The 72,089-nt window shown below is 46.7% G+C and overlaps 1 protein-coding gene across 1 annotated transcript; it reads left to right on the forward strand.

The window, feature by feature from the left end:
- The first annotated feature begins 35,412 nt into the window (after positions 1 to 35,412).
- Positions 35,413 to 52,102, forward strand: LOC147685045 (uncharacterized). Its single transcript, XM_086939751.1, has 2 exons — positions 35,413 to 36,315; positions 52,091 to 52,102. The coding sequence occupies exons 1-2, from the start codon at positions 35,413 to 35,415 to the stop codon at positions 52,100 to 52,102; spliced, it is 915 nt and encodes a 304-aa protein (XP_086795877.1).
- Positions 52,103 to 72,089: the final 19,987 nt, after the last annotated feature.

A 72,089-nucleotide genomic window follows, 5' to 3' on the forward strand; every position in this document is an offset into this window, starting at 1 on the left:
ATACCAGTGTGTATGAAAGTCATCCTTTTTGCCCTGATCACCAACATTTTTTACTTGATACTGGTGGTAACTGACTATAACTGTTCACTGGGCTCTACTTACCAGACCCTGGGCCAGTACTCTGATTATAAGGTATATGGTAATTAGGTTTCATTACAATTGCTACCGACATCCTAGCTGTAAGTCTCTAGTATATAATAGGGCATGTAGGTTTAGAGTCCCAGTAGACTTAATGCACTTACGTGTGCACTACCGTGTTGCCTGCTGTCATTTTAAAGGCAGTACTACTTTTCAAGCTGCCTTGACAATAAATGTATATACAAATTCGACTTTGGATTTAAAGGTACTTCCAAAGTCTCAAACTACCTTATGTAGAAATGTCATTCAAAGATTTGAATTAATTGGTAGAATAAATCCAAAAACTTGCCATTGTTAGATTTGTTATAACTATTAAAGAAAATAAGTTATAGAACTTTATTTTCCATAAGCCAAAATCCTGCCTTCCAGTTTTCCTCGCCTGATTGGCCAGCCTCTGCCAGGCTGAGCCACACTGTCTTAATGAGGTGTGAAGTGGCCTGCTAGAGAGCCAAAGTATTTCCTGTGAGTGAAGAACTGCAGCTGCAGAAGCAAAAGGTAGGATGGGGGTGAAGTAGTCGGACTGGTCTTCAAAGGGAGAATTCCACGTTAGGATAGTCCAGACTCACCCCCACATCCTTCAACCCCAGCCATTTAGGGGCCCCTGTACTTTAGTGAAGAGGCTGGAAGGGGAGTGTTATAGAATCCTAGCCAAGCCAGTGGGTTGGCTTAGCCAGATCTAATCCTCCAGTAGAGAGTTTCTCCATTTTGGATTTTGGACGAATAGTCCTTTCTGGGGCAAAATTATGCCACACTTTGAAGGAAGTGGTCATACCTGAGGGTGGCATCCTGCATCCCATTGGTCAGGTGTGCCCAATGCTTGATGCCCAGTAACACTGAATAAATATGGGAGTTGCAAAGCAACCCAGATCTACTGCCTGGAAAAACGAAGAGAAGAAGGACTACCCTGCTGGAACCCTGTTCTGCACCCAAAGGATTGCACTCTGAAGGACTGTACCTGCTGCACAATCTGGTACTACAGCCCTAAGGACTTTGCTTAGATTCAGGAGTGGACTACCTGCAAGCTACAGGTTAACAGAATCCACGAGCATCATCTCCACCAAGAAGACTCCATCCTGGAGTGCGTCCAATAAACTAATAAGAATTTGGCCAGGTGTACTGTGGGAATTGTAGTCCTAACATTCCAAGGACCACCTCAGAGCTTCTAGACCCTTGAAGTGGTGTTTTGGGCACTTTGGACCCACAAGACAAACTTCAGGAAATAGTTCCAGAAGTTTGAAAATGTTTGGAGCAACTTTTGGAAAAAGTCCTAAGAGGTGACCAACTCGACATCGAGAGTCAAGTTGGCGACCTCGAACCACCACCCAGCCTGCAATTCAGGTTTGTCCCACTGAAATCTCTGGAGCTCAAAACGAGCTAAAAATCCTCCAGAACATCTTCCACGTGCGAAGGTCAAATTTTGACCAGGGCCTCCTGCTTAGTGCATCTGGGCAGGGCTCCATCGCGGTCAGCCTCAAACTTTGACTTTGTCCGATATCCAAAGTTGGTGTTTTTAAGCACTAGAAAGTGTTTGCCCTTTAAAAATTAATTACTCCAGTTCCGTACATTGGATTTATGTTGGTTTGGTGTTTATTTCTTCATAAACATATAACCTTTTTTTATAAACTGGTGTTGGATTGGTACTATGTGTTGTATCCTTGTTATTTAAAGTATTGGTGTTTTTAAATGCATTACACACCTGTCTCCTAAGTTAAGCATTCTTGCTTGTTGCCAGCATCCAAAACAGTTGAGCAAGGGATTCATTTATTGAAACCCTAACTGAACCTTTTATTGTGTTTATGGCCTTATTAGTAGTGGTACATCACTACTCATCACTACTAATAAACCACTTTCCAACACAGTGCATGTGGTGTCTGGACTTAAAGTGCATTTTCAACGCTTAATAATATCTCACATTTCCAGGGGAAGACCGGGTGTTAAGAATCTGTTTGGGCTTGTGGACAACTGACTTTTTGACTTCCTTCTCTAGAGATCGGTTGTAAGTGCCCGCAACTCAGATATCTTTGGACAGGGTCTTACCTTTGATAGATGGCCCCTTGAACAGAGTTATCACTACCCAGCCCTTACCCAGCACATGGGCAAATATGGCGAACCACCTAATGGCCTTTGGAACCTGATGCACTTCACCCAGTAGTGCAACAAATGGTGTCATCATCCTTATTTTCTTAAACACTCACTTAACCCAATATAGCTTCAGAGTTCGCCATTCACAAGTCAGATGTATGAATGTAGTGTGTGGTCTATTGCTCAGCTGACACCTGCTGCCAACTGAATTGTCTATCCTATGTAGCTTATCCTTGTAACAAATTCTGTGTATAAACAATCAATCATCCTATGTTTGTAGTTCAGGAACACTTTAGCCATTATTAGCCTACAACTACGCAACGTAATTCCTCCATATCACTGCTTATATCTCGCCCTCATGCCTGTTTATCCCCCACACTGTGTTTGATATAGTTTGTTCCCTCATTATTGATTAAAGCCTACCAACCTGCCTCCTGTGATTGTTTGACTGATTATTTGAGTAATAGAAAATGTTAAAAGAATGAAGCATTCAAAAATGTTTTCCCATCTGACTTTGTTCACTATCTTCCTCATCTCTCACACAAATAACTTTTTCCCAATACACTCTATAGTGAAATTATGAATTCACCCTTGAACGAACTCTAACAGCATAATAGCATGTTGGTGCTGGTTGAGACTCAGTGGCGTTGCGCAACGGATTTGTTAGAACAAAAAATTATACTTACCTTTTTTGAAGGTCAGCAGTTTCATGCTGACTTGGAATGCATAACTCACACGGTTCACTTCCAGTTTCCATTTTGATTCAAAGCGTAGGCAACCACAAAATCTGAGAAGAGAACTTAAAAATGCGCACGCTGTCTTTCAAAGTGCATTATTCCCTTCTTGTTGGTATTTAACTGAGAATACATTATTTTATGTTAAGACTACTGATTCCACAATGCGATCTCTCTTTTAACTCAATAAAATATTTATTTAGACAAATGTGGACCATGGTTGGCAAAAGCACAGCGGGAGGTAGGAACCCCGTACATCTTTGTGTGGATGCCCCGTATATCATGGAGGTACTAGGGTTCACCATAGTGGCACAAAGCCATATTAATGCCAATAAGTCAAATCTCTTTACAAATCTCAGTTAACATAAATTCAATGGAAGAGACTCATTTGAATACAAAATAAACGGACTTCCCCATCCCCTATGATGAGGTGAAACAAGAGCATCAGTTAGTGGGACGGGGGCTTGGGACCAGAAGACCTTGGCGGTCTGGCCTGCAAGCTGTTTGTAGGGGGGGGGAGGGGAAGGGCGGATGCTAGACCACAAATTGCTCAGTGATGATTGGGTGGGCAGGGTTGCAGAGTTTAAAGGTTAAGGGTAGAGGAAAGTTAGGCGCCATTATGGGAAATCCACTTGGTGGCTGGGGATCATTTACTTAGTTTGTCTAGTTAGTTGTGTTAGTTAGTGGTCTTGGTAGCCAGATGTGGATAGAGTGGATAGTTTGTCTTGGGAGAGAAGTTTATCTAGGTAATAGTTAGAGGGAAGACTAGTAATTAGTGTACACTGGTAGCCACTTACCAGGATGGAGAGTGGGGGTCTTGGTGGTGGCATCTAGAGGATGTCCATCCCCAGGGAGCTTCGGACGGGTGGTGCGTTCCAGGCCACCATGGCTCCCTATAGGTTAGTTTAGATCGGGCGGGGTTCAAGTGACAGTTAGGGGCTCTGTCACATTAGGAGCTTCCCCAGTTAGTCCATGTGGTCTTGGTAGTAGGCTACTAGATTTTTTGTCCCTTTTATCGGGCCATAATTAGGTTAGGTTTGGAAGTGAGAGTAGTGTTATTTTGTTATGGGGGATATGATAAAAATAGTGAAGGCCGCATTAAAGTAAAGGTGCTTTATGATGCAGGGCGGGAAGATCTTATTCAACCTGGTGCTTTGTCGCAGGCTTGGGTGGGTCTGATAAGGCCAAAATGTTCAGCAGCAAGTGATGTTTTCGCTGCAGTGCTTGACAGTTTACCGCCGAAAATAAAGGTGCATGGTGAGGTATGTCTTGCGGGAAAAAATGCAAGACTAAGCGGTTGCAGGTCAGTTTATGCCAGGCGGATCTACCGGGGAAAGTGAAGTGGTAGCCATTCAAAGTGGAAGCCAGCGCCCTGCGGGGAAAAAATGCCAGGTCTGCGAGGGAAGGCACGCGCAGCATAGGTGCCTGCAGGCCATGGTGCGGTGATGGCAAGGGCGTGGCAGGAGGCAGTAGTGTGCTTGGGTGACGTCTGCAACGTGAGCACTTGTAGGGGAAGGATCAATGAGAACGTGGAAGAGCTTCTATGAGCGGTGAACAATAGGGGCCATTAGATGAAACAGGGCAAAAGTTAGCAGTTCTTGTAGAAGGTGGAAATAATACAGGTGAGCAGTTCAAAGATTTCACAGCTGGAGGAGAAAGTGACATTGCGGCAGAACTGGGAGAAATAAAAGTAGCAGAGATGACTCATGAGGCAAGGGAGCAGGCTCACAGGAGCATAGTTTATCAGAGCATCAGGTAGTAGGTTTAAACGAGATAAAAATGTGGATGGTGTTTCAGACACGGCGAAGAAAGGCGGGTGTAGTTGGAGACTAAGGGTGGGCGTAAAATCCGTTTTGCGGGCGAATTTGCGGATTTTCCGCGATTTCGCGATCTGCGAATCTCACCAAATCGCGGTAAAATCCGCGAATCAGCGGGGACGAATTTTCAGCCAAGCAAGAGTTACAGCAGCAGGTGCAAAAGTTGATCCTAATTTCTTTGTAACCTTTTACAAAAGGGTTACAAATAAATTAAATTCAACTTGGGCACCTGCTGCTAATTGCTTCCTAGGTCCTCGTTGCCTACTTGCAACTATTCTCTGACCTTGCTCTGACCCTTGAAGCAGGGTCAGAGAATAGTTACAAGTAGGCAACGTGGCACCTGTCCAAGGAATTAAACCTCATCAGGAAGCACTTACAGATATAAAAAACAGGAAGAAGGGAGAGGATGGCAAATACACCCATTTTGAGTTGTCAGGAGGGGTTAAACTAAAAGAGACCTTTACAGCACAATTTTTATATGCATTTTGCTAAAAATAAAAAGCTGTATGTTCTGTAGGGGCAACTCAGGAATCTGGCCCTTCAGAGATCCAGCCTCTCTTTCTTTCTCTCGTTCTCTCTCTCCCTCTCTCTCTCCCTCTCTTTCTCTCTCTTTCTATCTATCTATCTCTCCCTCTCCTTTCCTGCTCTATTTATCTCTTTCTCTCTCTCTTTCAAGTTCTTCCTCTTTCTCTGCTTATCTCTTTCTTTCTCCGTTGTTCTCTCTCTCTTTCTCTCTATCTCCCTCTCTTTCTTTCTCTCTCTCACATCCTATCTTTCTCGCTCTCTCTTTCTCTCTCTTTCTTTCTCTCTCACTCTCCCTCTTTCTCTCTCTCTTTCTCTTTCTCTCTCTCATCCTCTCTCTCTCCCTCTCTGTGTGTCTTTCTCTCTTTCCATGTCTCTCTCTCTCTTTCTCTCTCTCTTTTACTTTCTTGCTCTTTCTCTGTCTCTTTCTTTCTCTCTCGTTCTCTCTTTCTCTCCCCCTCTCTTTCTCTGCTGAACCAGAGGGTGGCAGGGGTGAACCAGAGGGTGGCAGGGGTGAACTAGAGGGTGGCAGTGGTGAACCAGAGGGTGGCATTGATGAACCAGAGGGTGCTGTGCCCATAAACGACTGCATGGGTAACTTCGCCATGCAAGCGGCTCGCGAAGACGCAAAAAGCCCCGCGAACACGCAAAAAACCAAGCGAACACGCAAAAAACCCCGCGAACACGCAAAAAAACAAAAATCCGCAAATTCGCGAATTTTGCGGATCGCGAATTTGCAAATCCGCAAATTCGCGGATCGCAAATTCGCAAAATTCGCCCATGCTTATTGGAGACTACAGAAGATTATGGCCACTCAGTTTACGGGGTAATTAGTTCAGGGCCAAGGACTACACATCTGTAGGTTGAGGTGACTTGCAGGGCAACGTTGGGAGCACGCCACAGAGAGAAGGCAGTTGTGGTAAAGGGGAACCGACCAGGTCATGGACGACCTGGGCTACGAGCCAGAAGTCAGGGAAAGGTGCTGGGCAACTATCCCAACAGCGTGGGATGAGACAGAAACATGCAAAGATGCTAGTTTGCATGAAATTGACTGGAAGTATTTTGATAGAGGGTGAGAGATGGTGAGAGGTCAGGTGTGAGTGAAGGAGAGATGTAGTGTGAATTGGATTATGATGAAGAAGAGGAAGAGTTGAAAGAAGAGGTAATAGCTTGTTGGGAAGAAGAACAAGCATTTGCAATGCAATAGGTCTCCCAATAGGAAAGTTTGAGCTATTGGTCTTGTACATGACACTTGGAGGGTGGAGTTGGGGTTGGAGGGTGAAGTTGGAGGGTGGAGTTGGAGCTGGAGGGTGGAGTTGGAGGGTGGAGTTGGAGGGTGGAGTTGGAGGGTGGAGTTGGAGGGTGGAGGGTGGAGTTGGAGGGTGGAGGGTGGAGTTGGAGGGTGGAGTTGGAGGGTGGAGTTGGAGTTGGAGGGTGGAGTTGGAGGGTGGAGTTGGAGGGTGGAGTTGGAGTTGGAGGGTGGAGTTGGAGTTGGAGGGTGGAGTTGGAGGGTGGAGTTGAAGGGTAGAGTTGGAGGGTGGAGTTGGAGTTGGAGGGTGGAGTTGGAGTTGGAGGGTGGAGGGTGGAGTTGGAGTTGGAGTTGGAGGGTGGAGTTGGAGTTGAAGGGTGGAGTTGGAGGGTGGAGTTGGAGTTGGAGGGTGGAGGGTGGATTTGGAGGGTGGAGCTGGTGGGTGGGCAGCGTGTGAAATCAGACTGGGGTTGAAAGTGTGAAAGAAAGGTTAATTGATAGAAACATCCGAAAGGAAAAATTTTCACAGATAACATTAAAAAAATATTAGAACGCCTGACTGAATTGAACTTGTGCAGCTGAAAGAAGATGTGTTTCAATTGCAAGCGCATCAACAGATAAACCTTACACTTATGGTATGTGTAAAGTGCATTCACAGTTGGAGGTGCACGTTCGCCTACAACCATGGTGCCGGCGGCTTATTTCCGGACAACGATACACGGCTTCTTAGGCCAACATCCCAAAGGGCAGGCAGCGAAGTTCAATCAGCATGTTACTCAATATAGGAAGCAGTCCACAATGCAAAAGGATATATTTCCACAGCAAAATCTCAAGAAATAGCCATTTAACCCCCCCCAATTGCCATCCCGTTAACAGAACAAATAAGCTTCATGAATCACATGTTCTCAGTCTCCTGTGGCACATCCATTACGACAATCCCGCACACACTCCACGCCCCCATCCCGTTCAGAACAGTGCACTATGTCACTCCTGTGCCCTGCCTCATGCATAGCGCCCGAGAGGCCCGCTATATAAAAGCCGCAGCCTTCACCGAAATAGTTATCCCTCTGGAGGTCAGCCCCTTTCGATCGCACCCAGGCAGCAAACGGTTCCCAAATATTGGGCGGTCTGGACCTACTCAGCATCAGTTCCCAAAAAATAGACAATTGGTCCTTGCAATATGTGACTGCCCTGATCCACTCAAAGCGGTACAACAGGGGGTGGTGATGGACGGAGCATCTGAACCAACGAAACACTCACACCCAGTCAACAGATCTGGGTTTAATCCATCACCGTTCTTTAGCCCACTCTGCCACCCCAGTTCAGACATGGCCATATGCAAATCAGTCTGACCCTGTGCCTCATGGGAACAGTCCAGCCCGAACTGCCAAGCCATGCCTTCCCTGGACCGGATTCAAGCTTCCTAGGACCAATTTCTGGCATTACAGCCCTCTTCAGCCAGGCTTGCTTGAATCCAGTGGCAAAGTGAGCAAGGGACTCACGTCTGAGCATACCCTGCCAACTTATGGCGAACAAAGCGGTACAAAAGGGGGTGGTAATAGACAGAGCATCTGAACCAATCAAACACTCACACCCAGTCAACAGATCTGGGTTTAATCCATCACCGTTCTTTAACCCACTCTGCCACCCCAGTTCAGACACGGCCATACGCAAATCAGTCTGACCCTGTGCCTCATGGGAACAGTCCAGCCCGAACTGCCAAGCCATGCCTTCTCTGGACCGGATTCAAGCTTCCTAGGACCAGTTTCTGGCATTACAGCCGTCTTCAGCCAGGCTTGCTGAGCATACCCTGCCAATTTATGGCGAACAAAGCGGTACAAAAGGGGGTGGTGATGGACGGAGCATCTGAACCAATCAAACACTCACACCCAGTCAACTAATCCACTCAGCCACCGTGGGTGGGCATTGTTTTTTCCAATGTATGGCCACTTGTTTTTTTGCTAATAGCAGCAGCATGGCCACAAGTTTGCAGTGCGCTATAGGAATTTCCTGTACATAGCCTAACAATGCTGCCATAGGCGTGTCCTGCAGCGGACCCCCTATTATGCGCTCTATGTGTCTGAAGATATCCGCCCAGTATTGCGCTACAGGTCTACAATCCCAAGCCAAGTGGGTAACTGTGGCGTTAGGATCGCCACGTCTCCAACATCTCGCATCCGGGAGTAAGCCCATGCGGAGCAGTTGCGACGGCGTGCGATACAGTCTATGCAAGAAGTTAAAATGAATCAATCTAAGCCTGTAATTTGGTGAGAGATGTTGTAGCTGCGTACAGCAAAACTGCCACTGTTTGTCTGTGATACTAAGCCCAGCCTCCTCTTCCCATTCTAATTTGGATTTAGTGTGCGTGATTGGGGAGTCAAACTGTGTAATGCTGTAATGCAGGTAATGAGCTTCCGCGGCGATGGGTTTGATAATGCATTCTCCAACGCGGGCAGAGTAGGTGGTTCATTTGGAAACCCTTTGTATCTGCACCTACATGCCGCCCTGATCTGGTAATTAAATAGCGTGTCAGATGCTGTAGGTGTCTGCGAACTGCACATGTGTGGCAACGTTAAAAACTCTCCTCCTGGGAAGAGGTCACTCGGTTATGTGACTTCGCCCGCTGTCCAATTGCTTTATCCAGTAGAGGGCTGATTAGGGGGTTACCGTCTAGGGGCATAGATGGCACGTAAAGCCCCTCCTGTCTCGCTCTTTTCGCTTTTCGCTTTACCTTTCCACGCCCATCTCACGGCTTCCACTGTGTTGACCACCCGCTGTGGGCATTTATAGGGTTGGTACACAGCCGTGTTAAGCGGGAGCTGAGCGATCCTGTCTATTTCTATCACCACATGCGGTTGAAATGGTGTGGGGTGATGCCAGAAGTGGAGGAACTGCGCCTGTGCACTGTAGGCATACAGCTCAAAGTCTGGGGCTCCCAAGCCACCCTGTGTAAAGGGCAGCGTGAGTACATTCCAGGAAATTCGAGGTAGCCTGCCCGCCCACACCAACTCCAGTATATTAGAGCATAGCCGCTTGAAGAAGTGTGCGTTTAGTGGCATTGGAATATTTACGAAGAGGTAGAGGAATTTTGGCAGGATCACCCTTTTAGCAATTGCATTGCGCCCCGTCAAGGAGAGTGGCAAACTCTTTCATCTTGGTAGCTTACTTTCCAGCCAGTCCATTGTCCTACCATAATTGGCCATCGATATTTCCTGCAAAGTTCTACTCACGTGTATTCCCAAATATTTCATCCCTCCCTCCGTCCACTGAATCGGGAATTCCGACACGAAGGGAGCAGTAGTATCAATTAACGGCAACATCACATATTTCTTCCAGTTTATCTGAACTCCCGGCAGTCCTCCATATCGTATGAACTCCCTCATCAGTGTATCAAAAGTGTCTCTAGTATTCATCATGTATATGGTCATGTCGTCTGCATACATAGATATTAAAATACCTCTAGTCGTGAAACCGATACTCCTGCATATGAAATTGTCGGAGTTTGGCGTACATTTTAGCGCCTAAGTTTATAAGAGACAGTGGACGATACGAGTCAGGCAAGGTCGGGTCCTTGTCTAGTTTTAATATTGTTATTATGGTAGCTTCGCGAAGTGTCGGGGGAGTGCTCCGGTCTCCATGACCTCCAGATAAACTCGTAGCAACCTGGGAGCCAGGATATCCGCATATTCTTTATAGAATGCTGCCGTTAGGCCATCCGCCCCTGGGGCTTTGTCACTGGGCATGCTACTAATAACTTGTTTAACATCATCTAGAGTAATGGGGAGTTCCATGTTTTTCCTAGCTCCGTCATTGAACCAGGCCAGCCCTATATCGTCCAAGTAGTCTGTTATGTCAGTTTGCGACGGGTTCGTCTGGGACCTATACAGGTTTGAGCATTATAGGGACAAGCATTATTCTTCATTGCTTGTCCTTCGGCTGTGCCCCCGTTTCGCTTTCTGTTTATCAGCCATTTTGTTGTTGTGTCCACTCCTGGCCCGTCTCTCCTCCCCGCTCCCGCCTCCCAGCTGACCCTCCCTCCCACAGATAGAGAAGGCTCGCCCCTTCCATAGTAACGCTCTGACCACCTGGGCTTGCCCCGAAGCGGTCGCTCCCCACGCTCCCTGACACAGCGCTTCGCCTCCTTGCTGCCTGATACCTTGCTGCCTGGATTTGTGATCGCTTGAATTAACATAGCGCCTGGTATCGTAGCCTGCTCATATCAAATAGTGCTCATTTGCGCAGCATTGCCGAGTTATAATAATCGTAGCCTGCTCATTTTAAAATTTAAATTGTGCCTGCTCATTTGTAATTGTGCTCATTTGCGCTGCATTGGCGTGATATATTTATCTTAGCCTGCTAATTATTCTTCATTGCTTGTCCTTCGGCTGTGCCCCCGTTTCGCTTTCTGTTTATCAGCCATTTTGTTGTTGTGTCCACTACTGGCCCGTCTCTCCTCCCCGCTCCCGCCTCCCAGCTGACCCTCCCTCCCACAGATAGAGAAGGCTCGCCCCTTCCATAGTAACGCTGTGACCACCTGGGCTTGCCCCGAAGCGGTCGCTCCCCACGCTCCCTGACACAGCGCTTCGCCTCCTTGCTGCCTGATACCTTGCTGCCTGGATTTGTGATCGCTTGAATTAACATAGCGCCTGGTATCGTAGCCTGCTCATATCAAATAGTGCTCATTTGCGCAGCATTGCCGAGTTATAATAATCGTAGCCTGCTCATTTTAAAATTTAAATTGTGCCTGCTCATTTGTAATTGTGCTCATTTGCGCTGCATTGTCGTGATATATTTATCGTAGCCTGCTAATTATTCTTCATTGCTTGTCCTTCGGCTGTGCCCCCGTTTCGCTTTCTGTTTATCAGCCATTTTGTTGTTGTGTCCACTCCTGGCCCATCTCTCCTCCCCGCTCCCGCCTCCCAGGTGACCCTCCCTCCCACAGATAGAGAAGGCTCGCCCCTTCCATAGTAACGCTGTGACCACCTGGGCTTGCCCCGAAGCGGTCGCTCCCCATGCTCCCTGACACAGCGCTTCGCCTCCTTGCTGCCTGGATTTGTGATCGCTTGAATTAACATAGCGCCTGGTATCGTAGCCTGCTCATATCAAATAGTGCTCATTTGCGCAGCATTGCCGAGTTATAATAATCGTAGCCTGCTCATTTTAAAATTTAAATTGTGCCTGCTCATTTGTAATTGTGCTCATTTGCGCTGCATTGTCGTGATATATTTATCGTAGCCTGCTAATGATTCTTCATTGCTTGTCCTTCGACTGTGCCCCCGTTTCGCTTTCTGTTTATCAGCCATTTTGTTGTTGTGTCCACTCCTGGCCCGTCTCTCCTCCCCGCTCCCGCCTCCCAGCTGACCCTCCCTCGCCCCCGCCCCCTCCACTATCCATATATGACAGATGCCTTTGCGTGCAGCGTTCACGCGCAGCGGTCGCGCCCCATGCGCGCCGATGGTGCGCCAAAGGTAAGCCCGTCTACGCCCGTCCGCGCCTGGACCGCGCCCAGCGCCAGACCCCCTGCTCCTCGCAAAACACCCTCCACCCGCATAACGTACGACACCGCCTCCATCCTTGCCCTCAACCCCGGCCGCACACCACAATGCTGCACAGCTACCCAGGGATACACCCATGGACCATTCGCCTGCCTCTCCTGCAAATTCGCCTGCATCAGAACCCACACCAAATCCAATTCCCCCAAACACTGCTCCGATTCTAACCACCTGAAGTGCATCCTGCTGAACACCCGCTCGGTGCACAGATACGCCACTGAACTCTGGGATCTACTCGACACTACATCGCCGGACGTCGCCTTCCTTACTGAAACATGGATGAACGCCTCATCAGCACCCGACATCGCCATAGCCATCCCGGACAATTACAAGATCATCCGAAAAGACCGCACCGTCCAAACAGGAGGAGGCATCGCCATCATCCACAAGAACACCATCCGAATCACGACCAGCTCCGACGATAACCTCAAGACCGCCGAACACCTCCACTTCCAGATCCACACCGACCCCAGGACCACACTGAGAGGTACCCTCATCTACAGACCACCAGGAACCCGCACACAATTCAACGAAGACATCACGGACTTCATTAGCCCACATGCCCTCACATCCGAGAACTACATCCTACTGGGAGACCTCAATTTCCACCTGGAAAAGAAAAATTACAGCAACACCACCACCCTTCTGGACAACCTAGCCAATCTCGGACTCAAACAACTTGTTGACTCCCCCACCCAATCAGCCGGACACACGCTTGACCCTATCTTCACCTCCAGCAAACACATTTCCTTCGATCACACCTCAGATCTGCATTGGACGGACCACAGCTGCGTCCACTTCAGCTACAAAAATACCACGACCTACAACCCCCCACAACCTATTCCTCGAAGAAACTGGAATAAAATCACCACCGACCAACTCACTGCATCGCTTAACCAAAACCCTCCTGCCATTTCATCGGACCCAAACCAAGCCGCCACAAAACTCACACAATGGATCACCCACATCGCTGACGAATTAGCAGCCTTGAAAAACCACCAGATCAAACAAGGTAGCAAAAAGGCCCCATGGTTCAACGATGACCTCAAAAAATCCAAGAAGTTATGTCGCACCCTCGAGAAAACCTGGAGAAAAAACCCTACCACTGACAACCTGACCACCTTCAAGGACGCCACCCGCAAACACCATCAATTGATCTGTTCCACCAAGAAATCAGCTTTCAAGGATCGTCTCGACAACAACGCCCACAACAGCAAGGAACTATTCAACATCCTCAAAGAATTCACCAACCCCACCACCGGCACCAACGACATTACTCCCTCCCAAGACCTTTGTGACTCTCTATCCTCTTTCTTCCACAACAAAATCGTCGACATACATAACAGCTTTGAAAACCAGTCCGAAGAACTGTCCACTCTACCCAAAACATCACTCTCACCACCTTTGCGCCTGGAACCCTATCACTACCGAAGACACCATCCGCCTGATGAACTCCATCCACTCAGGTTCTCCAACCGACCCATGTCCCCACCACATCTTCAACAAAGCAAATTCCATCATCGCACCCCATCTCCGCGATGTCATCAACTGTTCCTTCAATTCCGCGACCTTCCCAGAAAGCTGGAAACATGCCGAACTCAGCGCCCTTCTGAAGAAACCCACAGCAGACCCCTCTGAACTTAAGAACTACCGCCCCATCTCACTCCTCCCTTTCCCCGCCAAAGTCATTGAGAAAGCCGTCAATAACCAGCTCCCCGCCTTCCTCGAATCCAACAATTCCCTCGACCCCTCACAGTCTGGCTTCCGAGCCAAACACAGCACCGAAACCGCCCTCATCGCAGCTACAGACGACATCCGAACGCTACTGGACCACGGAGAAACAGTTGCCCTCATCGTACTTGACCTCTCCGCCGCCTTCGACACAGTCTGTCACAACACCCTCATACAACGTCTCAGCAACATCGGAATACAAGGAAAAGCTTTGGACTGGATCATCTCGTTCCTCGCCGGAAGAACCCAGAGCTTCCGCCTCCCCCCATTCAAATCAGAGGCCACCGAAGTCATCTGCGGCGTACCACAAGGATCATCTCTCAGCCCCACCCTCTTCCAGGTTTACATGAGCCCCCTTGCATCCATCGCGCGACAACACAACCTCAACATCATCTCCTACGCAGACGACACCCAGCTGATCCTCTCCCTCACCAAAGACCCAACCACCGCCGAAACCAATCTACACGAAGGAATGAAAGAAGTAGCCGAATGGATGAAGAACAGCCGTTTAAAACTAAACTCCGACAAAACGGAAGTCCTCATCCTAGGATCTTCCCCCTCTGCCTGGGATGACTCATGGTGGCCACCGGCCCTGGGTACAGCGCCCATACCTACAGATCACGCACGTAACCTGGGCTTCATCCTAGACTCCTCCCTCTCAATGACCAGACAAGTCAACGCAGTCTCATCTTCATGCTTCAACATTCTTCGCATGCTCAAAAAAATCTTCCGCTGGATCCCCACCAAATCAAGAAAGACAGTCACCCATGCACTGGTCACCAGCCGACTGGATTATAGAAATACCCTCTACGCCGGAACCACAGCCAAACTTCAGAAAAAACTCCAACGCATCCAAAACGCCTCAGCCAGATTCATACTGGACATCCCCCGTCAAGCTCACATTTCCGGTCACCTGAAGAAACTCCACTGGCTCCCCGTCAACAAGAGAATAACATTCAGTCTCCTCACCCACGCACACAAGGCCCTCTACGACCTAGGACCCGAATGCCTCAACACACGACTGTCCTTCTACAAACCCACCCGACAATTACGATCTTCCAGCCAAGCCCTCGCTGCTATTCCGCACATCCACAGATCCCCCATGGGAGGAAGATCCTTCTCCTACTTAGCAGCCAAAACCTGGAATTCTCTCCCCACTCACCTTCGCCTTACTCAGAACCACCCCTCCTTCAGAAAGCAGCTAAAAACCTGGTTATTCGATAAATAATTCGCCCACCATCCCTCAAGCGCCTTGAGACCCTCTGGGTGAGTAGTGCGCTATACAAATTCTTGAACTTGAACTTGAACTTAAACTTATATCAGGCGGTGATCTGGCTAACTCACCACTATCTGTGTGCAACTCTGTGATGTAGGCAGCTCCACTAGGAGTTCTCAATAAGCCAGCTAGTGTTTTACCTGGCCTGTCGCTTTTACCATACCTGCTGGCCTGGGCATGTTTAGATAGGTACGCCGTCTCCCTCTCTGCCTCATCCTGAAACTCTGTTAGTTTGGTCCTGATTTTCGCTAAAGTGTCAGGCGATGGGTCCTGCATTTGTAAACGTTCTAGCTCCCCTATCTCCCATTCTAGCCTGCACAGTGTGTTACGGATATCACCCAGTACACCAGATTTCAGCGCTATGCAGTCTCCTCTGGTGACCACCTTGAAGGCTTCCCAGAGTACTCCCGGTGAATCCACCATGCCCTCATTAAATGTGAAATATTCTGTGATTTTAGTATGCAACTCCTCCCGAAAGACCAAGTCTAGCAGTGCTGTGGATGGGAATTTCCAGGCAAATGGTTGGGCGTATGCAGGGGGGAGGCACAGCCTAATCTGGGCAGGAGCGTGATCGGAGAATGTGCGGGGTTGATGTGCGGCATCTGTGAGCCAAATGTGTGACTCCCTGGATAACAACCAGTAGTCTAGGCGCGACCATGCATTACGATGGTGTGTGATACATGTACCCTCCTTGGCCGTTGGGTGTAGGGCCCTCCAAGAATCTCTCAAGTGAAGGTCGTCAATGATATTATGCAGTGCTTCCCCTCGTGTGATGTGCCCGGGGTGAGCCTTGCCTATCCATCATCATTGATAGGACCACGTTAAAGTCCCCACCCCACAGGATTGCAGTGTGCCCTAGGGTCTGTAACTTGTGCCATAATTCCTGAAAAAATTCCGGGCTATCAATGTTTGGGCCATAGATGTTAACCAGTGCTATCGGTGTATGACATCATTCTCCCTGCAATATAATGTATCGTCCTTCACGATCCGCGACCGTGCTATGGGTGCACCAGTGTAGACCCCTACGCATAAGGATTGCGACTCCCCTGGAGTAATTGGAATAGCCAGCCTCCACTACCATCTCCCAATGTCTGTTCTTCAATATCCTTGCTGATGCACTCGTCAGGTGTGTCTCCTGCAGGAAGCATATATCTACCCCATGTCTCTTAAGATACGAGTGACTCAGTCTCACCTTCCTCCGGTCATTTAGGCCTCCGACATTCCATGTGAGGCACGTCAATGTGTTACCAGTGCATGGGTGCACCATATCTAAGCTCTAATTTCAAGCATATAATACACCAGCAGTCGGGAGTGCTACGTATAGCGTCCGTGCATGCAAACTGTTCCAAACAATAAACACTCCCACATAGCTCTAAGTGGGATAGCAGACACAGAAGACCTTTTACATGTGTGCAAATTTGAACTTTCCAAGGCAATACAAGAAAACCACAACTCACAACAGTCCCCCCCACCCACACCAACCCCCCCAAACAGGTCGTGATATCCCCCCACCCTTCACCCATGATAGCAACCAGGTCAAACATAATGTCCAACCAAAGGGAATCATCCCCTGGGGTACGTAGGGTCTCCGGCAACTACCCCTGTACTTGTGACAGGGTGGCCGAGCTGCAGATACCACGTACACACAGCCAGAGCTCACCTTTAAGCCACAGATCACGACAGTTACTTGGAAAACCTGCAGGTTTTAGACTAATGCGACCCTGTCGAAGGAAAGCAGAGAATTTGTCTTACCGCAGTTTTTCAGGTCTCATCTTAACCACACTCATTATGAACAAGTAGTGTTTGTGACTAGCAGCGCAGATCACATAACTTTAGTCGTTTTCGCTGAGTCTGTCCTCTTTCTGGCCCTCCTCCAAGGTCTTCTGCTGCTTGTGTTCCTTTGCCATTTGCTTCGCATACGCCAGCGCCGCCTTAGCGTCCGTAAAAAAAGTGGGTCTGCCAGGTCCCTAAACACGCAACTTGGCCGGGTATATTAGTGCATATTTGGTCCCTATTCGTTGGAATATTTTCTTCGCAGGGATAAATTCCTTGCGGGCAGCTTGCACCTGTAGAGTGAAATCTGGATACATAGCCAATTAGTTTCCACGGTACTGGATGGCGCCCTTCTCTCTGGCGAGACGTAATATCAGGTCCCGATCTCTATAGTTGAGCACTCACGCCAGAATCGGCCTTGCCGGCGCGCCCGGCCTTGGCCTAGGCCCTAAGGATCTGTGAGCTCTTTCTATAAGGAACATTGGAGACAGGTGCGATCCAAACAGGTCTTTCATCATAGTTTCAACATACTGCTCCATGTTTTGAACATCTGTCGACTCGGAAATTCCTGTGATCCGTATGTTGTTCCTCCTCGACCTCACTTCCAAATCCTCATTCTTCTGCTGAATTAGCGCCAGCACTTTGTCCATTCCTCTTAGTTTCTTCTCCATGTCAGTCTGGCCTTCCTCCGTTTCCGTCACTCTCGTCTCAAGAACGCACACTCGTCCCTCTTGCTTGTCCATTCTTTGAGTGATTCTGTCCATGTGTTCAGCCAGAGTGTCCATCTTAGAATCAATGGCCTGAAGACTGGTTTTCTGTTCTTGAAACATTGTTTGGACGTCCTCCGCCGGCATTCGGGCAGACACTCCATCTTCTACTGACTCAGGATCAACTGCGCCACTCTCAGGTGGTTTGTTAGATTTTTTATCGAAATTATTTTGTGGTTGCCTCGTATCTGGCTTCCCCATGGTTATGCAGAGTCCGCTAATGTCGTGGGATCCGTGCTTATATTAGATGTGGCCCGTATCATCAGCCACATGGGCGCGTCACAGGTGGACTCTCTCAGATAGTGTGTGAGCAATGTAGCAATGTGCCTCGAGCCGCACACGTCAATCAAGCCGGATCCTCCAGCAATCTCTAGTCGTCACTGACCACGTGAGCGACACAGTCCTCGCTGCCCTGTCTCACCGGCTTCAGGGTCCTTCAGGGCATATTTCAACTGTGCCACCGCATTCTCCCCCACAGCTCAGCGAACCGCTTATAGGGAGGATCCTCAGTGTTATTTCACCTGCTGACCCCCATGCCACCAGTCTTCCAGGACAGCGAGTGACCCCAACAGTGCGTCTGTGCCAGCTATCAGCTAGAAAAAGGGGGGGACTCAGGGTCTCCCTTAATGCCTCACGCGTCTGAGCGCTCCGGTGATAGTCCTTACTTAATCAGGGAGCAATTGTCTTGGCTATTCTCTGCTCACCCAAAGGGTTCTTCTCCCCTGCCTCGCGCTAAACACACAGCTCTCGGTCATGCCATGTGGGCAGCGTGTGTGCTCTACCTTACATGCCTCCAGGCACCGCTTGTCCCCTCTAACGTTGGGCCCTATGGTGTGCCTTGCTGTAACCTGCCCAGATATAAGGCCGCTCGCTTCAAAGACCTCCGGGCGTGCGGATTCGCCCGCGATCTATGCGCTCCTCCAGGCCGTCTACTTCCTCTAAAATGGCGGCCGGCAACGTCAGGTCTCTCGTGCGGTCGCAGTGATGGCAGGATATTTCCTCAAAGCCCCCACGTAGGACGGGCCCCATACACTTGTATCCTGTGGCTCACAGACCTCCTCCGACAGCTCCTACCGCCGCCCGCCAGCTTACCGGGTTGCGCACTCGGCACGGTCCTTCGGCCGTCCTGGCTGCTGGACTGGAGATCTTCTCACTGTGGGCACCAGGCTGTTCAGTCCGTTCCTCCGCCGGCACTAGGGTCCCCGCATTAGCCCCCAAGTGCCGCGCCGTTCTGACAGCTATTTCCTCGGGGGGGGCCTCCCGCCAAGTGCGGATGCATATGCCACTCTCGCCCAGGGCCTGGGGATACTCGCCTCGGGGCAGCCGGCCATGCCAGCTCCCGGCCTCAGCTACCTACGTATGCCTCTCCTCGGACCCGGGTCTTTCCAAGCAATCTCCCCGGTTTTCTCCCAGGCACCGTCTTCGGGTCCACACCGATGCGTGCAGGACCGTAACCCGCACCTGGTCCTGTAGGGTTCTGCTCGGCGTCCGACGTGCATGAAGCGGATATTGTCAGATTAATGTGCTCGGCCGGCGGAGCTGCGTTAGCAAGCAACCATTCCGCCGCACGGCCAAGCCACGCCCCCAAGCGTTTACTGGAGTTACTTCAGAGGTTTATGTTTGGTTGTCCGATGCATAACATTACTTTTAGAGCCCGCCATGTGCGAACAATAACATTGCAGATGGTTTGTCTAGTTCATATTGGCAGAGATTCTGTGGTTTGGCGCCAGGAGCAGCTTTGCAGAAGACACAGGTTTGGGAGTTAGCAAGCTGAGGACAGGGCCGGACTGGCTGTAGCGGGCAGCAGGCATTAATCCTGTGGGCCAGAGGGGTTGGGCCAGTTTCTGAGCGGTGGGGGCGGTTCTGTTACTGGGGGCCGGTTTCCTGCAGTGCTGCATATTGGCCGCAATAACAAAAGCAGTAGCAGTGCTAAAGTGTCTGCAGTGCTGCATCTCACTAGCACAAACCCCCTTCCCACCATCCCCCCCTTCCCTCCACCCCTGGTAGCGGTCAAGCAGAATTGCCAGGGCTGGCAGATGTTCCCAGTCCGGCCCTGGCTGAGGATTATGGACTTGATAAAAAATAACCTTGCAGTCAGCACAAGAAAGGCCTACAGGTGTGCTTGGTCTGAATTTCTAAGAGGTGGTGGGATTTGCAGAAATAATAACACAACAGGTCTTATAGATAGACATGAAGATGTAGTGAAGTTCATTATGAAGAACATAGATAAAAGGTGGCAGCAACTACTATTTCAGGTAAACTAGCAGGTATTCATTTTAGCTGTCTGGGCAAACGAAATGAAGAGGTGGCAGTACACAAGAGAGCCAGTTACTATGAAAATATTTACATTGTTAGCTAAAGGGTTTGGGTACATAGTGTTATTCTGAATTCAAGATGAATTTATTTATTATATGTATATCTTGATTGTTTTTTGGAGCCTTCAGAATTTAGGAACGTTTAGGATAAAACAAAGAGGGAGATCTAACAGTTCAACACATAACATGGTCTGGTCAGTCAGTGAGGATTTTCATAACACATTCAAAAACAGACCAGGTTGGGAAAGGGAGTGCCATTCTTTTACTCAGGGTTGGGGTGTAGTATGTCTGGTGCAAGCTTGGCAGGATTTCAGGTGGGTAGGGGGGTCACAAGAAACGTTTGTTTCAGGCACTTAGACAAATCATCGTTAACAACAGGTCAAGTTTTAGCAGTAATGAGAAAGACTACAGAATTCTGGGGAAGATCCGATCCAGTTTAGGACCCATTCAGTCAGGATTGGAGCTGCATCGGAAGCAGCTAGGCTGGGTTTCTCAGTGCAAGAAGTTCGGAAACTCGGCAGTGGTCATTGGACTTTTGTTTAAGAAACATTAGAAAGCTGGATACACTTTGACATTCTGTGGCTAATTTCATTTTTTTGTTACAGGTTGTGTTGCAGGATAAGCAGTGGTGGCTTTGCCCATTTGGATAGTTAGGCACTCATATATCAACCTTATTTCGGCTCCTTTGAACCATAAAATTGCACAATGCAGAAGAATATGTATGATTAAAAACATAAATACTCGTCCCAATTCAATTCTATAAATAGTCGGGACTCTTTCATTAAGTGGGATGCAAAGATTCCGGAGTAGAGACCTTGGGGAAGGAACTTGGTTTTCGCTTTGAGGATATCCATAGTGATTTGTGTGGTTAGGGTGGTATGAAATGGGGCCAGCCGCTGCCTAGTTTGTCAAATTTGGTCTCAATTTGGCATTGTCCACATGTTATTCTTATTCATTTGGGAGAAAATGATGTAGAGCATCAATCGGGTCTGGCTATACTGAAGGAAATGAAAAAAGATCTTGATTAATTAAAAAGGTATTGAGCATGCACTCAGGTCATTTGGACATCTTTCATTCCTAGAGGAGTTGGGCATGGAGGAGTGAAATATTTAGCTGTGGAAAAGGCTTGAAGGAAAGTGAACAAACTAATGCAGCTTTTTGGTAAAGCCAGGGGACTGGGTTGCATTCATCACACAGATATCAAGAAGAAGATTTTGAATACTTTAGGCAAGATGGGGTGCATCTCTCCTTTATTGGTAATGAGCTTTACTTGCTAGAGGTGAAGTATACATTAACTATAATACTTGCAAAATCAGGGTGGTGCTAAGGCTGTTATGGTGACAGCCAAGTGATATTTAAAGTTTACGAATAGCTTTTGTGGCTGTTATGGGGAAAGCCTTGTTCATTAGAGCAGTCTGTACCTACAAATCAAAGAGAGAACAAGACAGGGAACAGGAAAAACGCCATGTCAGACAGGACAGCGAATGGAAAAAAAGCAGATGGCGAGGAATGAATGTTTGTATGACGGATAGAGGAATGTTTATTATTGCAACGAGGTTTAAGGGTGGAGGGTCAGGAAACATTATTGTATTAGTGGGTTTTGAGTAATGTTTGTAATATTATTTCACATAGTCTGTTTGACTGTCCTAATAAAGCTGCCTTTTGCTCTTTAAAATGGTCTGGTTATTTCATACTGTCCTGCCTGATGGGGTCCCGGTGGTGGCATTCAGAGGATGTTCGGCAGGGGTGCTTCAAGCAGGTGATGTGTTTTAGGCCACCAGGGATCCATATATGTTTGTTTAGGTGAAGGGCGGAGTTTAAGTGACAGTTAGTGTCTCTATCACATTAGGGATGTCCCCAGTTAGTCCATCTGGTCCTGGAGGTAGGCTGCTATTTTTTTGGCCCTGCCCACCCATCCCAGTGATTGGGTTTTTGTTTTCACAAGTTCTTGGTGGCTACGTTGTTGTGGTAGGTGGGCAGATTATGGTATTTAATTGGCGCTATAGGACAGGTGGCAGGAAGGGAGGAGTTCAAGACAGGCCGGAAGGGTTGGTGGGCCTTGTAGGATAGGCATGACAGAGGAAATACAAGGGAGGGATGGATGGGTTGAGTGTGAATGACAGCAAATGGAAATATCAGGGATGGTGAGGAATGAATGTTTGGATTATGGATTGCGGAATGTTTATTTTTGGGGGCGAGGTTTAAGGGTGTGGGGGTCGGGAAACTTTATTGTATTAGTGTGGTTTTAAATAATGTTTGTAATATATTTCACATAGTCTGCTTGCCTGTCCGAATAAAGCGGCCTTTTGCTCTCTAAACTGGTCAGGTTGTTTTATACTGTCATGCCCGATGCAGTGGCTGTGGTCATGGTACTACAGATCCTGAAGACTGCAAGCCGCGAAGGCTTGTTTGTGCCTGGGACCATAGAAGAGATGGGCCTGGTAGGGTGCATTTGCTCAGGGAGTGGCCAAATAGAGGGGGTTGTGAGGTGGTGTTTTCCTGTTTGCGGCAAAAGTCTCCAAGGTCAAGAGGAGTGAGCCAAGTGAGTGGGGCAGGCAGGGGGCATCATGGGTGGGTGCAAATAGCAGGATCTGGAACTTGACAGAGGAAATACAAGGAAGCAATGGTTGGGTTGAGTGTGAAGGACAATGAATGGAAAGAAAGGGGATGGTGAGGAATGAATGTTTGTTTCATGGATGGAGGAATGTTTATTGTTGGGACAAGGTTTAAGGGTGGTGGGCCAAGAAACTTTATTGTATCAGTGGGGTTTTGAGTAATGTTTGTTATATAATTCAAATAGTCTGTCATAATAAAACTGCTTTTGCTCTTTATATATATCTATATATCTATATATGTCTATATATATCTATATCTATATCTATATATATACACATTACCTACTGGCGGTCGCCAGTAGGTAGTTATATTTAGGACCAAGTTTCAATAGGAAGAGCATTTTTTGTTTTGCTTAGAACTTTGGCGTCGTTTGATGAATCTTCATGAAATTTTCAAAACTAATTCTTTGTTCATATCAGCTCCTATGTTAAACGTTTGGGGGTGATTTTTCAAGGGGGGGCTGTGATGAAAGGGGGGGTCCCAAAACGTGTTTTCTCCATGTTATTTTCCATTGGAAACTTTAGACAAGGCTACAGGCTTGAACAGGTGAACGGAATTCCTCCAAATTTGGCAAGGAGAAAAGTCTTGGTCTAGAAAGCACGCTTTTGTTTATTTGGTGTAAATCCATTCAGTAGTTTTCGAGAAATATCAAATTTTACAGATATCGATATTTGGGAATCCTGCCATATGATTGGCTGAGGCGTTACAAGCACAGGCTTGCTGCTGATTTGCTGCAAGCGGTACGAGCGGTTGCAACTAGGAAGCGTTGGCCGCCATTTTGTGATTCTGTTGAAGTAAGTATGGGGAAAAAAGGGCAAAAAAAGTGGGAAAGAGGAGGGTAGGAGCACTGTAACCTCTGTGGGGTGTTTAGGGTGTGCTATAGAGGGGGTGTATTTACCCCTACCAGTGTGAAAGTAGTGGGCTATGAAAATTAAGTGAGGTATTGCCTAGAGTGTGATGCTGCGAAGGTGGGCTGGTGTGGGACTCGGGGATTAAAGCATGAGCCCAAACTGTGTGTCTTATGCTGTGAAGTCATGTGCCCTGGCCACTGCACTACAGCTGTGGAAGTAGGGTCAGCATGTGTTTCTACCTACTAGGATGAACTGCTGACCCGTACTGGTCTGAAAGTCCTGGGGTACTTAAATATGTGAGGTATTGTCTAGAGTCTCTTGCAACTAGGAAGTGTTGGCCGCCATTTTGTGATTCCGTTGACGTGAGTAAGGGAAAAAAAGGGTGAAAAAGGTAGGAAAGAGGAGGGTAGGAGTACTGTAACCTCTGTGCGGTGTTTAGGGTGTGCTATACAGGGAGTGCGAAGTGAACTACTCATACCTACCGGTCTGAAAGTGCTGGGGTACGGAAATTCAGTGAGGTATTGCCTAGAGTCTGATGCTGCTAAGGTGAGCTGGTGCTGGACTCGGGGATTAAAGCGTGAGCCCAAATTGTGTTTGTATGCTGTGAAGTCATGTGCCCTGGCCGCTGCACTACTCCTGTGGAAGTAGTGTCAGCATGTGTTTATACCTACTAGGATGAATTACTGACTCCTACTGGCCTGAAAGTCCTGGGGTACGGAAAACATGTGAGGTACTGTCTAGAGTCTCATGCTGCTAAGCTGAGCTGGTGCCGGACTCAGGGATGAAAGCGTGAGCCCAAACTGTGTGTCATATACTGTGAAGTCATGTGCTTTGGCCGCTGTGCCACATCTGTCCAAGTAGTGTGAGCATGTAGTTATACCTACTCGGAGGAATTTTTGTTTCGAAAATTGTAACTTGTGTATGGTGCTTAGGGGGTGTTACACAGGGAGTGCGAAGGTAAATTTGTGCGTATCAAAACAATTCAGTATTTGTGAAGTATTTTTGAAGTGCAAACTACTCACTCCTACGGGTCTGATTGCCTGGGGGTGTAAACTGAGCTGCTGATGGACTCGGGCCAAAGCGTTGAACTACTGACCTCTATCGGTCGGAAAGTGCGGGGTAGGGAAATTAAGTGAGGTATTGCCTAGAGTGTCATGCTGTTAAATTGAGCTGCTGCTGGACTCAGGAATGAACGGTGAGCCTAAACTGTGTGTGCTATACTGGGAAGTGATGTGCTCTGGGTGCTGTGCCACACCTGTCCAACTTGTATATGGTGCTTAGGTGGTGTTGTATAGGGAGTGCGAAGGTAAACCAATACCGTATTTGTAAAGCGCAAACTACTCACCCCTATGGGTGAGTAGAGCCAGTGATCATAGCGAGAGCTCTGTGCTGCAAAGTCGGATGGTTTGGCCGCTGCGCCACAGCTGTGTGGAGAATACATTTTGGAGAGGGTCCGGGAGTTGCCGTTACCTGGCCTTAAAATAGCAGGCCTAAGTTGTAATTTATAGGGTGGCTCTAAAAAGAGCCCTTGTGTTCATTAGTTGGAGCTACATATAAGTGCGGATGCACAGCTTCAAGGGATTCAGGAAAACTCAATTTCCCTGATCTGGAAAATTAAAAAGAAACTAATAGAGAGAGGTTTTGAAACATAAAAGAATCAAGGAAGTATTATAATTTGTTCTTTACATGTATTTATCTGTGGAGGAGCCAAATTATAGAAACAACAGCACCAGGAAGAGGAAGAAGCAGGGAGAAGGGAGTGAGGGGATGGGGGGAGAGGGGCACAATGGCACACATGTACAATCAAGCACAAGTATAGACAAACAATGGGAAAATGAAACACACCAACAAGGAGCATAAGTCACACAACCCTGCAACATCACACCACTGAACGAGCATAGAAGTGAAAACCACGCTGCATTCATACAGGATGTGTACAAAGGCCGGTCGTGGGTGTTGTGGGATGTCTGCAACCATGGTCATCATGGATGAGATGCCCAGCACTAGCACATGGGCAGGTTCACTGTGTGTTATGTTGCCAAACAGCTGCTCCTCTGTCCCACCAGCCCCCACACTTTTGTACGGTGCACTGTTGTATCCCGTGCACTCGTACGGCACAGCATTGTAATGCCTATTCCGACATGTCCTGCGGCATTCGAACTACACCAGCACCAAGGACGCCTTCAAAACCGCCACCCGCACTCACCACCAACTGATCCGAAAAGCCAAGAAAACAGCATTCAAGGATCGACTTGACAACAACGCCCACAACAGCAAGGAACTTTTCAACATCGTCAAGGAATTTTCCAATCCCTCTGCCAACTCCAACGACATCACCCCCTCTCAAACCCTCTGCGACTCCCTAGCCTCTTTTTTCCACAACAAGATTGCAGACATCCACAACAGCTTTGACAACCAATCCGGAAACCAACCCACCCTACCATCTGCTATCCATCTTCCCCCCGTGAACACCCTTAACGCCTGGAACCCTATCTCCACTGAGGACACCATCCGCCTGATGAATTCCATCCACTCAGGATCCCCCACAGACCCATGCCCTCACCACATCTTCAACAAAGCAGACTCCGTCATAGCACCGCACCTCCGAGACGTCATCAACTGCTCCTTTAACTCCGCTACCTTCCCAGAAGACTGGAAACACGCTGAACTCACCGCCCTTCTGAAAAAACCAACAGCGGACCCCACCGAACTCAAAAATTACCGCCCCATCTCGCTTCTTCCATTCCCGGCCAAAGTCATCGAGAAAGCCGTCAACAACCAGCTCGCCGCCTTCCTCGAAGCCAACAAATCCCTCGACCCCTCACAATCTGGCTTCCGATCAAAACACAGCACTGAGACCGCCCTCATCGCAGCAACAGACGACATTCGAACTCTACTGGACAATGGAGACACAGTCGCCCTCATCCTCCTCGACCTCTCTGCAGCATTCGATACAGTCTGCCACAGCACCCTTCTACAACGCCTCAATAACATCGGAATTCAAGGAAAAGCACTTGAATGGATCACCTCGTTCCTCACCGGAAGAACCCAGAGAGTCCGCCTTCCTCCATTCAAGTCCGAGGCCTCTGAAGTCATCTGCGGCGTACCTCAAGGATCCTCACTCAGTCCCACCCTATTCAACGTATACATGAGCCCCCTCGCGGCCATCGCACGCCAACACAACCTCAACATCATCTCTTACGCGGACGACACTCAACTGATCCTTTCTCTCACCAAAGACCCCAGCACCGCCAAAACTAACCTACACGAAGGAATGAAAGTAGTTGCCGAATGGATGAAACAAAGCCGTCTGAAACTGAACTCAGACAAAACAGAAGTCCTCATCTTAGGTACATCCCCCTCTGCTTGGGACGACTCCTGGTGGCCGGAAGCCCTCGGAAAAGCACCCATCTCGACAGACCACGCACGGAACCTTGGCGTCATCCTGGATTCTTCACTCTCAATGAACAGACAAGTCAGCGCCGTATCCTCTTCCTGCTTCAACATTCTTCGCATGCTCAGAAAAACTTTTCGCTGGATCCCCTCCGAAACAAGGAAAACAGTCACCCACGCTCTGGTCACGAGCCGACTGGACTACGGAAACACCCTCTACGCAGGCACCACCGCTAAACTCCAAAAGAAACTCCAACGAATCCAAAACGCCTCAGCCAGGCTCATATTAGACATCCCACGCAACGAACACATCTCTGGTCACCTTAAAGACCTCCACTGGCTACCCGTCAATAAGAGAATCACTTTCCGACTGCTTACCCACGCACACAAATCACTCTACGACATCGGACCAGATTGCCTCAACTCTCGACTGTCCTTCTACACCCCCTCCCGCCAACTACGCTCTTCCAGCCAAGCCCTCGCCACTGTACCTCGCATCCACAAGACCACCATGGGAGGCAGATCCTTTTCATACCTGGCTGCTCAAACATGGAACTCACTCCCCGCTTACCTTCACCTCACCCAGAACCACCTAGCGTTCAGAAAGCAGCTTAAAACGTGGATATTTGACAAATAATCCCCCTCCCCTTCCTTAGCGCCTTGAAACCCTCTGGGTATGTAGTGCGCTATACAAATTTTTTGACTTGACTTGACTTGAATTGGTGGTGGTGTATGCCACTTTAGAACATCGTCTGCTGCGGCCCTTGTGGCATGCCACACCAGAACACAGAGACACACTTACCGCACTTCCTGCACACGGACATGTCCGAGACACCCCGTTTCACTTGCCAGATAGGCACACTCCTGCGCTGACCTGTGTACGCCGGACCAGCACAAGTGTGTTGTGCTTGCAGGAGGATGCTTGCGTAGCTACATAGCCAGGGTCACTGCCAACGCTGAGGTTACATGGTAGCGTCTGCTGAAGAAAGCACACTGTGATGTTGCAGGGCCCGTGCCTATCATGCTAACACAATGACCACACGGACACACTTGCTCAGATGCGGGTTTGGGGGGCGTTGGTGGCCTCTCCAGCAGCCGGAAGCCTGGCAGATGATGGACTCGCACTCTGGTTAAGAGGAAGAGAAAACGGGTCTGTGTTTCTTTAACTGGGACGAGTTTTCTCCAAGCCCCACCCACTCAGATGACGCAGGCGAAGCAGGGAGCACAAATCCCGGAGACAGAGGGATTCCGCCGTGTTCCATCAATGGAGAAGAGACAGCAAGAGGAGAGAGAACCGGAAAGCAGAGAGAAGAGGAGACAACCCAGGGAAGCCCAAAGAGAGCTCCACACCACGACTTGAAGAAGCCAGGAGGCCAACGACACGGCGATTCGCCCAGCCACGCTTCAGGAAAAGGGAGGCTCTCACAGGTATGAAGTCGTATCTTGGGTTGGGCGGGCAGGAAGGGAATTGTAAAACCGTAATTGCCTTGCTCCGACAAACTCCCAAGACCCTGTCCTGAGTATCCACATCACTTAAAACCTAGGAAACGTCACTGTGTGTCTCCTCACTCCCTTCCCTCATTCATTACACGTTTTTGGGCACCAGGCTGAATCAAGTCTTCATTTTTGTTTTCTCCACTCGCGTCAGACCACTGTGAGTCCCCTCTTCCCCTACAACGACGTCACCCTGGAGTGGACCAGACGAGGAAGGGACTTCCCCCGAGGTCGTTTGTCACCGGAGAAAGAATCCGAGAACACTTTACCCTACTATAGACTGAGTATATGAAAGAAAAGAACCCTAAGACCAATAAAATCCTTGTTAACACCATCAAAAGTAGTCCCTGTGTTTTCATCCCATCCTCCACAAGAGGGTTAGTGGGACTACATGTCGCCGGCCTTGCATATCGAAATATGCCTGACTGATCGAACGGAGTGTGGTGCTGTGGTCGCTGCCACGGACTTGGGTCAGTGCCATCCAGGACTCAGGACACAGTTACACATGTGGGATCGGTTTGTGTTAAAGAGAGTTTATTGTGTTTTTTATCTAGGAACCAGACTCAATATTACCATTTAATGCCCTTACACGGCTATAATCAATAATATCCATATAACGGCATAAGAATCAGATCCATATTTCGGTAAATCGCCCTTGCAGTCCAAGGCATGGCAAAAGCTACTTCCTTAGATTCCTAGAAAGCTAAACGAGTTCTTTCAACACACCAAACCTTCAGCAACCTGGGAAATCCCCATGTGCTTTATTTTGATTTGTAATAGAACTCCTGCAAGCACTGTAAGAACGGCCAGTTCTTAGTGACATCTTTATTGACGTCTTATGTCCAAACCTTACGTCAAACTCGGCACCTTTCAGGTATAAATATACCAACGTTGCCTTAAGCAAACACACGGTGGTGAATTCTGGAGCAGAGCAGCTATCTACTTGCCGAGAGCCCAGCAGATGCGAGAAGCCCACGGATGCTGCCCCTCCTCTTTGACGCGCTGAGAAAGACGCTGTCTTTTCTCCTGCCGAGAAAATCCAGCTCCGGCGTTTCCAGCCCACCCTTGCGGGGGACTGGGATATCGAGTCCTGAGAGAGAGATAACAGACCTCCTACATTCTATTCCCAAGGTACACTGCTGACTAAACCCTTAGAGAGAATTCTTGAATCAGATTCTTGGCAAAAGCAACTTAACTTAAACTTCTACTTACTTACTCCTTCCCACGTATTAGGCTTAGGTCAGGTACACCGGGGTAGGCGTATTTTAGAAGCACCAGTTGAGCACGTTAGCCTATGTATATATGTATGTATATATTTTATCAATTTTAAAGTATCTTATGGCTAAGAAACCATATCAATTCTTTTACTGTATTATTTCATAATACTCCTTTTACTGTACGTACTTTACTTCATATTAAGTATTGCAATTGTGGCAATTCATTTCTCTTGCATGAGAAGGAAGACTGCTCAATAAATAATACCTTTTATTGAAAACGCCCGTCTCTCTCTTCTCTGCACTCTGGTGAAACTAAGAACGCACATCTGACTGAGTGAAATAACTGTCTATTGTTTTCACACGACTCTAGAGATTTACTCTTATTCTGAGGGAGCAAAGTTGTCATGTTTATGCGGTTGTCGGAAGCTGAATCCCTTCTTGTCTGAGCCAGGGAAGCTGATCCCTTCCTATTCATTCAAGAAAGTTTCCAGTGACCTCTGAGCTAGCTGGCGCAAACCTAAATTAAGTCTAACATAGTCAGTAGAGACCTAGATGACCTCAGTCCTACGTCTACACTGCTGTTTATGTTATTCCAATGCGCAGGGTCTATAGAGAAAATAGGAACTACACTACATGGCGCCCAACGTTTGGTAAGGCGATAAAACTAACGCAAGACGTTAGAGTAACTCAGTCGTGCTATTTCACACAGACCCTTTTTCCCGTAAATACTCCAAAAGACGTCTGGAGTGGGTAAGAGATTAAAATCCGCCGGTACTTAGTAGGAAGAGATTCCTATGTAGAGTTTTGGGTTTAGTCAACGTTGAAGGATACAGTGTTCCAAAAATATTGTGCATCTAATCTTTGGTTTCCTTGACACTTGTTCTGCAACAAAAAACCTTTCTGACAGTAAAATACCAGGCAGTGATGACGATAGGGAGGCATTGAGAACAGCAAATCAACTAATAGAGGATGACACAAGTCTCCTACAGAATGACCGGGATGCTATCCTCATTCCGGTCAACATAAGAAAAACTATAACTCTTAAACTTATAGAAAATGGACTGACAGCACGAGGTGGTACAGTCATTTTCATGATAGAGGCACATGAATATCGGCAGACAGAGGTATTCTATTCATGGACAAACTTTCCAGCGGCAAACGCTACAACACATGAGTTCCACTATTACAAAATAGAGGAACCTCCGAATGAATACACTCCTTTTGAGGAGATTGACATCCCATTAAATTACCAAGAGCACCTGCTCTGGTTTAAAGGCGCCCTAAAACATAATGATCACATCACCAGGCTCGGTCCACTAGGTAGACCAGGAGCAACGTGGCCGGTTCTAGCCAGCTACACACCACATCCAGACATCAAAAAAATGTCAGACAAAGAACTTTTAGCTCAGCTAAAATTACTAATTAAAATTCACAGACAGTTATTCCAATATGTAATGCGTACTGCAACAGTCCAACCAGCTATTAACATCCCACAGCTGGCCCCTCATCGGGGGAACACAAATAAAATTATACCACAGAACATACAATCATGTCTTGGTAAAACACCCGCAAAACGGGAACAAATTCCATTTTGGCTAGCACAAAAGATAACTCAAATAGAGGCAGTATTCCCGAATACTACCCCTAGTGAGGAACACAGAATTCTGACTATCTGCCTTCCAATGGGGGTCGCACCACATGTGGAGGACTGTGACACTTGGGCCACAGTCTTTGCTTCCATCTACACAAAAACACATGGTTTTCCATCTCTGGCAGTAATACCAGATGTACTAAGGCAGATTCAAAATGAATACGGTCCAGAGCCTGCTTTAACTCTTGGTATGAAATTACTAAAAGACTTCAAGCAGGTCTCGGCTATATTATTAGCCAACATAAAGGGAGAAGCAGCATCTGTGGCGATCCGCCAGAAATTGAAAGAAACAGATAAAGCAGACCAACCAATTGAACTTGACAGAATCATAGAAAAATCCTATGAAGAACTAGGTAGAGATAGTTTGGGAGGTAAACCGGTAAAACCCCAACTACTTGAAAATCCTGAAAAGATATTTATTAAAAATAATCTAAACACTCCAAAAAAGAGCTGGGATGGAAATAAACAATCCACTACCAAAGATAAAAGATTCCAGTCCAGAGGAAGGTCTCCTCAGCGGAGGGAAAGAACTCCGAACAGAGAACACCGGTCTCCCCAAAGGGAGCCCTCTGAGAAAAGATACAACCTTAGAAATAGGGATAATTTGAAAAAACCTGATAGATATCAAAATAATGATACACGTCCCTCTCGATCTTTTTCGCAGAAATCGGAAAGAAGAGGACGGTCAGAACACAGGGAAGAGCACGCCAAGTCCAAAGACAAGGAACCTGCTCAAAGTAAAAAATTACAATTTCCAAGAAAGAAGGTAGCCAGTATTAAAGTAATCGAACATGCTGAGAATACTGAGGACACCGCTGAAAAACGGAGAGTGGGCCCAGACAATGCTAGACAGCGCAGCAGAAGTGACCATAGCTCGCAGGATCCTGATGAATCATCTGGAGACAGTGGACACGAATGAATACATTCAAGTGGAAACTGCAGATACCAGAGTTAGCGAACCTCATAAAATATACGAAATAACACTGCGTATAGAGGGAGGTAAGACTAGGAGGTTAAGGGGTCTATTTTGGGATAACCTCTCAAAAGGCTATGACATCCTATTAGGTGAAAAAGACTGGCCACCAGAGTTTGTCAAGGAGTGCCCTCATGGCAAAGAAATGATTATGCCTGCCTTCTCAAATCATATTCCAATTCATAGAAAATATATATATGCTAGAAAATGGGCAGTAGCTCAAGCACCTGCATTATATAAAAATCACGTAGGATGGGATGAGGACTCTCCTCCTCACAAAATCCAGTTAAAATGTCAACTGACTGCACAAAGGCAGTTCCCAATTAAGCAAGAAGCTAAAAAACAGGTCAGGGAGATTTTAGATCAACTTGACTCCCAAGGGGTGATTGAAACATGCACCTCTCAAATGAACAATCCTTTGTTTCCTGTCTCCAAACCAGACAATTCATATCGTCTAGTCTTGAACTACAGACACCTTAACTCGTGTTGCAAAACATTTGCAGTACAAAATTCGCACAGTGCGGCACTAATGAATAACATAGTTCGCAAAAAATACAAAATAACATTAGACATCTCTAATGGATTCTTTTGTCAAAACATTGCACCCGAAAGCAGATATTTAACCGCTTTCTCAATAATGGGGTCACAGTAAAATTTCTGTCGACTCCCACAGGGATTCAAGAATAGCCCAGGATTATTCTCAGCCAGAGTAACAGAGTTACTACAAATGTATGATGATGAGGCATTATCTTATGTCGATGACATCTATCTCACAGACGACGACTTGGATACTCACTTGAAAAGAGTGAACACCATAATACTTGGGTTCGCAGCCGAGGGTTACAAATTCAACTTTAAAAAGTCACGAATTGCCCATCTAACGGTCCTATTTTTAGGATACGAATTATCAAGTGAAGGGAAAAGCCTAGCAGACAACTTCTTAGAGAAATGCGCTGTACTCCAAGCACCAAAAATGCTGAAGAACTTACAATCGATACTAGGCTTCCTGAATTTCGGAAGAACTTACATTCTAAATTATGCTGAGAGGGTTAAACCTCTCTACGAATTAATAAAACCTGATTTCAAACCAATAAATTGGACTCAGAAACACACAGAAATTTTGAGATCATTGCATACAGACATGTTAGCTAAAATAAAATTAGAAACACGTGACAATACAGGCAACCATGTAATCCGAGTCATCCCAGGAAGATGCAGCTTCACATACCTGACCTCTAATGAGGGAGAAACGGTACCAATAGCATACAAATCACATTTGTACACACAAACAGAAAAAACATTCAGTCTTAAAAAAAAATACTGTGAAGGCAGTACAGACAGCTATAGCAAAAGAAAGAGCCCTAGCCCAAGGCAAAAGGATAACTGTTTTTACAGCAGAATCAGCCTTTGAGGCGTTATTCAGCCCAGTTAATCTAAAAACGGTGGCACTAGGTCCTAAATGGATACAGTGGGAAAATTCTCTTGCGGCAGAAGACGTGACATACTATTTTGTCCCGGACATGAAAAAACTGAATGATTTGAAATATGAAGAAGAATATCCTCTGCCAATCGAAATTCTGCCTCTCCAACAGTACTCTTGTATAATCTATACGGACAGATTTGTACAACATTACAATGTAGATGAAAAATCCTACAATCCAGCCTGCGCGATTGTTAAAGGTCGCTGGCTCTGCGGTAAATTCAGACCAAAAATAACAAAAACTGAATCATTGAGAAACTGTTCGGCTCAGCGAGCTGAAATCAGATCTTTAAAGATGGCGTTTGAAAATGCGGATCGTGAATTCCCGACACTAATAGTGTGCGATTCGCATTTCTGCGTAAAATCTAACAATAATGACTTGCAGAACTGGGTTCAAAATAATTACAAAGATGACACAGGTGCTACAATCAAGCATCAAATGCTTTGGGAACAGGTAGTTCTTTTACAGAAAGAACTATAGAAGACTCACGTGATACATACACTGAGTCATCAACGTGATGGCGTTCACGTTGTAGGGAATTCATTGGCTAATACAGCCACAGCGGAAGCAACTAAACAGGCTTCCGTAGCCACAAAAAAGCGTTCAGAAAAATACATAGACGGGGAAACGATGCTGGCGGTAAAAACGTCTTCAAAAGGCAACTGTGCAGCACTCCCCGTGAACTATCCACTCAATTATACATATGTAATTGACGCAAACTCCGTTCCTTTTGCTCGAATCCCTGGAGTGGGGGATAGAGTGATTCCAAACATGAACAGGAGAGTCTTATTAGTAGCAGACGCACACATGGGTGAAGGTCCGAGGCACAAACAGGTCAAAGAATCTCTGACTGAATTACAATCAGAATACTGGTGGCCGGGGATGAGCCTGCAACATCACAAATTTGCAAAGAGCTGTCCAAACTGCAACAGAGATCGCAGTAACGAGCCAACCGGAGTAGTGCCATGGCCATTCTAGTAGATAGCATAAGGCTATCCATACGTAAAATCCAGCGTACAATTAATTCCTTCTAAGACAAAACACGCTTAAAAATGTGGCCCCAGCGCTCGGCTGACGCCAGAACTGTTATAAAAGATTTGCGAGTCTTTATCGGCACATACGCAATTGCCATGCTACATTCTGACCAGGGTCCTGCTTTTAGCTCTCAAGCTTATAAGGAGGCCATGACCAGCATGGGCATTGAATTGCGGTACTCTTGTCCCTTCCATCCTGAGGGAAACGGGATTGTGGAAAGAAAAAAATGAGACATAAAGCAATCTATAACGGCAAAAGTATTAGGTTTGGGTAATGGGTGGGTCCAACATTTAATAAGTGTCCAACGTAGTCTTAACAATCTGCCAAGAAATTCTCTAAAAGGTTTCAGCCCGTACGAACTATTGTTCGGAACTAGAATGTATATTCAGGATTTAGATAGTCAAACTTCAGTGGTAGAATATAAGAAAAAATGCTTTGACATCAAAGATCGTTTGGCTGTTTTACAGGACTTAAATGAAACAAGAAAAGCCCTGAGCAACGTAAAATTAAAACAACAGCCAAAAAACACTGAAGATACACCACCTGTCCCAGCAAGACCTGTCTGGATTCCAAAGATTGGGGATCTGGTCAGAGAGAAGATCGCGGTGAAGAAGGAATTTGGGCCTTCTTACAGAAAAGCAGTACCTGTCTTAGCTGTCAACGGAACAAGATCAGTTGTACTACCGCCCCTTGCTGGAAAAAAGGAGAACCGAGTTGTATCAATCGACCTGGTAAAACCACAATCATGTGGCCAATAATAAGTAGTAGGCCCAGTGGACTCCCAAGAAATAGCAGAATACCCAAATTTGCTACAATCCAAGAGGTTCAAACTGAAAGACTAATCACATTTGATAAACCTGCAGTGAATGAAAAAGGACTATGCAACAATGCCATGGAACTTGTGCCTCTTGAAACCCAAATTGAAACAGTTCGTCAAGAAACACCAGTCTACAATGATGTAGCCTCAGACTGTCCTGATGAAAGACAAATTGGAAAAACAATCCCAACAATTGACAGAACTGCATCTGGCTACTTCATCAATTTGGATAACTTTTCTGAAGATCAAAGCGACTCTGAAGTAACGCCAGCAACAAAAAAATTTAAAGACAAAGCTAAAGAACTCTGTCGTCAACTTAAAGAAACGTATCGGATTTCCCCATGGATTGAATTCTGGATTGCGTTAGGTGGACTGTTTCTCCTGCTTTGGCTCATCATGGTACTTTGTTTGGGAAAATTCATTGAGGGGAAATACAGTACAATGGACACAGCAAGTCAGAACATCAACTTGGTCCTAAAGCCACACAAGTCATCTCACATCGAGAAAAGAGAACTATCATCAGTGAATGTGACAGCCATTCCAATACCCGGCGGGGTAGTTTGGGACAAAACAGATTACGAAATCTATGGCCCGGTCGAACTCTTGAAATATCCACATCAATTTAAGGTTTCATTAAGTGACTTTGTAAAACCAAGTACATTTTCTGATGATTGGGACTTTGAGAGTATAAATAATATGATGTCAGATTTAGTATTGTCAGCAACATTTACAGAACATGATTATTTGCAGGGTTCATCGAACTATGAACAGATGTATTGCTATAACCACTATGCACACCATTATTTGCATAAATCTGCTCAGCCTAGAAATGTTTTTAAATATAATCAATGGGAACATTGTGCAACTCCACCTAAAAGCAGTTCAAAAACATTTTATGAGAAATTCCCATACTTCTCAGGGTTTAACACGAGTGATGCTATGGCTGAGATACCCGCCACCCCCTCTCAACACAATCCCCAAGGATGAGAAACCGGAAACAGTTCTGAAGTTTTTGGAAGACGGGAGGGAGTAACCCTCCCGGCCGTATTTATTAAAATATGAAACAAAATTAAAACATTAAATAAACAGTTTCATATTATGTACAATTTCATTACCACATTGCGATGTTTGGCTAACCTTAACAGATTCTCTAATACAAAGGTTCTCCTAGCCGAACTAACATCCTACAAAACATTTACTTGAAATTTTGAAATTGTACATCCTAACGTTTAAGGGCCAACGGCAAGGTCGTAACCGGTGTCAAGATCCCTAACCCAGAAATATCGCCCTCACTTGTGAGGGGCGGCCCAGAGGCGTACCTCAAGTGCAATTACCAATTTCCCTTGACTTGACGGGGCCCCAATAAAACTCGACGCCACTTAGAGGTCGTACGAGGACTCGTGTGAGGTATCTAGAAGGTAGCGTAGACCCCCCCCCCAAACCCCACACAACTTACCACATCTGCCGTCGCAGACGTCCTGGCCCCGGGAAATTCCCCAGGAGGGGGCTGTAACCCCTCCTACCCAGGAAGGGGCCTTGACCGCCTTTCCTTTTCTTTCGGCGACCCATCCTTAGAAGGGACCGCCTCCCCGTTGAGGGGCCAATGGCCACCTCCCCCGAGCGCTCCCATCCGTGCTGGGTGACGCCCACTCATAGGGATCTTCCAATTAGTGCTCACCGATCATGACCTTACCGCCCGACCAAAATAAATACGACAATGCTAACTAAATGACTAAACTAAAAGACAGTAGCAACTACAATTTTATTAAAAGTATGCTTACCAATGAACACTAAAGCAGAATTTCTTTATTTGCGAAACGTAACACAAATCGACCATTCTTTATTACATACTCAAAATCATCACGATAATACCACAACCTGTAAACGAAAATCAGAGTTATCCATCAACTTTATTCAAAAACCACTTGCTGTCCTCAGGGGCTGGTGGGTGGGTCAAAATTGGCTCTTCGTTCCGTCTCGAGCTCACGTGCAGCGAGGAGGTGCAGCTTCAGAGCACAGGAACAAGAGGATGCCTTCTGATCTTGCTTCTCCTTTTATCCGTCTTCAGGGCGGGCGTAAACCCGCCCCTGCCTGCCCCAAGGGTGTGGCCAGCCGCGTCAGTGTCTAGGCCAACCCACTCTAGGGCGGGAAAAGGCGCGCCCCGGCTACGCCGCTTCGGGCATACCAGCCGAGACTTGCCTCCCGCCCAAGATGGCTTCCCGGGGGGATCGTGGTACTCCGCCATACGTTCGGGGGGACCGAGTGGTCGCCCCTTTCTATATGGCTGAGATACCCGCCACCCCCTCTCAACACAATCCCCAAGGATGGGAAACCGGAAACAGTTCTGAAGTTTTTGGAAGACGGGAGGGAGTAACCCTCCCGGCCGTATTTATTAAAATATGAAACAAAATTAAAACATTAAATAAACAGTTTCATATTATGTACAATTTCATTACCACATTGCGATGTTTGGCTAACCTTAACAGATTCTCTAATACAAAGGTTCTCCTAGCCGAACTAACATCCTACAAAACATTTACTTGAAATTTTGAAATTGTACATCCTAACGTTTAAGGGCCAACGGCAAGGTCGTAACCGGTGTCAAGATCCCTAACCCAGAAATATCGCCCTCACTTGTGAGGGGCGGCCCAGAGGCGTACCTCAAGTGCAATTACCAATTTCCCTTGACTTGACGGGGGCCCCAATAAAACTCGACGCCACTTAGAGGTCGTACGAGGACTCGTGTGAGGTATCTAGAAGGTAGCGTAGACCCCCCCCCAAACCCCACACAACTTACCACATCTGCCGTCGCAGACGTCCTGGCCCCGGGAAATTCCCCAGGAGGGGGCTGTAACCCCTCCTACCCAGGAAGGGGCCTTGACCGCCTTTCCTTTTCTTTCGGCGACCCATCCTTAGAAGGGACCGCCTCCCCGTTGAGGGGCCAATGGCCACCTCCCCCGAGCGCTCCCATCCGTGCTGGGTGACGCCCACTCATAGGGATCTTCCAATTAGTGCTCACCGATCATGACCTTACCGCCACAGGCCGGATAGTTGACCGGCTATCCGGACCCCCCACAACACTCCTACCTAAAGGTCATGGTATAACGTTTTTAGCCATGCTAAGAAGTCTCCTATGAGTAATTCATTCCCTACCCGAGACAAATGCACTCCATCCCCCAAATACATACTGTCATCATTAATACACCCATGCGAAATAGAATGCAGTGTCTTGGAACGGAACAACCTACTCACTTTGTTATTAAGCTTTCTAACAGAATGATTTAAAGCAGGAACCGAAATAGCCCCCCGCCACACTTTCCGTGGGATCATATGGGACCACGCAATTGTGCACCCTGGAACTCTCCTCGCTAACCAACTTACAGTGGAAAGCATCGCCTCAAGAAGAAGTCGTCTACCAGTGGTCACCAAATCATTACCCCCAAGATGTACTATGACTACAGACGGCGATGACCTCGTCCGCCCTAGCAAACCCTCAAAAAATGATTGAAACTGGTCAATACAGAGACCGCCTCTTCCGTAGAAGGACACACTGTACCCGTATTCCCCAGCTACGTGAATCATGTCACCTGCCTTGAATACGTCTGCGGCACGTCTCACGTATGAGTGGCCCACGACCCACACCTCCTTTTTCACAGCCGGTGATGTCTGACCGCTGGCCCGGTGTTGGGTCGACTGCAAAGTCCGCCCCGCCTCGTAGGCTTGCGCAACTGAAAACCAAACAAAAACAAGAAGCGTGAGTACATTGTTACAGCTTCACAACATGTGCAACCGCACATACCTTTTATAACAATTGGACGACCAATGCCCCACCCGTTTAACTTGTTCCACATTCAGACCCCTGGCTGTAGCCTCTGTAGCAGCCCCTATCCGAAAGGAATGGGTCCCAAACTCGCCCGGGTTCAAGCCCGCGGCGGCAATCGACATCGCAAGCACCCGCTGAAACTGAAACTTTGTCAGTGGGGTGGCGTCAGCGTGTCTCAACAAGGTCCCCCCCCATGATGCCACCCTTCGTGCTAAATAATCTTCTAAACACTTTACCGGGCACATGGAGGACCCGGGAATCCTGCGTATGATTACGCAGTCACCCATCCCACTTTGATCGGTCTTGGACCTGACAAATGAGACCGTCATCGTCTCCCCTCTGATCTGGACGTGCTCCTGGCACAATCCCCCTGTCACATCCTGCTTGTTCCTCGCCACTAGTTCGCTTACCCGCATAGCCCCATGGAATGCCAGCGTAAAAGCGGCTCGGAATAACACTGTCTCAAACTGAGATGAACACGTAGCAGGGAGTCTGGATAATAACTGGGCCAGCCTATCCAAAACTATCGGGCGCCTCTCGTCTACTCTGCGACCCTCAAGGCGTTGCCACCCCCGTAGCGCTTTCTGTACAACGAAAGACGCTGTCGGGTCCTGGATCCCATGAGCCCTAGCAACAAAGGAAATGGCAGCCCGATGCCTCTGAGCCGTGGCCACCGATTTCCCGACCAGATGTAAGGACATCAGAAAATTCACCACCCACTCCTCCTGGCCCCAAAGCTCCTCTCTATCAGTCCCCAAAAAGGCTAAATAGGACCGGAACGCCCCTTCATATGCCTTCCTCGTCCTGGGTGCTAAACTCTCTCCCACGAGGTTACGAAGTTCGGGGCACCGAGAGACCAGAGAGCTTCGGGAAAGGGTGCCGGCTCCGGGTCCGCTGTGGGAAGAAAACCCCAGAAAGCCTGCATACGAAAACGAGACAGTGCATCAGCCGCCTGGTTCATTACCCCCGGGACATGTCTTGCTCTGAATAGCACATTCAATTGCATACACAGTAAAACAATTTCCTTGAGCAGTCTCAAAATCCATTTGCATCGTGCTGCCTGACTATTGATACACTCGACCACGGTCATATTGTCAGACCAAAATACCACAGAGTGATCTTTGAACCCTTCGGGCCAAGTTCTCAGGGCCACTAGAATGGGGAAAAGTTCCAGGAAAGCAATGTTACTTGTCAGTCCACTGTCATGCCACCATGTCGGCCACTTTTGTGCAGACCATCTTGTGCCGAAGATGGCACCGAAACCTATGCTCCCTGCTGAATCTGTCCACAGCCCCAGCTCCTCAGAGGACACGGCCGGTTTGTTCCAGACGACTCGACCATTGAAATCCGCCAGAAATGCCAACCAAATGCGCATGTCCTGGCGGACCTCAGCCGAGAGCCTCGTGCGATGATGGCCCTCCTTCAGGCCGACCATGGCTTGAGCAATCGAACGGGAAAAGGGGCGGGCCATTGGTATAACCCTCAGGGCAAAATTCAACTGGCCAACTAACTGCTGTAATTGATGCAGTTTAACCTTAGATCCACTTATACACATTTGCAGGGATGTCCTGAACTTTGACACTTTGTCAGCTGGTAAACGAAAACAACCTTCTCCGGAGTCTAACTCGATCCCCAGAAACTCGAGGCAAGTGGAAGGCCCCACAGTCTTACCTGGTGCCAATGGCACGCCAAACTGATTCATCAAGACACAAAATTGCGCCAAAGCCTGCCCACATTCCGGATCCCCGGCTGCCCCCAGGAACAAAAAATCATCAAGGTAATGCATCACACTTTGGAAACCCGTCTTCCTTGTGAAGACCCATTGTAGAAAACTACTGAATTTTTCGAAATAGGCACAAGATATAGAGCACCCCATCGGCATACACCTATCCATGTAATAATGACCCTGAAACATGAAACCTAGGAGACGCTGATTGTCTGGATGTACCGGGAGCAACCGGAACGCTGACTCGATATCAGATTTTGCCATCAGCGCCCCGGGCCCCAGGCGATTCAAAATGGCTACGGCCTCATCAAAGGATGCGTACCGCACCGAACACACTTCCGGGTCTATCGCTTCGTTTACGGAAAGACCACGTGGGGCTGATAAATTATGTATCAGCCGAAACTCACCCGGGTCCTTCTTTGGGACCACACCCAACGGGGAACAAACAAAGTTAGGAACCGGTGGTACACTAAACGGACCGGCGACTCGACCTCGAGTAACCTCCTTCCTGATCTTTTCCTGTACCACGGTCGTATGCTGGAAGACCGATAGCTGATTCTTACATTTCGCTACACCTTGAAAGTCCCCCACTGGGATGCGGAAACCATAAGAAAACCCGTTCCGCAACACCCCAGCAGAAGTACGATCCGGGTATTCACTGAGCCAAGGAATCATTGCCAAGGTATCAATCGGGGTAGGTAAAGGCGCCCCTCGGACTATGTTAGACCTGTTTGGCGCCTCCTCTACCCCCGTTATCACCCGTTTTGGCTCTGCACGTGGACTCAGGATGGGATGATTGCCCACACCCACTACATTCGTGTCTAAATTTGCACGATCCCTGGGGCCTAGTACATTTACCCCTGTTGAAGTTCCAACAAACCCCCCTTTTTCCTGTATTGCCGGCGGGCCTCGAGTAATTGTCGGTACTCGCACCTGACCGAAAGGGCGTCCCCGCATACTGGCGGGAGGATTCGCCAACGTTACTCCCTACTAATGGCAATTTTAACATACCAGTATCCTTCATTTTGGACCATGACACAGAATCATAACAATCCCACGTTAAGTTTTTATCATGTTCTTTAGCCTTTCTAAACAGGTTATCATAGCAGAACCAATGATTACCCTCGTGTGATACCGAGTACCCCATGATTCGTGACTGATAAATTGGCAATTCGGGTAACAGATCGGGCCTTCGTTCCCCCAAGATCGATGTAAAAACCCCCCACGCTTGGCCCCAATTGCCAATGTTTTCATTTACCTTAAAGGCGGCCATTTTTGCGCGCCAAACACTCGGATGCATGAGATCCTTCTGGCCCTTAACATGCTCCATCTCATAGTGATCAGTAAGCAACGAGAAGATGTTTACGTACTCCCCTGCCCATATCTTTTCTTTAATAGCCAAAGGAACATGCTGACCCAACTTTTCCCTACGAGAGGGTGCTGACTCATCCCTCGCAATCGGCAATGGCCGCTTACCTGAACCGGACGTTGCCTCGGCTACTGAACCCGTCCCCTGTGGCTTCTCTACTGCGGCAGCCGGCGTGGACACCTTCGCTGCTTCCCGTGACTCACGCAGTTGCTTCATCAGCTCCTGTGCGTCGACAGCCGTGGCGCCCTCGCTACCTTTTCCCAACCACGCTGCTAATTGTGCTGCCAGCTCGGGCGGCATATCTTCCCCGGACACGGGGGTGACCACAACGGGAATCGGATTCCCTTCCTCCGGCACGGGAGTGGGTGCCTCGAGCGGGGTACTGGGACCCGGGTTGTCTCCCCCAGCTACTCCCCTCCTGGGTCTCTTGTTCTTCCCTCCCGGGGCTGCTCCCGCCAAAGGACGTTTCGGCCCCCCTTCCTCGTCTTTATCCATTCGCCTCTTTAGGTCGGTCACCTCCTTCATGAGAACGCGCAGCATCTGGTCAGTAGTCATGCGCTTTCCCGCCTTCTTCGGCATTCTCCAACAGAGTATCTGAAAAACAAACAAGAACGATTACAACGCTCAAAATTGGCTCTTCGTTCCGTCTCGAGCTCACGTGCAGCGAGGAGGTGCAGCTTCAGAGCACAGGAACAAGAGGATGCCTTCTGATCTTGCTTCTCCTTTTATCCGTCTTCAGGGCGGGCGTAAACCCGCCCCTGCCTGCCCCAAGGGCGTGGCCAGCCGCGTCAGTGTCTAGGCCAACCCACTCTAGGGCGGGAAAAGGCGCGCCCCGGCTACGCCGCTTCGGGCATACCAGCCGAGACTCGCCTCCCGCCCAAGATGGCTTCCCGGGGGGATCGTGGTACTCCGCCATACGTTCGGGGGGACCGAGTGGTCGCCCCTTTCCATGAAACATTTTATTACAAACTGTTAGATAAGACAGGGACAAAAAACATGCTGACAAATACTAAACTGATTTATTCGGAAACATTTTATGAAAAAATGATTACATTTGGTTTTGATTTCTGGAAAAAGAACATTGAAACAAAAACCACCTGGGGTACAAAAGACTGGCAGGTACAAGAATTAGAAGCTTTATTTTGTGCCTGCATGATCCCAGAACAAATAATATTCTTGAATGACACAATTCAACAGACTACATGTCTGGGCATAGCCAAGATTAAAGACCTTAACAAACCGTCTATTCCAAAGCCAATACCTGATAATACAACCACAGATATTGAGATAGACGTATCCCAAATTTTACACCAAAACAGAACACATCCTGATTGGAAAAAGTGGTTAATCTGGTCAACAGACACAAATAACTGTCAAGATAGATTCCTGAATAAAATACAGGGGTTAAAAATGACCAGACCTGACCCTAGATACTCCCCGAGACAACATCCAGGGATAGTAACAACATACAGTGTAGGAAAATTATGCCTTGAATGGCTACAGACATCCACACTGGCAGAAATTAAACAACACTTGACTTTACTTAAAGATGGTGCTGACTTGCGTGATTTCATAATGGGACCACGCAAGCAGCGTCAAAAACGTTTCATAGCGGCCAGTATATACGCTGCATACAACGAAGCTTGGAAAGTAACTCAAATTGAGACAGCAGAAAAAATACGAGAAATTGATCGTAATAATTTGGAAAAATCACTTTCTGTTGTGGACAATGGGTTAATGACTCTGTCCTCCAGAATATATTCACTGGACAGTATTGTATCCTCTGCTATTGACATAATAGATCAGGACTTGCTAATGTTACAACATGGTCAGTCCCAATTACGTTCTATTGTACAACTAGGCTGGACGTTGCAAAACCTGCGTTCAGGATATGTGCCATGGCGTTTAATCAACACAACGTCATTGTTTTCTGTCTTTAACCTTACTGATAAACAAATCAGTTTGGCACAAAAAGGAGCAGACTAACAATTCTGAGCATTGAAAAACTTGAGAGATTACGATTGATAATGTCAGAAAGACCTGTCATTGAATGGATAATACACGGAATAATCACAATTCCGATAACAACTTTCCAATTTAAAAATTGCCTAGAGTATATACCAGCAGGCCAGTATGAAAGGTTGGGTAAAGGGTACATTAAGTCATCATGGAAACTACCGTATACACACACATGTTATAGTGACAAGAACAAAAATGTATTTCTTAGTGGTAATGAGTGCAAACAATCACTAAGCGGTATACTTTTGTGCCAAGGTATTAATTTGCTTGGGGCCTATGAGGGGACTTCTAATAACCTTTCATGCTACCAGCACGGCACACCTGCAACACAGATAGAACCATTCTTTAGACAACTTTCTAACGGGAGTTACGTTCTAATAATGGACCACAGCTGTTGTGGCATGGTGCCAGGGAAAGCATATCTCGTAAGCGTTAGTTCCATGGTCACTTGCTGTATGCAAGCATTGTATCCAAACAGCCCTCAAGATACAGAGGCGACGCTTTAGCCTCCCTTGAATATCTCTTCTATACGAATTGATACTTTAAGCAGAATGAAGTCTGTGCTTTTACAGACAACAGTGCCTATAACGTCATCAAAAGAAACGTATGATCTCCAAGTTGCAAGGACAACAGCAGAGATACATGCACTTTTATCAACAAATTGCCCCGTGCATTTGGTAGAAATGCTAAGCCAAATCCTAAATATGTCAGATGCCAGTGGTATCGCACATGTATTTAAGACAATTTCTTCGGGACTGTTAACACCCTTCGAAGCAGTCCTGGGCATCTTTCCCAATTTTGTCCATTCGGTCTTTGGCGGCCTACCACTACTTTTGGGACTCGTAGCAGGAATTTTATTTTTGACCCTTCTGCTCCGATATGGCAAGCCACAACGCAGACGAGACTCCAGCAACAATGGAAGAAACGATCCTAGCTGTACGCTATCGGGACCGCATAACTAAAGTCCTTGGATTAGCCTGGCTAAGAGATCTGAATATGACCTGGTTTCTTTCATTCAGACCTATATGGCAGAACTGCATCTTACCTGAGCTTCGATGTATGCTATGCGGAGAGGAATGCGTGTTGGACACCTGTCTGACACTACAATCAGTAATACCAATGGATATCGATACCTTGCTAAGTCCTGTAACGGCTCATGCATCGTGTTGTCCCCAGCGGTGACCAATCCTGATGACGGCATTCATTGAAACTTCACCACTACGATTAGGTGGGAGTGAAGCAAGAAATGAAAGCAACATCACCCAGGTACGACCTTCTGTGAGCATTGCTGATCCTGACATCGATGATAGCAATCATTATCACGACTGCACTGTTGCGGCATTTTCAAACTTGGTCGAACTCTCACCTGAATATGTAGACCAATTTTTTGCGAGTCTGTCTGAAATGATGTTCTCCCCTGAACGGAAAGAATAACTTTTTAAACAACCCGGCACACAGCGTTCCCCAGAACTCTGAATTCGGCCTTCAGATTTGATAAACAAGTGCTACTGAATAACATTTGGAACTATTTTTTTCCCTTGAAAATGAAATCATTTTTTCCAAAATTCCAAAATATTTACCTTTTTCTGGCACATGTACTCTGCTTGAAGTAAAACTATTCATAAAGAACAGAGCTTCTATTTTTAGTAGATCTAGAGACAAAATATTATCTCAGCCTCTAGCATATTTACAGCGACTGTATTTGTATGTGATGAAATGGTCTCGTCCTTCTTTTCTGTATTAAGAGCCATTTCATGTGTAATTTTCGCAAATCGTTCAGTTGATATATATAAGCAATTTTTCTGAATGATCATACTGCTTGAAAGCGTACAGTACCTATTATCATTTTTCGTGTATTTCATATGCACCCTTTCGATTGCATGAAATGTATTTTGAGGTGGGTTGGGATACACATGCACCTTTATATGTTTACTATTGCTTAGTTTTTAGTAATTGTTGGACATTAGATCGTGGAGTGGGTATTGTGTTTTTTATCTAGGAACCAGACTCAATATTACCATTTTATGCCCTTACACGGCTATAATCAATAATATCCATATAACGGCATAAGAATCAGATCCATATTTCGGTAAATCGCCCTTGCAGTCCAAGGCAAGGCAAAAGCTACTTCCTTAGATTCCTAGAAAGCACAACGCGTTCTTTCAACACACCAAACCTCCAGCAACCTGGGAAATCCCCATGTGCTTTGTTTTGATTTGTAATAGAACTCCTGCAAGCACTGTAAGAACGGCCAGTTCTTAGTGACATCTTTATTGGCGTCTTATGTCCAAACCTTACGTCAAACTCGGCACCTTTCAGGTATAAATATACCAACCTTGCCTTAAGCAAACACACAGTGGTGAATTCTGGAGCAGAGCAGCTATCTACTTGCCGAGAGCCCAGCAGATGCGAGAAGTCCACGGACGCTGCCCCTCCTCTTTGACGCGCTGAGAAAGACGCTGTCTTTTCTCCTGCCGAGAAAATCCAGCTCCGGCATTTCCAGCCTACCCTTGCGGGGGACTGGGATATCGAGTCCTGAGAGAGAGATACCAGACCTCCTACATTCTATACCCAAGGTACAGTGCTGACTAAACCCTTGGAGAGAATTCTTGAATCAGATTCTTGGCAAAACCAACTTAACTTAAACTTCTACTTACTTACTCCTTCCCACGTATTAGGCTTAGGTCAGGTACACCGGGGTAGGCGTATTTTAGAAGCACCAGTTGAGCACGTTAGCCTATGTATATATGTATGTATATATTTTATCCATTTTAAAGTATCCCATGGCTAAGAAACCATATCAATGCTTTTACAGTATTATTTCATAATACTCCTTTTACTGTACGTACTTTACTTCATATTAAGTATTGCAATTGTGGCAATTCATTTCTCTTGCATGAGAAGGAAGACTGCTCAATAAATAATACCTTTTATTGAAAACGCCCGTCTCTCTCTTCTCTGCACTCTGGTGAAACTAAGAACCCACATCTGACTGAGTGAAATAACTGTCTATTGTTTTCACACTACTCTAGAGATTTACTCTTATTCTGAGGGAGCAAAGTTGTCATGTTTATGCGGTTGTCGGAAGCTGAATCCCTTCTTGTCTGAGCCAGGAAAGCTGATCCCTTCCTGTTCATTCAAGAAAGTTTCCAGTGACCTCTGAGCTAGCTGGCGCAAACCTAAATTAAGTCTAACATAGTCAGTAGAGACCTAGATGACCTCAGTCCTACGTCTACACTGCTGTTTATGTTATTCCAATGCGCAGGGCCTATAGGGAAAATAGGAACTACACTAAAAGTTAGTGGCACCATGTGTCGGCTCCGTTGCATATACAAATATCCCTCACTGATCAAAGGGAGTGTGGTGCTGTGGTCGCTGCCACAAGTTGGGATCACTGCCATTCAGGACTCAGAACACAGTTGCACATGTGAGATTGGCTTGTGTTGAACAGAGTTAGTGGCAGCATGTGTCGCCAGCCTTCCATATGGCAATATGTCTCACTGATCGAAGGAAGTCTGGTGCTGTGGTTGACTCAGGCCGTTGGTGGCCCCATCGGCCTGCGTAGTACAGGCTAAGTGCCTCCACGTGTCGCTGGCCTTCCATATGCAAATATACTTCACTGATTGAAGGGAGTCTGGTGTTGTGGTCGCTACCACGAAGTTGGGGTCGCAGCCATTCAGGACTCAGAAACCAGTCACACATGTGGGATCGGCTTGTGTTGAACAGGGTTAGTTGGCACCACGTATCGCCGGTCTTCCACAGTGTAGGCCAGAGGCTGCAGTCAGCAAAGGCCCACAGGCAGGTGACGCTGACTTGAGCTGCACAGATTGGGAGTATTTGGTCTTCTTAACCCATTATAGTCTCTTACACAATTTGTGTCACTACTAATCTTGAATTGTGAACCATGTAACCCCAGTGTAGGGTGCAGTCAGTGGTCAGGATGGGTGCACAGCCACATGGCATAGAGTTGAGCTGCACAGTTAGTGGCACCTGGAGTACTCGGCGTGTGCGCACCCTGCGATGATACGTGGTCCTGGTGGGCCCTACTGGGAGCAATGTCTTGCCTTGATAAGGCCATGTAGAGGTGACTTATGGTGCAGTGAGTTAGTAGCACCTGAAGCACATAGCGTGTGCACATCCTGCGATGATGCGTGGTCCCAACGTGTCTTGTGAACTGGACTGCGTCATCTGCAATCACCACTGCATCTGAATTGGGAGCCCTGTTGTCTGCAGTGTAGATCGAAGGCAGTAGTTAGAAAAGACATCAAGGAATGCTTTTTGTCACTTCTTCTTGACAAAATCAGAGGACATAGAGTACAATTCTCTGTGCAATTAATAAATCAAGGCTGAATTCAATTTGTGAACCCTGCTGCCCCCAGTGTAGATCGAAGGCAGTAGTCGGTACAGACATAAGTCTGCGATGCTGTGCTGCTGGGTTCGCAGGGGACCTGTGTGGAGGAGGCCCGCGGTTATGTAGGCAGCCACGTGCCATGGTGAGGGCCGCCGCTCTGCAGACTCGTTGGTCTTCCCATAAGTGAACCACGCCCAGGGCCTGGCCTATTTATTCATACTCCTATGCTGGAGTGGCGTTTGTTGGACCAGCCCACTCCGCTTCTGCTTCCGGGGGGGACAACACAGCTACATGACCGAGATCCTCCCCACTGTCTGAGGTAACATGGTTGCATCCACTGTGCACTAAACTACAAGTATCAATAGTATATATCCACATGGAGAGGTTTGTGCTTTGCATAGTGAGGTCTGTGCAGCACATCAGCGTTACACTTGGCATTGTGTGCATTATTATTGATGGGTGACTTGCCTCCTTCACACATACTTGGTTGCTACATCTCCCAACATTCAGCTTTTGCGCGGCTGAGGGGACATGGTATTTTGGAAAGGTCCGTTGTCCTGTTTTGCGCTGCCTCTGTAGTAGTAGCGGGGGGTGGTCTGGGGGGGACGTTCTGGTGTTGTTGGCGCTGGGTCTTGTGGCCTTGTTGGGTGTCGGAGCTGCATGATCAGTACCTCTATCACGTCTTGGGCTTTAGATGTGGCTGTGAGTTGGGTCTAATTCACGCAGTAGATAGTCGACCTCCTTACACCAGTTAAAGGTTGATGTTCATTTATTACTGGTAAGTCGTCCTATCACCTGTTTTGGATCGCATTGCAGATTTAGCTGGTTGTTGAAAATATGGGGAAGTGGTGTTTTCATGTTTTTTTGCACGGGAACGCCTACTTTGCACATCATTAGCATTAGTTGTGGCTCTCGTTTGTGGCAATTTTGTTGGCGGAAGGTATCGATGGAAGAGTGGTGAGATTTGCAGTTTTCACCAGGTTGAGAATGGGAAGATAATTAAAAAACACAGAAAAAAAAATATGTTCAATGATTATAATTAGAAATTAGCATTTAAAAAACCTTTGAAATTCACTAAAAAAAACATAGGTTTTTACAGACGTTTTAATTAGGAATTAGCATTTAAAAAACCTTAGAAATTCATAGAAAAAACATAAGTTTTAGGGACATTATAGTTAGGAATTAGCTTTTAAAAAACCTTAGAAATTTAAAGAAAAATCCATAGGTTTTAGGGACGTTATAGTTAGGAATTAGCATTTAAAAAACTTTAGAAATTCACTGAAAAAACCATAGGTTTCAGGGACGTTATAGTTGGTTGGACATTTCACTCATAGAAAGCCATAGAAATTCCCCTGTTATAGTTAGTTGAGCTAACTATAACTCGCGCCCCCACAATGCACTGCTGATGACGTCACATATTACATCATTGATGACATGGTAAGTGACATCACAGATGACATCTCAAATTACATCCCTGATTACATCACTGATTACATCATCCACGTGAAAATCTGATGCATCTCATCAGACCCTAATATAACACTTGATACACCCACTCTAAACTACAGACTATAATTTTCTAAACCATGAACACACCAATACCAGTTAGTACATATCCACTCACTAATTCCTAGGTCTACACACACATCCATTCATTCACCCATACAGTCACTCATACATACAGTCAGCCATCAATACTGCATTATCATATCCAGTCACATATCTATACAGACACTCACACAACGCCTCTCAATGATAGAGTTATTCACACATCTAGTCAGTAATGGAAATAATGAATCACACTTTTATTTACTCACCTGTACAGTTATTCATATTCCACCTCACTTATTTAAACATATACTAACACATACTTGCACTCTAATACAATAACTAATACAAGCACACACTGATCCATACAGGCACTCTCACAATCACTTAGTCTCACATATAGTCTTTTTTACACACCAACACTCATATATACTGCCTTTCACATATGCAGTTAATCACACATGTACCACTGAGGCATCCATTCACTCACCAAGAAATTCATATACATACTCACCCAGCCATACAGCCCTTCACATATAAAGACTTGAACACATATACCCAGTGAATTATCCACTCAAACATCTATGCACAGAGTCACACCCCCACCTACCCACACAGACACTCAGGCACCCATACAGATACTCAGACAACCAATCAATAGCCCATATAGATCCTCATTTAACTGCTAACCAACCCATGCAATCGCTTACACACCAACTGACCACCTAAACTGTGTGAATGTCTGTATCAGTTGGTAACACATGCATTCAGTAAGACACAAATAATCACTCACTTATACAGTCAGTTATACACGTACTTAATCATCCATCCTGACTGTTATACACCCATTCATTCTTCAATACATCTTGGCATATAAATATAAAACATATTTATATTTTAAAGAAACACATAGTCACTGGATGATGTCATCAGTGATGTCATTTGAGATGCCATCATTGATGTCACTGACCATGTCATGAATGATGTAATATGTGACATCATCAGCAGTGCATTGCAGGGGAGCGAGTTATAGTTAGCTCAACTAACTATAACAGGGGAATTTCTATTGTTTTCTATGAGTGAAATGTCCAACTAACTATAACGTCCCTGAAACCAATGATTTTTTTCAGTGAATTTATATATATATTATATCTTTATATATACATTTGCCTATATATATATATATTAGAAGATCTCTGGGCGTTATCTGCAGGCCCTGTTCCTCAGTCTATAGATGGCCAATCTACATCATACTCTTCTCCCTCTAAAGGTCCCTCTCCAAGTGTCTGCTACATATTCGTGTATTCCAATAAGACCAAAGTACGCTGTCCCAAGCACTCTTCCATTCACTCAGGCACTACATATGCACTCATCCATTTCCCCAGGCACTACCCATGCACATATCCAATCACCCAATCACTATGTTTGCACTCATCCACTCACTGAGGCACTAAATATGCGCTTGCAGATTCACTCAGGCACCATTCCTGCATTCATTGCAACATCCATGCACCAGTTGTGCACTCATTCAATTATCCATACACCAGTCATGCACTCATTCCAACATATATACATACTTTATCGTTTTTTAATTGTAAAAGGCGGTTCCAACAGGAACCTTTTTGTTTTTTTAATGCTTAACTTAAAAAAAAATCTTGCATATAATAACAAAAATGGCAATTGGGACAGCAGGAATTGAAATAAAACATGCATTGAAAAATGTGCAAAATATGTAAAAGTTGAAAAAATATCATGTATGCTGTTTTGCAGCATTGTGAATAGCTCCAAGACACTGCTCACCAGCACTTGTGAAAAAAATACAGTCCATGCAGTAAGTGGCCATTCCTGACAACTCTGGAGCCATATCTATTGCAGTCGTCTGCACTTCAAAGGGGAGTTTCTGACCAGAAATTGTTGCTGCTGCCACTGAAGTAGATGGTCCTCCAGCTTCTGTCTGCTTCATTGTCAGTTGGAGAGGCATTTTAAATGTAATAACATGATGTTGTCCCACATGAATACTTCTTGTTCGACCCGCTAGAGAGGGTCTTCTTGCAGACTCTAAATTGCACAAGTTTGACACCTGTTTTTGATTCAACTGATGAGATTGTAAAAAAATCCCATGCCACACTGGCTCTCTTTTGTGAAGGTTCCTCTTCTTCCACATCTTCAGTCTCCACCTCTTCCACATCCTGGTCCAGCTGTTGTTCTTGCTGACCCCCATCTCCTTGCTTTGTTGCCATTTCTGATAGAAAAGAAGACCAAAAGGTTTGCACTGCAAAATGAATCCACCTGCTCAGAATGAGGTTCTATGAAAGAAAATTCAAGTAGGAGGAGTGGGCGTGTACTTCCTATTGATTTTGCTGAAAAGTATATTCTCCAATGATATTCCTTGCTTTTTCAGTCATGTGATATTCGGGCTGACCGAAATAGTCGCGGTTAATCGGGTGAAGCAAAGTTGTAAAATACAAGTTTAAAGTAGTTTTTAATAAAAATGGAAGGAAAAGCAGAACTTTCAATACTATAATAGTAAATAGCTACACAAACTTTGTTCACAATACCCCTTAATATATGTTTCAGAGTTGTTGAAAAACATGCGATATGCATAATTACCGACGTCTTTGTGACCTCTGCTGAAACTAACTAGAAACATATGAGTTTGAAAAGTACAGTAATAAAGCTCTACTGTTAAATATGCTGTAGAATATGTCTATATATATGTTTTACATTTTGTATAAACCACGTGCTCTTCATGACTTAAAACGTCACTGCGGTGACTTTAGCAATCGCGAATAATGTTTTTTTGTAAAGGTGGCTTTCTTCCTAATTGATCATACAAAAAAAGTTAAAGCAATATTCTACTAAATATTTAGAGTTAAAGTTTATTCATTTCAAAGACCTTTATTTCGATCACAGATCATAAAAGATGCATAGTATTTGTACACAGTAAAAGAGATTAAACATAATGTGATCCAATGATTAAGAACATTTTAAGAAAGAGGTAACATAGGTGCAATAAAAGTAATAAAATTTTCAGGGGTGCTATTATATAAGTCTTTTGAGCGCTCGATTCCGGGTGAACCACATAGAAGTCAAGAATTTAGAGAGGGCGTAAACCACAATGGGAGAGAGGTCTGACTTTAAAATTCTATAGGCAGGTTGGAAATTTCTAAAGCCCATGTTCTTAAGTAGCGGGACTAGCCAGTATCTTCTGCTCTTCTCGTAGCCCTTACAGAAGAAGACGGCATGAACATCGTCTTCTTTCTGGTGAGCACACACTGGGCATAGTTCTGTAGTGGATCGTAATTGCCATGACGCTGTGAATGAAGCTAGAGGGAGGCATCCATACCTCCACTGTAGGAATAGTTTTCTCGTTAGTGTTGGGGAGATTGAGTCAAGGACACTTTCAAGATAGTAAGAGTCTTTCACTTTGAGGAACGAATGTGTCAAGGATCCTTCTCTCGTGACATCAATGACTTTTGTCAGCATCAGTTCATAATAGGCTCTCACAAGTACTTTCTTTGGAGTCTTTGCACAAGAGTTTAAGGGATCCGTCCATAGTTCCGGGAGCCCTATCTCCTCAAGCATTGTCCTGACATAGGTCAACCACGGAATTCGTTTGGCGTTCCTCAGCTCTAGAAATTCCTGTAATTCCTCTCTGTAGCTTATAAGGTCTGGGCTAGACCACAGGCGTCTCCAAAAGGTTAGCGGTTTGATTCCCAGCTCTTCTGTTATAGATCGAATTCCCAGGTCCAATCTGAGGGGGAGTAGGGGGGTGCTCTGGGGTAGAGCGACAACCTGTCTCAGGAATTTGTTTTCAATTGTCTGTAGTTTTGGGAGTTTGGAATGCCCCCACAATTCACCCCCATATATGACACCCGCCCGGGCCTGAGTTTTGTAGATATGGATAATTGGGGATAGTGGACGATACGAAGATTTGTTCGCCAGACGCATCGTGCCACCCGCCAACTGAGCCAGTTTGATGGTCACTTTGGTTAAAGTTTATTAAAAAAATTCCTTTAAACTTATTTTTCAGTATGTGAAATACATTTACTGATGACGGAATCTCCACTGTAAATGCAACAATGTAGTGCCGACTTACAAAATTGTTAAAAATAAAACCAATTATTAATGTATTTTATGATAAACACATATACAATCATAAAATAAGTAGTGTGTTATATAAATACAATACACAATCTCCAATTATAGAAAGAAAGTACGAAAATGTTAGCGTTTTACTTACCAAAAAAGTGGACCTTACAATTAACAAATAGAATTTTTAAAAACTTTGAAAATTAAAAAAAACAAAGGATACAGGAACGTTACAGTTAACAATTTGCATTTTTTTAAAAACCAAAGAAATTCACTAAAAAAACAAAGGTTACAGGGATGTTATAGTTAAGGAATATAATTTTAAAAATCTTTACAAATTCACTGGAAAAAACACAGGTCACAGGGACGTTATAGTTAGACTGACATTTAACCCATACAAAACCAGAGAAATTCTGCAGTTATAGTTAGCTGAATTAACTATACCTCGAGCCTCAGCAATGCACTGCTTATGACCTCACATATTACATCACTGCTGATATAGTCAGTGACATCACTGATAACATCGCAAATGGTATCACTAATGACATCATCCACAGAATCACTGACGTACCCATTCACATCCCATAGACACTTTCCTACACCCAATCTAACTTTCACACTACCATTCTCGAAACCATTCACAGACCCATACCAGTACTTCCACACCAACTCACTGATTCATAGATCTACAAACACATCCACTCACCCAATCATACAGCCATTCATACTTTCACTCACTCACTAATATAGCCACTGTTATATCCACTCATACACCCATATACCAACTCACACACTGAGTCAGGCACCCATTGAGCTGCTCACACACCTAGTCATTCATCCATACAGTCAATCACACAGCCACTTATTCCCCCATGCAGATATACACCCACCCACCCACTTAATCATACAGATACTAAAACGCACTCACTCACCTATACAGTCACTGAGACAAGCACACACTCACCCATACAGCCACTCTCGCTTATACCCCATCACTCACCTATACTGCCTTTCACATATCAAGTTGCTCACCCATATACCACAGACACATCCACTTACTCACCCACACAGCCATATACATACCCACTCAACCCTACAGCCCCTCACACACACACTCACTAACCATACAGCCACTAACTCACCCACTCACTCATCCACACAGGGAGTCACACATACCCTCACCCTCCCAAACAGACACTCAGCCAGCCATACAGGTACTCAGACAACCAATCACTCACTCCTACAGCTACTCATATGCCTTCTCACACACCCATACAGCCACTTAGACATCAAATGACAGACAGATACAGACATTCACACAAGTCACTCACCCATACATTCACTGAGACACCTAATCACTTACTTATGCAGTCAGTCATGCACCCACTGAATCATCCATACAGGCACTCATACACCAACTGTTTCACTGATACACATTGGTATATATATTTAACACTTATAAACTTTTTAAAAACACTCTTAGTTACTGGATGATGTCATGAATGATGTAATTTGAGATGTCGGTCATCAACGTTGTCTTCAGTGATGTCACTGACCATGTCATGAGTGATGTAATGTGTGAGGTCATCTTGCAGTGCATTGCAGGGCAAGAGTTATAGTTAGATCAGCTAACTATAACTGCTGAATTTCACTAGTTTTGTATGAGTGAAGCCTGAGCCTATATAAAATGCCCGGTAACCTTTGTTTTTTCACTGAATATATATATATATATATATATTTTTTTTTTTTAACCTTTATTTTTTATTAGTGGCATTCAGCAGAGAGTCATGACAGTGACAGCATCGATAATCCAAATCAGTAATATTCACGGTACATTCAGTGGATAATCATCACCTTTACCAGGGCTGGTACAGTGCAAACATAACACACAACTTACAAAAAGAGGCCTATTCACAGGGAAACCTCCCCCCATCCAGTTAGGGGCAGAAGGAGCGGTGAGCCCACCTCATCCCCGTACACAAACGCAATTGCAGGTAAGGAGGAGAATTATTACCTAACCCATCCAACCCCCCGGTCATCTCAGTCCCACCCGGCTATCCCTCTACGGAGCCCCGTGTAGCAGTGTATCGTGTGTGCTCCAGGGGAGCGTGGGCCGGCCTAGCACATCAGTGGACAATCAGTGTGAGGGCAATCAGAATGTAGTACTGTTTGAGACGGTGTATAGTGCCCAACCACCCAGGTGCCATCCACCCCAACCCGTATCCACAGGGTCAGGCGTACATGGCTATCCTCATCGGCCTACAGTACCAGAGTAACAGTAGGAGTAAGAAGACCGGTCGTCGAAGGTGTGTCATTTGAGTTGCACGTATCTCGGACCTCTCAACACCGCCCCATCTACAATCGCATCATCCCACCCCAATGAAGACGGGACAAGGTTCTTTCCATCGTGTGATACGTAGTATGGTGGGTATGGTGTACAGTACCCAGACACGCTCATGGGCCCGGCAGCGGCTCGTCATCCCCAGAAGAGTCGCTATGAGTCGCTTGAGATATCAAGTATACCTGTAAAGGAGACCAAAAGTCTCTGGGTGTGCAGCGGGCAGGTAACAGTTCCGCATAAACGCCATGCTGGTCCTGGCAATACGTGAGGTCGTCCAGCCATTCCTTAAATTTTGGTGCCCTGCCTCTCCCCCATCTGCAAGCAATCCTCCTCTTAGCAAGTAGCAACGCAATGTCAACAAACCTACGGTCTGACTTGGGTACATTTTTGGTATAACCCAGCAGCATCACCACCGGTTCCATGGGAAGAGGGCCAGCAATCATGATCTGGAGTGCAGCATGTACCTGCTCCCAGTACGCCTGTATCGCTCCACACTCCCAGGCCAAATGGAGGAAACCCGCGCTCTCCGCCCGGCATCTCGCACATCTGTCGTCCTCCGAGAGGTGAAATGGCAGCTTCCTGACCGGAGTATAGTAATATCTCTGTACGAACTTGTAGTGGATAATTTTTAATCTACAGCTGGAGGAGACTTTGGCAGTGACCTAGCAGCAATACCTCCACTGCTCGTCAGTGAGTGCGGCAGGTAGGTCGGAGTCCCAGGCCGTCCGAGCCTTAGACTGAACCAGTGGGCGCTGTTCACGTATGGCAGCGTACAACTTCGACACCAAGTGCCTGCCATCCGATATGAGCAAAATGTGCAACGGCAATACTGTACCCGGTTCCTCCGGGAAGTTAGGGAGTATATCCCTCATCCCCTGCCGGAGTCGAATATAATAGAACATCTCCATAGGAGTCGGGGGAGTAGTCCGGAAGACCTGATCCTTGGTACGAAACAGTCCATCCTGAAACAAGTCACCCCAAGTGTTAAGGTGTATCCGTTTGCACATGGATCGAAATCCATTTTCCATTAGAAGCGATAACTTTGGGTGGTACGCAAGGGGGATTGCCGGTGAGTAGAGCATAGGGGCTCCTAGCAGTTTAGTCACTCTCCGCCACGAGTCTATAGTACAGGTAACAGTTGTAGCAGGCGTCTCGACATCACCAGCTAGGCCCATCAGCATGCCTCTGAGCGGTAGCGGGTGAACGATCCAGTCCTCAGTGGCAACCTGAGGCATGTAGGGAGCGGGGTTAACCCAGTGGTAAGCATGCTGAGTCTGAGCGCTGAGATAATACACCTCCAGATCTGGTATATCGAATCCGCCCCTATCGTATGGTTGTGTCAAGACATTCCAACTGAGACGCGGCTGCTTACCGCCCCAGAAAAGGCGAAGCAGCTCAGACCGGAGTCGTTTAAAGAAATGTGCACCCGGGAAGTAGGGAATGTTTTGAAAGAGGTACAAGAAGCGTGGGAGGATGACCATTTTTATCAGGGAGGCTCTGCCTGCCATCGACAGCGGGAGGGCCAACCAGAGGGTTACGTTGTCGGTCAGTCGTGAGATAGCCACCCCATAGTTCATCCGGACCGTGTCGTCCTTATTGAGCGACACTTCAACGCCCAAGTACCTCAAATCAGAGCTGCACCACTCCAAAGGGTAATCTAGCGGGAATTGAGTCAAGGAAGCCGTGAGGGGGAAAAGTTGCGACTTTTTCCAATTGATGTGCACACCAGAAATGCCCCCGAACAGCACAAATTCTCTCAGAAGTGGGTTGAGGTGTTCCTGTGGGTGCCGCACATACAAGGTAACATCATACGCATAGAGGGAAATGCTGACCTGCCGTTGATTACAGTTAAAGGCACTGGCCTTATGTAATTGCCGGATCCTGCAAGCCAGCGGCTCGATTGCTAGGGCAAAGAGCAGGGGCGACAGGGGGCAGCCCTGCCTAGTCCCCCTCGTGATCAGCATTTGTGCCGAAAGTACCCCATTGACAATGACCCTAGCGACTGGAGAAGTGTAGAGCAGCGTCACCCAGGCGATGAATATCTGGGGGAACCCCATTCTGCCCAAAATGGCCATCAAATTACCCCACTCCACCGAATCAAACGCCTTGGTGGCGTCCAGAAATACAGCAGCGACTGGCAGAACAGTGTGCGGAGATTATGGGACGTGGCTCTTCCCGGGACAAAGCCAGATTGATCGGGCAGCACAAGGATAGTCATAAGCAGGGACAGCCTAGTTGCGAGCACTTTCGCCAGTATCTTCGCGTCGCAATTTAGCAACGACAGGGGTCTATAGGCATCGGTATCCACCGGGTCCTTCCCCGGCTTCAGAAGCGAGGTGATTGCCACCTCCCTCATAGAGCCTGGCAGTATCCCCTCCTCCAGCGACTCCTCAAACACCTCTTTCAGCACAGGTGCCATGATGTCAATGTAGCACTTATAGAATTCGGCCGGTAGGCCGTCCAGCTCTGCAGCTTTGCCATTACTGAGTGACATGATCGCTTCCCGGATCTCATCCAGCTCGAAGGGGCATCCTAAGAACGCCCGGTCGCCATCACTCAGCCAGCATAGTGCAATGTCATCTAGGAAATTTCCGAACTCCACTTCGCCGGCCTGTTGTGTGGAATATAGCCGCCGGTAGTGCTGCAGGAAGGTATCCTGAATCCCTTTAGAATCCTGGTAGACCCTGCCCTCGCCATCCGCAATTTCTAAGATATGTGTGGCGAATCGCTGGTGCCTCGTGAGTGCCGCAAGAACTTTTCCCGGCCGATCCCCCTCGCAATAGCGCCTAGCCGTCCAGTATTTGCCGCGGAACTTCACCTCCCTGGCCGCCTCCTCCTCATAAGGCGATAGCTTGGCCCTGAACGCTATCGCTAGGTCAGGGCAAGGATTACCGACCATTTCTGCCTTTAGCGCCTTAAGCTCAGCTTCGAGCGTGGACAACGTGCGCACTATGTCCCTCAGTATGCCACAGCTCTTAGAAATCGTAACACCCCTCACTGTCACCTTAAAAGCTTCCCAGATCGTTTCGACCTTATCAACGGACCCCTTGTTCCTAGGGAAGAAAGCCTCTATCTCCTCTCCAAGTTCCTGTCTGAAAACAGGGTCAAGCAGGGCAGAGGGAAAGAGCCGCCACTGTGGCCTCACCCTTGCATAGCCAGGCATTTCAAGAACGGTCAGGACAGGGCAATGGTCCGAATAAGTGCGAGGCAGATGTTTCACCTGAACGACTCCCCCAGCTAAGCCCCGTGAGATAAAGCAGTAGTCGATCCTGGCCCATGAGCGCGCGTGTGCAGTGAAGTGGGTGCCTTCCCTAACCGTCGGGTGTAAGTGCCTCCAGCTATCCAACATGCCGGCCTCCGTCAGTATGCCCTGAAGTGTGTCCCTAGCTTTCCTATTGTATTGTCCGCTACCGTCTGATCTATCCATCCCCGGATGCAGTGATAAGTTAAAATTCCCCCCCCAAATTATGTGCGTAGCTTCGACCTCCAGTACATGACCCCACAGCGTCAAGAAAAAACCAGGTGTGTCGACATTAGGTGCATAACAATTTACAAGCATTATCACATCAGTGCCCAGCCTCCCCCAAAGGAGCACATACCTCCCCTCACTATCCGCCCGCACCCCCAACTTCTGGAATGACAGTCTTTTATCAATCAGAATGACCGTCCCCCTAGAATAGGTGGAATAGGAAGAAAACTCTCGTATATTCGCCCATCTACTTGCAAACTGAGGAACTTTACGTGGGTTCAGGTGGGTTTCCTGGAGCATAGCTATTTGTACATGATGCCTATCTAAATATGCAATTACATTCCTGCATTTCCGGGGGTCATTAAGGCCTCGAACATTCCAGGGCAACATTGATACAGTAGTCACAGTGTGATCACCCGTGTTTGTCACCATATCCCCGAAATGAGCAAATGTTCAGCGCTCCAGCCCTCAGTAGGAACGCACCAAGTCCCAAGTTCTCCGCTGTCCAAATCATTCGCTTCACACGATCATCCATGCTGACATTCACCCCCTCACCAATCCCAGCACACATGTCACGACCGCCATCTGCTAGGAAACGTCCACTCTCAACAGCACCCATCCCAACAGTCAAACACCCCCCCTCCCCCCACGCACAACAACTCAACTCCCGTGCCCCTAGTCCTCCCCCAGCCCACTGAAGCAACCCAAACTTGCCAGAACCACGACCCCACCCCCCACCCCAAGCCCCAAACTCGATAACCATAGAAAAACCACGTGGGGAATCCCCTCCTGGGGGCATCAGAGGCACGCACCCATACACCCCATCACTCCCCTCCCGTCCCGCATATGCCATATGGGGAAGACAGAGAAGAAGGGGTGGTGCCTGGCATATATAACTCCCACAGGTGTAAGTCTGTACATCAAACCATCGCGACCTACCGTCGCCCCCCAATCAGATAAGCTACCAATGAGTTCAGGCGGCCCGCCCATATATCAGCTGTTGCCCACATTGTCACTCGTAGTACCACCAGTTAGTGCATTCCAAGAACTACCCCAACAGCAGGGCAATGTATTCAAGGCCAGCCAGCCCTCAGCAGCAAGTCTACAAAGTAAGAGATCAGTAGTCCACATCACCACAGGCGGGGCAGGCCCGCCCCAGCACAAGCAGGGCAAAGAATCCGAATCAAGCACTATCAATTCAACAGGGAGTCAGTAAGTTAGAGTGCACAAGGACCTCATTTCACCGTCGCTCCCCAAGCGGACAAATTATTAACCATACGTCAGCTGCTGCCCTTATTGTTCCCCGTATCGCCATCGGCCTGCGCGATACCATCTCCAACACAGCAGCGTGGCAGGGTGTTCAAAGCCAGACATCGCTCAGCAGCAAGCCTACCATGCAATGGAGCAGCTAGCAATGTCTCCACAGGTGGGGCAATGCAACGCCACCGTGGGCAGGGCCCAGATCCTGAGGCAGGCACCAGTGGTTCCACAGTTAGCCAGCAATTAAGCGAACCCAAGGATGCAGTTTATAACTCCTCGTGTTCGGCAGGGTTCCCATCCGCCTCATCTTCCTCCTCGTTACGCCTGTCCCTTCTGGCAGTTCGGAGTTTCTTAACGTAGTCCTCAGCGTGCTGCGGGTTCGTGAAGAAATGTTGCTTGCCCTGATGGGTCACCCTCAGTCGCGCCGGGTACAAAAGAGCATAATCAACCTGCATGTCTCTCAGTTTCTTTTTCACGTCCAAAAATTTCCTCTGCTGGTCCTGCACCATGGGCGTGAAATCCGGGTAGATAGAGAACTGCACACCATCACAGGCCAGGTTCCGGCTTGTTCGAGCTGCGCGGGGCGCCGCATCACGATCGCGGTAGTTAAGCAACCGGGCGATGATAGGCCGCGGTTGCGCCCCCGGCTTGGGAATCGTGCCCAAAGAGCGGTGCGCCCTTTCGACAATAAACTGAGAAGAGAAGGCCTCCTTACCCACTGCGGTGATCAGTATGCGTTCAACATAGTCCCTCATACGTCCAGTGTTGGTGGATTCCGGAACCCCCGTGACGCGTATGTTATTGCTCCTCCAACTCCTCGTTCTTCGCTGCTATCACTCTGAGGATATTGTCCATGCGGGTAAGGCGTGCGTCGTGGGTCGTGGACGTGTCCTCCACAGTGGAGATGCGCTGTTCCACCTCTGTCAATCGTCCCTCGTGAACCTCCAGCTTCTGCGCAACCCCATCCATCCTGGAGGATAGGTGGTCAACCTTATCCACGATAGTGGCAAAACCCTGGCGCATCTCTATGATCAGTCGCAGGTCTGGAGCCATAGGCGCAGGGGAGGGCTCGGTGCTCGATGGACCCGGGGGACCGCCAGCCCCCGACGCACCCAGCAGCGGTTTTTCTGGAGGTCGCAGGTTCAAAGGAGAGCTTGGGCTGTTTTGCATCGTTCTTGCCCATCGTGCCCCGCCTATGGGCACCCAACGGGTCCGGTGAATGGCAATAAATTTCTCGCCCCCCCTCCTTCACGGTGGATCAATCGCCTCGGAAGGCCTCCGCGTGGTGCCTACACTCGGGTCAGTGCTAACAATGTGGACAGTCAGAGCACCACCGCAAAAATTATCCCTTTGCTCCCCCCGTGCACCTTCTTCATGAAGCCAGCCAGGGACGTCCGCGTTGGAAGGCGGGCAGCAGATCGCCGGAGTCGAGCCAGGCAGGACCCGACAGTGGGAGCACCCGGTAGGCGGAAGGCCGTGGGGGGGAAGGGGGACTCAACGCACCCCGGTAGGATCCGCAAGACGGGCCTCTCCGAAGGCCTCCAGCAACTGTCTTTCACTGCCCAGCCGCCACTCCCGTATGCAGCAGCGTCCCGGGTGGATGCCGGGGGATCAGCGGGGAGATGTTCAGTAAGGGCGGGCGGAGGGCAAACTGTCCCGCCAGGCCCAGGCGACCCACACCGTCCGCTGTCCGTCGTCCCAGCAGGGCACCGGTGCGGCGTACAGCCTCTCCCCTCGCTGTGTTGGTGTGAGAGGGGATGTGACTCACCTCCGCTGGAGTTCGGTGAGCCGTCAGTAGGCCGCCCGCCCGGCAGGCTGATCTCCGCAACCTCGAGGCCTAGCTGCCTCGTGGGGAGCCGCGGTCTCGCGTAGCACGGCGTCCAGTCCGCCGTAGGCATGGGCGGAAAATCCGTTCCGCTCGCGGATTTTGCGGATTTTCGGGAAATCCGCAATCCGCGAGATTTGCGAATTTCCTGCAAAATCCGCAAATCCGCGAGCAGCGGATTTTGCTCGCACTGCTCGCACTGTTCGCGTGAGTTCGCGCCCCGCGAATAAGTGCGAAATTGCAGAAATATGATCTAAGCAAAACTGAAAGTAACTACTTACCAGGTTCAAAAGTTCAGGCACATCATTAGTAGCCATTTCCTGTAGTGCTTCCTGAGGGGCCCCTCCAGAGTTCAGTTGCCAGTTGAAACTATTATGTGACCCTGCTCTGAACCTCAGAATAGTTACACATATGCCACAAAGGTCCTGAATTACAGCTAAGGGAGACAAGCAGGAGCCAGGCTGGAAGTTAAAATCCATTAATCAGCCCCTAATTCATTATTGTCAGTTGGGGCAGGGCAGGTGTTGTAACTAATTTTGCAACAATGAAAGCACTTAGCAAGTGCAAAAGATCACTAATCAGGGCGCACTAAGGAAGCAGGTGCCAGCTAAAAAAATATTCTGTGACACATTAATCAGCCCCAAATTAATTCAGGTCACTTGAGGCAGGGAAGGTGTGCTTTGCTTTGCCGAAAATAATGTACACTGGACAACCAGAGGGTGTGGTGATGAAACAGAGGGTGGCATGGGTGGGCCAGACGGTGGCATGAGTAGTCAGAGAGTGGCAGTGGTGACAGAGAGTGGCAGTGATGAAGAAGAGTGTCCCAAACAGGTTGGACACGTAGAAACAACAAGTTCGCAAAACTTGCGACCCGACAGGTAAGTTCGCAAATTGCGAAATTGTAAAAACCCTCGCAAACTGGCAGAAACACGGGCGAACACAAAAAAAAAAAAAAATCCGCAAATTCGCGGGAATTCGCGGATTTTGCGGATTGCGAGTTCGCAAATCCGCAAATTCGCGGATTGCCAATCCGCAAAATCCGCTCATGCCTAGTCCGCCGCAGCAGCTCTCCACAGTGGTGCCTCCCGGGGAAAGCTTACAGCGCCGTAACTCAGGCGCCGGACCTTGGATCTTCACCATAGATGGGCGGTCACTGGAGCACAGGTGGGTCTAACAACGGCGTGACTTCCAGGCGTCCACCTGCGGGCAAAATGGATAAATGAAGGATGATTCTGGCCAGGCAGCCAGAGCCTCACTGAAGAGCGGCCATTAGCTTGTGCGCCCTCTAGCGCCCCTCACTGAATATATATATATATTTTTTATTCTCAGTCACCAAAATGCATTGGGAGTTATTGCGCCTCAATCTTGTATTGTCCGTGGGATTTGAATAAACTTAATAGTACAAGCATTATAGAGTCCACGTTGTTGTTTGCTGATGATATAGGTATGTATATATATATATATATATATATTACCTACTGGCGATAGCTAATCTGCTAAAGGGGGGAGTCGCCATTTCTTTACAATAATCAATAATGAAAAATCAACATCAATAGGGTTGTCCGTATTCCCAATGCAGCACTATAGTGCAACATACACAGCACCTGGGGTGTCAAGAGTGAACAGGTCGTAGCTGCTTAACCAATGACTGACAAATGCTATATTAAACACTTACTATGTATAATACTTGCGTTCACAATAGTTTTACTTTACAAAACAGACCAAAAGATGTCCCCTGTAAGTAAACCCATATTAGCTGTTTCAGTTATTGAACATCCTACGGTTTTATGACATGGGGAACAGTAGTGATATCCTGGGCGGGTGATGGAACTGGGTTTGTTAATGGAAAAACATCTACAGAGAAAACTATTGGTAAATTATACTTCTCCGGAAATTTTAAACTCACAAATGTTTCATTTGTGTAATCGTTTTATGAACATGTACATTAAAAAACTAAAAGAAATGCCAAGAACGTCCCATGTGAAAGTGAATTTTATCTGGCAATTTTTTTCTTTTCCTTCTCATGAAAAGAAAGTTAAAGCCAGGTTCGTTACCTGCCTCATCTGCAAAAAAAAACTCTCGAGAGGGACCGAAAAAAAATATAGCTATGGTAATCATACCATGCATCGGCACATGGAGTGGTGGCACCCTCTTAATTATTTTAAAGCACAACTTCAAGATTTGGGGGATAACCCCCGACCGGCAAAAACATCCACCAATGACTTAGCAATAAGTGAGTCAGAGGCAAGGGAAACGGTCCAAAATCTGCAAAAGAACTTTGGGCAGATGAGATTGACTTGTGTAGCACGTGGAAAATTAATTTCATGCAGAGAGATCAGTATTACTTCAATAAATACAGTAATCAATGATGCATTAGAACTTAATATCAATTCATTTTCCGAACGTGTAATCAGTACCTGTCCCATGTCAATTCATTGTTCGAACGTATAATCAATACCCATCCCGGATCAATTCATTGTCCGAACATATAATCAGTAAAAAGTGCGACAAGTGCAACAAAATCATATCGATAATTCATTGTGAGCAAGTACCAAAAGTGTCGACAATTCTAACCTTCAATAAATACAGTAATCAATGATGCATTAGAACTTAATATCAATTCATTGTCCGAATGTGTAATCAGTACAAGTCCCATTTAAATTTATTGTTCGAACGTATAATCAATACCCATCCCGGATCAATTCATTGTCCGAACATATAATCAGTCTTATCCCATATCAATTCATGTGCTAAAAACTGCATACATATCTCATGATATCAAGGCTGAGCAATCGGGGCACAATAGTTTCATTTGTACCGGCGCCATTTTGGGTGAGGTCAGGAAGGTCCAAGTATAGTCAAAATGTCTCCACCAACTCGTGGTTGGACCGGGACCTCTTTCGGCAGTCCAAAAGTTTTCGTTGAAGGGTAGTAGAGGGGACTGGCGACATGAAGCATCAGTCAAAGAGGGGTGGGAGGCAAAAATCTCTCCTACCGGGTCATACTGGTGTCCCACCGGAACTGATCAAGTTGGTAGTCTTGCAGGATTTTGGTGATTTCAAGACTGAGGCCGGCGCCGGCATGAGTGCGCCGACGTCCCGCGGCTACGTCGTGGTCGTTCCGTGGGTGATCATGGCAGTCATTCCCCATCGGGGGTCGGGGGCCCCCGTGGCTCTTATAGAATCTTCAAAGTTGAGGAGAACGTTTCTGGATGCAGGACTCATTTTCTAGTTGAACTCAGAAGCGCCGTTGCACCGCAACAGTGGACGAGACCCCCGCTGGGTGAGCGGAGCATCATTGCCTCGCAATAGTGGACGAGACCTTTTGTCGGGTGAGTGCAGTGTCGCTGCATCGCAAGAGTGGAGGAACCCTTGTGTTGGGTGAGTGGAGCGTCGCTGCATCGCAAGAGTGGAGGAACCCTTTTGTTGGGTGAGTGGAGCGTCGCTGCATCGCAAGAGTGGAGAAACCCTTTTGTTGGGCGAGTGGAGCGTCGCTGTATCGCAAGAGTGGAGGAACCCTTTTGTTGGGTGAGTGGAGCGTTGGGGGTGCAGCCGAGGGGCCCCCACCTGTGGGGGTGGGAGAGGCTTGTTCGAGCCGCCTCTCCCTCCCAGCGCACCCCACGCCGACACCTGGCGTTGATATCCGTGATGTTCGGACCAGGCGATAAGAGGGGGGGGGGGGTCGGAGGCAGAGGCAAGACATCCCCCCCGTGGCCTGCAGGGTGCCGCTTCAGGCCCGAACGGGGAGCTCATATCAAGCCGGGGCCAGACCAGGAGATACGAGGGGGGGGGGTCGGTGGCATGTGCAAGACATCCCCCCCCGTTGTCGCAGCCATAATCGAAGAAAGAAGAAGAATCCCTTGGCCTCGGCTTCTTTCTTGGCCCGGAGATATGAGGGGAGGGGGGGGTCGGTGGCATGTGCAAGACATCCCCCCCCCGCGTGTTGTCGCAGCCATTTTAAAAGAAAGAAGAAGAATCCCGTTGGCCTCGGCTCCTCTCCTGGCCCACCTTATGGGATGACCTCCCCGGCCGACGGCTGCCAGCAGGACTCGCCCTACACGTGCCGAAGGCCTCGTCTTCCGGATGGGCGTAGCCGCGAACCTGTTGCACTTCGGGAGTTTCCGGAATGGGGGTAGGTATCTGCTGATTTGTATTTATTTCATGTTACCGTTATTGGGCATGGCGGGCGGTGGGACAGACGTGCTTGGAGCAGTGGGGGGGTGGCAGAGCCTAGCTACCTAGTGGCTGCCGTAACGTCAAGCTTGGCTTCTTTCACCACTTTCATGTTTCTTATTTCTAGCAAAGTCAAAAACTCATCAGAGGCCTACTGATTTTGTTCGATTTCTTTCCCTTCCTTTTCAAGTGTGTTTCATGCTAAAGTTTCTGTTTAACAGGATACAGGGATTACTTCGTATTTTACATATGTCTTCTTTATTAGGGGTTCTCTCCGGTTGAGTCAGATGATGTACCTCTAATAAATGGTCCGGGTGGAACTAGTTTCTCAATCAGTGGGGAGTAGATGGGCATGACAGATTACAACGGGGGACAAAGGTCCGCATTACCCACCCTTCACTACTTGCAAAGACTAGACAGAATATTTCTATTCCACGTTATTTGCAAACAGAGAGTACCTCGAAAGAACTGTTCCTTGAACAATAAATGTCCAGCCAATCAATCAATCAGGCATGACGGATTACAACGGGGGACAAAAATCTGCATTACCTATCCTTCACTATCTGCAAAGGGAGACAGAATATTTCTATTCTTCTCTGTTTATAGACAGGGAATATCTCAAACAGCAATAATCGATAAAAAAATTAGTAGGATTATAACACTTTAATAACTTATAAATATATACATCGCAACAAAAACAGTAAACACCTTAAAACATTTTTTATTAAAACAGAAGCAACAATGACAACTAACAGTAGTGATATCCTGGGCGGGTGATGGAACTGGGATTGTTAATGGAAAAAGATCTACAGAGAAAAATATTGGTGAATTATACTTCTCCGGAAATTTAAAACTCACAAATGGTTTTTTTGTGTAATCGTTTCAGGTCAAACGGATTGTGGGACAATGTTCACAATGGAAGAGTCACCAAAAGGCATTTGGATCGATGTTGCAGCAGGCTGCCATGTATATAGTTATTTAATAAAACGTTTTACCCTGTTACTTTGCTGGTGTGTTGTATATATTTATAATATTTGCATAGGGTTTGTCGTTATTTTGGGTGGGGTGGGGTGGGCGGCGGAGTCGAGCTGTCTTGCAGCCATCATAGTGTGGAGCTAAGTTCATCTTACTAGTTTCGTATTTCTCATGAGGGGTTGTTCTTAATGTTTCTATTTTAGCGAGGTCAAAAACAGATCCCATTAGTGGCCTACTGATTTTGCTCGATTCCTTTTGTTTTTTTAAACGTAAATACAGAATGAACCAAAGAGAACCAATTCTAAAACAGTAAATGCTTGGATAGCAATCAATCAAATAGAGAGAGAAGCAGGCACGACGGATTACAACGGGGGCAAAGGCCTGCGTTAACTACCCTTCACTATCTGCAAAGAGAGAGTACTGCTAAGAGAAAAGAGGGGGGGAGGGGGGGCAGCGTTCAAAGCACATCAGCATGCATAAACACGAAAATGTTTTTACCTATCATGTACTTGACATTTGACAGCATTTGATATTTGGTATTAAAAAACCATTGAAATTCACTGAAAAAACCATAGGTTATAGACCATATATAGTTAGGGATTAGCATTTACAAAACCTTATTTTACTCGCATCAAACCATTGAAATTCGCATATATAGTTAGTTGCGCTAACTATATATCGCGCACCCGCAATCCACTGCTTATGATGTCACATATTACATCATTCATGACATGGTCAGTGACATCACTGATGACATCAATGATGACATCTCAAATGACATCACTGATGACATCTCATTTGACATTACTGATCACATCACTGATGATATCATTTATGTGATAATACAATGAACCTCTTCAGACTCTGATATAACCTTAGATACACTCAGTGTAAACAGACACTCACAGACTGTCACTCATCCATGGAGTTACTCACACACCTAGTCAGTCATGCAAAGAATCAATCACACCTCCATTTCCTCAACTATACAGTTATACACACCTTACTTATTCGAACATATACTAGCACATATTTACTCTTTTATACAATCCCTGATACAAGTTCACAATGATCCATACAGCCACTCACACATTCACTGGCTCTTATGCACAGTAATTTATATATGTGAACTCTCACATGTACTGTGTTTTACATATGTACTTACTTTGACATGTAGCACTGAGATATCCATTCACTCACCAATACACTCGTACACAGTCAACCACCCATACAGCTGTTTCCACATGCAGTTTTGAACCCATAGATCTAGTGAATAAACTGTTCACATATGTATGCACAGAGTCACACACCTCCCAGCCACCCCCACACACACACTCACTCTCCCATACAAATACTTGGACAACCAATCAATAACCCATACAGTTACTCATATAGCTACTGATAAACACATGCAGCAGTTCATACAACAACAGATATAATGATGCACAAATTAAGATAGTTTAGTCACTAACCCATGCACTCAGTGAGAAACATTTAATCACTCTCTCATACAGTCAGTCATGCACCTACTAAATCCTTCATCCAGACACTTATACATCCACTCATTCTTCAATATGTAAGACATATTTTAACTTTACAGAAACAGACAGTCACTGGATGATGTCATCAGTGATGTCATCAGTGATGTCATCAGTGATGTCACTGACCATGTCATGAATGATGTAATATGTGACATCATCAGCAGTGGATTGCGGGTGCGCGATATATAGTTAGCGCAACTAACTATATATGCGAATTTCAATGGTTTTATGCGAGTAAAATAAGGTTTTGTAAATGCTAATCCCTAACTATATATGGTCTATAACCTATGGTTTTTTCAGTGAATATATATATATATATATATATATATATATATATATATATATATATATATATATATATATATATATATATATATATATATATATATATATATGAGACAATCCCTGCTTGCTCTCACCTGGAGCCCAATCCTGGATACCACGGCGCAGAAGAAGAGAGGAGACCCAAGTGCAGGTGAGCAGTGTATTTTATTTAGTCGGGAAGACGGCACACCTCAGCATGACGTTTCAGCCTTCACAGAGGCCTTGATCACATGACGCATGCTAGGGAGGAGGCAACTTTTAAAGTGCAAGTGCTGGTCTTAGTGTTGAATCATTGGCGGAACATGGTCACATGCAACGTATCTTGTGTCATAGACATAGACAACATTTCAATGCTGATTACAAAGCTCATCTCGGGATAATCCCTGATTTCAGCCTAAATCGCAATGTGCAAACAACCGTAAATAAAGTGCTAATGCCATACTGTCATTTTTAGCAATACAAGTTAAAAATCACGGGACAATCCAAATTAAGAGATTCAAAATGCAGTGCAAAATTGGCAATGTGCAACACGTCAGTAAAGTGCAAAATAGTGTTATGTAAACAATTGTCATCACAATAAATAACAATTATTATATACTTGATCTACTATATCATGTTAAAATCAGGTGTAGAAAAATAAATAAATTATTTATATGTATATATATATATATAAAAACATGAATGTACAAGTATATTCATAATAAATATATATACACCAACCATACACTATTTACACAAGATGAGACCTCGGGTGACCAGAATACATAGCTGCATAAATACATTTTAAGCCTGTACACCGAGATCGCAGCATCCTGACTCCATTCTATGCACTAGCCAATCGTGTGTCTATGTCCTGCTAGAGGGTAGAGAGGAGAGGAGATGTAAACTAACCACTAGGTTTGGAGAACATCGCAGCCTCACCTCCCATACCTCCAAATTAAGGCAAGTAACCATAAATTAAACAACACCATTCCAGCATTAAGCATAAGAGTGAAAAAGTGAAGTAAAAGTTTTTGTGTGCTTTTTTTATATTTTGTAAAGTTTTTTGTGAATCTTCTTGTTTTTTATGTTATCATACTTTATCTTTGTAGATGTTATGCTTGGCATTTGATACATCATCATGCAGCCTAAGCCTAGGCTACACTACACACTGAAACCATACGCAACACTAGACATGTACTGGTCAATGGAAAGAGAGTGTCATATATTCACATCCAGTTGGATAATTTGGCAGAAAAGCTAGGTGGATGAATTAGGGATGGATAGTTCAGAACCACTAGGTACACTTATGTTGGTAACTCAGAGACAAGTGTAAAAATCTTCTGTGGAATTTAATCCCCCCGGGGCTCGACTATCCATTTCCAGTATGTACCTGGTCTCTAATTTTCTAAGGGCACCATCCCTGTCACCTCCTCTTCTTAAAGTGCCCACACAATCTACAGCATAGTAACCTAGAAGGGTGCTATCATTGTTGTGGTGCTCCTTGAAATGGCGGGCCACCGGATACGCCGAGTCATTGGTGTTAATGGCCCTTATGTGCTGGAGTATCCTCTTGTGCACCTGTAGCTTGGTGCTACCCACATACCGCAGGGCACACGGACACTCCAGCACATAAACAACATATTCACTCTTGCAAGTCAGTTGTTTTTTGATCTTGTGTGCATTGGGGGTGAATGGGACTGCATATTCGGTTTTGTTAAGCCCATGCTGGCATGCCTTACAGGAAGAGCACTTCCTGAAGCCTTTGCTCTTGTCAAGCCAGTTCTTTCG

This window comes from Lissotriton vulgaris, chromosome 10 (assembly GCF_964263255.1).
Source record: "Lissotriton vulgaris chromosome 10, aLisVul1.2, whole genome shotgun sequence".
Lineage (NCBI taxonomy): Eukaryota > Metazoa > Chordata > Amphibia > Caudata > Salamandridae > Lissotriton > Lissotriton vulgaris.

Coding starts and splice junctions, on each gene's coding strand:
- LOC147685045 (XM_086939751.1), top strand. CDS start 35,413: ATGTGGCCAATAATAAGTAGTAGGCCCAGTGGACTCCCAAGAAATAGC.